This window comes from Lepidochelys kempii, chromosome 12 (assembly GCF_965140285.1).
Source record: "Lepidochelys kempii isolate rLepKem1 chromosome 12, rLepKem1.hap1, whole genome shotgun sequence".
Classification (NCBI taxonomy): domain Eukaryota; kingdom Metazoa; phylum Chordata; order Testudines; family Cheloniidae; genus Lepidochelys; species Lepidochelys kempii.
Window position 1 is genome coordinate 21024721 of NC_136391.1, and position 72089 is coordinate 21096809.

At 42.9% G+C, this 72089-nt stretch overlaps 1 protein-coding gene across 3 annotated transcripts; it reads left to right on the top strand.

Moving 5' to 3' along the window:
• Nucleotides 1-20726: 20726 nt before the first annotated feature.
• VSTM2B (V-set and transmembrane domain containing 2B) lies at nt 20727-54428 on the top strand. 3 transcript variants are annotated; one of them, XM_073307764.2, is made up of 6 exons: nt 20727-21055; nt 21638-22402; nt 23217-23401; nt 25045-25074; nt 28420-28816; nt 53773-54428. In XM_073307764.2, exons 2-6 carry the CDS (start codon nt 22330-22332, stop codon nt 53859-53861), a joined length of 774 nt encoding a protein of 257 aa, XP_073163865.2. In that variant the 5' UTR covers nt 20727-21055; nt 21638-22329; the 3' UTR covers nt 53862-54428. The 3 variants fall into 3 exon arrangements, with proteins under 3 accessions (XP_073163865.2, XP_073163866.2, XP_073163867.2); XM_073307765.2 differs by lacking the exon at nt 20727-21055 and having other exon boundaries at nt 21360-22402; XM_073307766.2 differs by lacking the exons at nt 20727-21055; nt 21638-22402 and adding an exon at nt 22448-22541.
• Nucleotides 54429-72089: the final 17661 nt, after the last annotated feature.

Genomic DNA, 72089 nt, shown 5'->3' on the forward strand with positions numbered 1-72089 from the left:
TATGATGATCCTGAGTGCAGACTTAGTGACAGGTGAGCAACAGTCAAGGGGCACATAGAGCCCTTGATCCACATATGCAGTGATACGAGTTCTTCAGGTGGAACATGGGTTGGATATGAGGTGAAGGGAAGTGAGACAGTTGAGCTTGGGATGCTAACGATCTGGGTTCAGTTCCCTGTTCTGCCACAGACTTCATGTGTGACCTTGGGCAAGTCAACTAGTCTCTCGGGTCCTTTGTTCCCCAGCTCTTTGGGGATGAGCACTGTCCAACAGGCTGTGAGATTAAATACATTAAAATTGTGACATGCTCAGAAACTACAGCAATGAGGACTACATAAGTACCTAAGATAGATGTCAATTCATTAAAGACACCGCTGAGTAGTTTGGGCCCAAAACTTGACCTGCCTGTAATGTTAGTGTTGCAGATCATCTGATAGAGTCTAAATGTATATTTAAAATAAATAAATAATCCATTCTTCTTCTATAGGGAAATTCAGAAATAATCACCCAACCTTTTCAGTTACGTGACCTGAGCAATCCCACCTCCTCTGCCCCAGCATCCAGACATCAGGAGTTCCAGCTGGACATGCCACATTGGTTTGCCTCACAGCCTTGCTGCAGCCCATGGCTTCAGCATTCCTAAATGTCTCTGTGATTCAAGGCCCCAACTTGATTCCACTGAAAATCAATAACAAAATTCCTGTGGACTTGAACAGGAGCAGGCTTCGGCTCTAAGGCCTCTTCCTGCAAAGGGAATGAAGTGCAGCTTCCTTCGCAGGACTCGGGGCCTTAATCATTGACCTAATCATTAAACATGGGTTTAAAAAGTCAGTGTTAGCTACATGGATAAGGAGGAAATAGACTGTGCGAAAAATTGTTCTCTATGTTCTAGAGAGTCTTATCAAAGAATAAAAAGCAAGACACAATAATTTTTAAGCCGACATGCTAGTATCCCTTTAAGATGTGCCAAACCATAACCAACTGGTACATAAGGGATGAATCACAGTGATGTCCAGCTGGGTAAACAACAGACTCATTGCTCTTCATGCTGCTCTCACAGTTATGATTTTATTTCCTCTCTGTAAAGTCTTAAGTACCCAATCTGACTTGGTTTAAATTTCCAACCATTATGTTTAATAGTTTGTACAGTGCCAGAGATTTACATGGTACTTTGCCCATGTACACTAAGACACTGTCCCTGCTCCAAAGAATTTACAGCTAAGGACACACAAAGATCAGAAATGAGACATCAGTTCAAAGGAAGGAACAGAGAAATTGTTGCTGAGGATAAAGTGACATGGAAGAAGTGGATCTTAAGGTTGCATTCAGAGGAGATGGATATGGAAAGAAAGTGGGAGACTGTGTCATCCACTGAGGGTGGCATGAATGAAGGTGTGAAGCCAAGAAGGGAGGTGAAGGGAACAGTAAGGAGCGGGGATGGGTAGAGAACATGAAATGGACCAGAAGGAGATGAGATTTTGTATAGCCATAAAAGTGGGGACAAAGAGCTTGAATTTTACACAGTAGCAGAGGGGATCCGAGGAGAGGTTGCGTGGTTGGAAGGCCTGAAAGGTTTTAGCAGTAGTGTTTTTTCATATAAAGGAGAAGGGAAGAAGCAAGAAGGACATAGAGGAAAAGGTTACAATAGTCAAAACAAGAAATGGCCATAGCATGTACGGGGCTTTAGCTGAGTAGATAGTTAGGAAGGGTGGGTTTGGGGTTTAAAGAGAAAGATGCACTCAGGTTTATTAAGAGAAGTGGAGTTGTCAATGGGGATAGAGAAGAAACTAGTGGAGAGGATTTAGGAGGAAAGACAAGGAGTTCAGTTTCAGAGGTAATGAGTTTGTTATGACAGCTAGACACCCAAAAGAGGCAGCTAGATCTACAAGATAGAGGAAGGGAGAAAAACATCTTCCTGTTCCTGGGAAAGAGGAAGTATTTCTGGGTCTGTACATAGATCACCAGTGCACTGTATGCAACTTCGTAAGGTGATGAGCACAAGAGAGCTAGTGTAGACTGATCATTGGAAGAACTCCTAGAGTTGGTTGTTCCCAGTTCTTGTGATGCCACAAGCCTGAATATTTCTGATACATCCTGTTGCAGCGCTTCTCAAACGGGGGTCTGCAGACCCCTGGAGGTCCCGAAGCATACTCCAGGGGGTCTGCAGGCCCTGTGAGAAACTCCTCCTGCTCCCAGCACACTGGGGAACAGGCTTCCTACCTGCCCTGGCTCCGCGCCACTCCCAGAAACAGCCGGCAAGTCCTTACAGCCCTGGGGAGTGGGGGCAGGGGGTCTCCACGCCCTGCCTCTGCCCTGAGCAGTGACTTCGCAGCTCTCATTGGCCAGGAACTGCACCCAATGGGAGCTGCAGGGGTGGTGCCTGCAGACAGGGGCACCATGCAGAGACATCCTGTTCCACCCCTCCACCCCCCCACGCCTCCTGCCTAGGAGCCACTGCCAGAGGGATGTGCCATCTCCCTCACCCCTTTCTGCACCCTAAACTCCTGCTCCAGCCCAAAGCCCACACCCAAACTCCCTCTGAGAGTCCACACCCAAACTCCCTCCCAGAGCCCGCACCCCTCAACCCCTCCTGCACTCAAACTCCCCCACAGAGCCCGCACCCCCTTCCGTACCCAATCTCCCTCCCAGAGCACACACCCTGCACCCCTTCCTGCACCCAAACCCCGTCCCAGAGCATGCACTCCCTCAAGCACCCCAACCCCCTGCCCCAGCCTGATGGAAGTGGGGGAGGGGAGCCGGGGCTTTCGAGAAGGGGCAGGGGCGTCCCCTCAGGGAACAGGCGGAGCAAGAGCTAAGCAGGGGGCCTTGGGGGTCCCTGAAAATTTTTAAATCAAAGTGGGGTTCCTTGGGTTGCTCAAGTTTGAAAACCACTGTCCTATTGTATTATGCTGCACACCATTTTACACAGTGTTGGCTGGGAGGCTGTTTCACAGCCAATATAAGCAAATGTCGGATAGACTTCAGAACAAAAATCTGTGTAAAATTTAATAATGTACATAGAAACAATCAGGTATCATCACACTACCAAATTCAATCCCCATCAAATTTTAACAGTAATAGGAAGAGGGTGTGTGTTATGCAATAATGGAATTATAAAAAAACCCATAATCATAGACTCACGTGGAGTCACCAGGGACTGTTTGGATTATGCTTTCTGTAGTGGGGATGATAAAATGTGGGTCTGAATTTATGAAAATATTGTGCAATTCAGTTATCAGCTAGAATTTGTGGTTTTGATTTAACTGGGAATTTATCTAAACAGCTCCATCTATTTATATCAAAAGTGTTGTATCAATAAATATTGTAGTAAACAGTTGGTTAATATTAATAACAATATTGTCACCTAGTAAGAGAGTGAGACAAATCACATACTGTTGTTTTGAAAAACACAAGCCCCTTCAAAATGGCTCTCTCATTTCAGGAAAAAAAATCATACACACCTCCATTCAACTGTCAAGTGTTCTGTATCGTAATGTACTGCAATCACAGGGCAAAAACATTCTTTCCCCGTTTCTCAACACTGGCACAAGTCAGATACTGAAATGATGATAATTCATGACTACAACCAGCCTGCTTTTGGTTTATTTTCACTGTCTGGTATTTAACTGAATTTACAGAAGTCTGATGAATCTAACTAATCATTAAAATGTGTAATAACAATAACAAAAATGCATGGTTTGAGTGATGATGAAGAAAAATAAGTTGAATTTCTAACTCACAGTGAAGCAGTTGTGAATAATCTGGTTAGACAGTTTTAGCAATTCGTCATTTATTCATTAACTTATACTGTAACATTCTCTTTACTTATTTTTTAGCATAATGGCAAAGTACAAATGCACAGAACGCAAGCATAATGCTATCTAAAAGGTAGCTTTAGGACAGATGGTATCCTAGATTTGTAAGAAGGCCTTTCTATAATTAACAGTTGGACTCATTACATCAAAAAACATTCACTCATGTAGTGTGCTTTTGCATATTATCAGTAATATACTAAAACCCATCAATTACATTGCTGTATTTGTAAAAACACAGAGATCTGACATATTTAAAGAGTAAAATACAAGTCATTAGCTGCAATTTTAATTTAACAAGTCTAATTTTATAAATGAGTGAATTTTTCCCAGGCTATCATTTCTAATTATGCATTTACATAAATTCATGATACGTGACTGATGAAATATAATACCAAAGGCAATTTTCTGTCTGTGTGGAGCACTGAGGAAAAACTTTGTTCACAGTACAATTTAATAACATATGAAATTATAATCCCAGCATTTGTTCAATGTGTTTATAAGTGGATCAGTGTCAAAAGTGCAGCTCTTTTTACACACTGAAACCGCCAGCTAAGTGCAGTCAGGTGAACCTTTTGGTCTCATCTTAACTTCAGCCATGAGACAACAGTTTGGAAAATCATCAGCTGTTACATAAGAAAAGGTCAAGAATAAAAGCGCCGAAAAGCCTGAATTCATTGTTGCTGAATGTGAAGGTCAATCCAAGTGCAGCCAAAAACAAAAAAAGCTTTGGGGAAAAAAAGAAATAAGAATTATTTTTTTAAGGTAGAGATATTTAGGGGTGTGGGGGGAAATCTATCCACTTTGGTAATACTCTATGGACTGCATTCTGCTTTCATTAAAATTTAGAGGTGGATCAGACCCTCCAGGGATACTACGCAGTACTAGAGTCACAATTCCACAATACTCACAAGAGGAAAACTAGCTGAAGTAAACCACAGGCTACTACTTTGGGTCTTTCACACTGCACCATTACATGCACTGCCTTCTTTGGATTGCTGTCTTCTGATTGTTGCCCAGGATGTTTTAAACTACCCCTAGCAGCGCCAGAATTTGCCCAAAAGTGAACTGCTGTTGGGCTCCCACTTAATACGATATTGTTTTTCCCCCATGAACACCAGTGGGGCAGCTGAGGCTACACTGGTTCCAGGCAGTTGCTGAGCCTGCTTGGTAACCAGCAATAACTACAGCTGGTTTAAATTTTCCAGACAATTTTTCTTCTTGAGAAATTGCCCTTTTTTCTAAAATGAACACATTTCACATAAAACGGTTGACTTTTCTCATCATTTTTCATTGTTTCTTGCAGTGTTTTTTAAATCAAAATTATACTAATTTTTTACTGAAAAGTTTTTAATCACCATTTTTTGTTTGCTAAGAAACCCGCATTGTGATAAACAAAAAAAAGTCAAACAGGTTCAATCTGGAAAAGAATGGGGCAACATTTGCCTCCCCACCACCACCAGAAAAAACCCCCATGAAATCCTGCAAAATGAAAACAAGTTCAAAATTATGGTTTTATTATTATTACTGTTATTAACAACATGCTTTACCACCATTCTCTCTTCTGGGTAACTCTGAGTGCTTATAGGTGTGTTCCCAGCTCTGTTCTCTGCTCATATGCAAAAACACAGATGACTCCAACATATCCCTTTTTCTCCCCACTGCTGCTCTCCCTTTATTAGACTTAAACAAGCAAACAAAAACCACTGTAGGTGAGATAGGGAGGGTTATGCATGGCAAGGCTGAGATTTCAAAGCCAGCTAGGGGATTTAGTCACTCTGAAATGAATGGGAGTTGTGTGGCTAAATCCCCTAGTTGATTTGAAAATCTCTACCACAGAGTTGACATCAATAGTACAGTGTGCAGTTCAGCAAGAAAATATTCTAGGGCCCTGTAACAGGGTGTACAGACTCAGGAGCTAACTCAGCGCCCTGTCACTCAAATCCCCATCAATTTATATCAATTGGGCACTGACTGAAAGACAGGCAGTTGGCAGAGGAGGCCAATTAACTGAGTGGAGATACAGCTGAGGGGCTGATCGGGTGGAAGTGTTGCCAGCAGCTGGAGCTATAGAAGCAAACAGGAAGCAGTGATGCTGGAACAATGTTATAGGGGGGGTGCTGATGATGGAAATCCTGTATTTGGGGTTTGTTGTTATGACTTCAAGCCAGGGGGAGCAGCAGCACCCCTAGTACTCCAATTTCCTGCACTATAGCCAGGAAGGAAGTGCTGGGAGGAGAGTTGGGAGCCTGAAGCGAGGCAAAAGCTGGACTAGCTGTTGTGATTGTACCCTTCCCTAGCAGTAAGGGGAGTAGCTGGCTCTTGACTATCGTATATAATAAAGCCTGGTGGTGGTCTGTGGTTAAGACCTGAAAGGACTCTCAGGGGACCACCCTGTGACAGGTCCTATCATGCTTTGTCCAGAGCACAGGTTGGGGTGGAAGGGGAATTTAGAGGGCAGTTCCTAGAGGCACAGTCTAGCAGACTGCCTCTCGTGGGGCAGGATGAAGTGCTCTCCAGTTATTCCACCTTCTTGCTGGCGATGTAGCACCCTTGTGCTGTCCACGACCCAGTGCTGAAAAAGAAAAGACCATGCAACACCTTGGCCCTGTGAGCTATTGATGGCCCCAACTGTGCCCATCCTTTGAAGTACAAGGAATGATTCTATTGCTGCTCCCTGTGCAGGCAAGCAAAGACCCATGTGATGCCTCACCCCATTTGCAATAGCCACATCTGGCTAGTCCAAGGCCTAAAGCCCAGTTAAAAGGGGCCTTGTCACTACTATGCAATACAGATAGTTAATCAGAAAAGTGCCACATAGTTAAGGCTTAGATTTAGTCATGGGTATTTTTAGTAAAATTCATGGACAGGTCACGGGCAATAAACAAAAATTCACAGCCCTGTGACCTGTCCCTGACTTGTACTGTATACCCTGGCTAAATCTTGGGTGTTCTGCAGGGACACCGCTCCGGGGCACCCATTAGTGCTCTGGGGAGAGGGGCACCGCTCCAGGGCACCTGCTGGGGCTCGGGGAGGGGAGCCCAGAACAGCATGGGTCCACTGCCACCGTTGCTGCGGGTGCGGGGCAGCCTGGGACCACTACTGCTGCTGGGGGGGCCAGTGCAGCTGGCCCCAGGGCCACCCAAGCTGCCAGGCAGCCCTGGGGTCAGGCACCCCAGCAGGCTACAGAAGTCACAGAGGTCATGAAGAGTCATGGAATTCGTGACTTACGTGACCTCCGTGATAGACTCAGTCTTACACATAATCTTTCACGAATAGAAATATTCTAAGGCATAATATACTGAGCTTCCACAGAAACTGGTAGAAGGTCAATGTGCTGAGTACAGAACTTGAATGCATCCGCAGCTGTAACACAAATATTCATTTTAGTCAGAAATCTCTGATCAATGTTCTATTTTGATTTCTTCTTGTAGAGTTCACCTGCTGAATAACATTGACTGGGTTCAGGTTTCAGAGTGGTAGCTGTGTTAGTCTGTATCAGCAAAAATAACAGGAGTCCTTGTGGCACCTTAGAGACAGGGTAGAAAATACTGATCACAGACAAACCTGGACAGTCCAGTTAAGTGCAAGAAACTTCTCGAACATATGGAAAGAAGAATTAATTGAAAACCAGATGATACATTTTCTATCTGTCTAATCTGAAAGCTCCCCTCGATACTGTAATATCTAGTCAATTGTTGAAGCACAAATCTCCTAGTCGAAACATATTGGTTATAGTTGAAGTTTTGGCGATTCCAATTTTTGTATGCTGAAAGCATCAAGAAAGTCAGGCCAGAAAACATCTGTCAGAAGCTAACCAACTGATTTTTTTCCCATCTTGTTTTCATATTAATGCTGATGGGGGAAAGCTGCCATTTCCCCAAATAGGGGCACATGACTGTGACCCCCCCTTCAACTTATGTCTCTTCTTTGGTCCTGTTAGTGTCTTGCCAGCTGTTCACCTGGCCTAGTCTGATGGCAAAATACCTCACTAGGAGAGGACATCTCTACTTATGCCCTTTGACCAAGACTGACTGAGTTGTTTAAGTCCCATAAAAGCTTTATCCTTCAGCATCTCTCCTTCGAGGTTGCAGGGGTCTTTTCTCCTTTGGAAGGAGCAACTAGACAACCAAAGAATTCCTTCAAATGAGGTTTATTAAAAACATAAAAACCCGATTTAAAATTAAAGAAAGTTTGCTTTTCATGACTAGATTTAAGATAAGGCATTCTCAGTTTAGTTACAGAAAGAAAGAGAGAACATTACCTCTTCAAAGAGCAGGTCCTGCTGACCTCTCCTGCCTTGTGTCTGGGGTCCTTGTGTCTCCTGCCAGAGTTCTAGTCCAGAGACCGAGAAACCCCTCTTTTACTAAGAGCTCTTTTATTATGTGGTTTAATATAGAGAATTGGTGAAGTCAGTTCCTAGCAAAAGATAACACAAAATATGAACTGGAAACTTAAAATAAAATTAAGTATTCTCAGATATGGGCCAGCCCATATGTGGTTTGCCTAACCGTCCTTTTGCGCCTAATGTCATTTATGGTATATGTAAAATCTGCATAACTTTCTGGTTGTGCCTGAAACTTCTTTTTCCTTAGTCTTTCTCCTTTCCTTTACCAATTAACATTCATACTGAGAAGTGGGACTACTGCATGTTTTCTTACTGCACTGCTCCAAGGAAGCCACCAGCTATGACTGGAGCTATATCAGTTAATCAAACTCCCTCCAGCCTTAACAGTAGCTTCTTCTCTTGCCATCTCACTCACCCCCTTGAGATATTACAAGAACAACATCTCTAATTAACACATCATGAACCAAATACTCAGCTGTGAGGTTTGTTGCATATTCAAATCCCAATGTAACTAGCAGTTACAATAAGCTGCACTCATTCACATTATTAACTCCCCCTCCTCTGCACCACTCAAATTGCATTTATGAAGGTATTTACAACATAGAATCTAACCAAACATTTAAAGAACAATAAACAATGCAACAATAAACATTGTAGAGAGCTACTCTGCTTTAACACTGAAAAATTTATAACAAAACACTTCAACTGTGGTTTGGAAAACAAAGACAAACATGTGACAGGTTTCCCCCCGGGGTCCCACCTGAAACTGGGGTACCACTGAGCCCTCTGACCCACCAGCCTGGGATCCCTCTCACACTGTGCTGCTGTGACAAGCTGCAGATCCATTCCCAGTCTTACACTTCCTCAGCATACACACAGGTAGGGACACACCAGCTGCAGTTACATGCAGGCTCTCTGATCAGCTGCTGCATGAACCAACAATAGAGAGGCTACAGACAAAATAACACTAGCTTCCCAGCCTAGGACCCTCCCCATGGAGTATAAACCCAAAATTATACCATCTTTCACTGCCCAGGGAACTGTACAGCATAAGCTCATAGAGTTCACCTTTCCTTCAATGTGGAGAGGAAATGCAACAGCCCCCCAAGGTGAGGCTCCCAAGAACTTCACTCCAAACTTACTGGTTTAGATTAAAACAAAAAAAAAGTTTATTAATTACAAAAAGATAGATTTTAAGTAATTATAAGTGATAGCAGACAGATCAAAGCAGATTTCCTGGTAAATAAAAATGCAAACTAAGCTTAACATACTAGAAAGATAGGATTTGAATTAGCAGTTTCTCACCTTGAGAGATGGTGCAAGCAGGCTGCAGATTCTTAAGGGACAAGCTGCTCTGGCTTTCCAGCTTGGAATCCCCAGGTCTTTCATCCACAGACTAGAAATCCCTTTAGCCTGGGTCCAGCACTTCCCCCAGTTCAGTCTTTATTCCTCAGGTGTTTCCAGGAGTTTTCTTGTGTGAGGGGTGAAGAACAGCAGATGATGTCATTCCCTGCCTTATATAGCTTTAGCATATGGCGGGAATCCTTTGGTCCCAAACCCAGTTTGTAGGAAAACACTGATATCCCAAGATGGAGTCCAGCGTCATGTGGCCTGGTCACAGGCCCTGGCATACCTGGCTGAGTCGTAGCAGTCATTACTTATAGGCTGTCTGGAACCTTTACAAGAAGGCTCACCAGGTGATGGATAAGCTTCTCCTAAGACCTATTGTTTTCCCTAATGGCTCATTACCCTGAATAGGCCCTTCCCCACCCACTATCTAGCCTGACAATATCTTGCCTAGTGGGCGTCACACAGATATACATTTGAAATACAGATACATAGTCAATATTCATAACTTGAGATACAAAAATGATACATGCATACAAATAGGATAATCATATTCAGCAAATCATAACTTTTCTGATGACACCTTACATGACCCATCTTGCATAAAATGCATCATAATTATGCTCTAATCATATAATAATATCACTGTGAAGAATATGGGCTGCAGTATCACAAATCTGACAGACCCTGGCAACGTGACCACAAGTCATAGTAGCAGGGGTAGCGGTATGTGCTTGGATAACCAGTATACAAGAAATGCTGCTGTCACAGGACAAGACATCATGCTGACTCAGCTCGTTATTTACCATTCCTTTCTGCAGGAGCAATGTTCTCACTGCTACTGGGCCAGTTTGCATTGGCTAGATAGCAACATGGGCACTAAACAGGATTTTCGGCAAACTGCTTCCGTTTTATCCCCTCAAACAGCATCCTTTGTAGTCATCGTGAATATTGTATCTGAGGGACAGATCAGTCCTCGTGCCCCAGGTCTGGATATTTTCTGCATACCCACCACAAGCATGTCTTTGCCCTTTGGATACTTGTTATTCTCAAGTTTGAACATGGAGACCTATCTTCCAGGTTTCCAGTTTTATAATCAAGGTATTGTTATCTATTCTGGACTCTCTGTAACTCTCTGATGTTATAGCCCTTAACATGAAGCAGAGTGTATGTGGTGGGGTGTCTGGGTTTGTGACCATTTTCTGTTTTTAGCAATGTATAAAGAAGGCCAGGGGGAGGAGGTTGGTAGGAGAGTGTGTTTTAAAAAGAGGTTGCTTATTTTTTTTAAACCTTAAAAATATCCAGTCTGTTCTCCCTGGTTTTGCTGCAGGTGTTCTTGGAGGACTCAGAGATATAGATTGGAAGCTGCCTCAGCCCTTGAATTAAGACGGTGAGTATTTAATAGTGACATATTGTCTTCTAATAGTTTATAGGGCATTCTGAGTTAACAAAAACAAACACTGAATTTTAAGTAATGAATAAAAATCACCTCTCCACCCCCCAGTTAATTGGAGGGTTTTTATACAGCTCCTCACCGCAATGTGGCTTAAGCCTCCTCCCCGGTTTTTTCTACTTAGTGGCTTCTCTCCTCACGAGTTGGGTCCTGAGTTGTTTGTGATGCCTGGTGCCTCCCCACAAAGTGACTCCTCACTGGACCTAGCCCACAAGGGGTGTTGTCCCTTGGGAAAATGAATAATGCTACCACCGCTGGCAAGGACTATAAAATCCAGTACACAGGGAACAATATAGTCCATCAACATAAACCCCAGCACAGAAATGGCACACCCAAAAATAACAATAGAGCAAACAGGGACTTTACTGGGAGCAGAAAACGAGGCTCTGGGAACAGGTTAGGGGTAATTACTATCTCCCAACACTCACAACTCTTCCCAGCCCCCAGTGCCCTCCCTGGCACCTTCCCAGCTAGATGGTACACAGAGCATGAGGCTGGAAGCAAGTTCTGTGGAGCTGTGAATGCTGGCCCACTGAACAAACAAAGGGATCCTCTTTATGTCTTCACCCCAGGATGGGTCCCTGCTCTGGAGTCCTGTGGGGGTCTCAGCTGACCCTTGGTAGCTGGTGCCAGGTTAGATGGTTGGTGCCAGGTTGGATCCGCAGGGCTGGAAGGAACCGTCTGACCCTTGCACTAGATCCCACAGCAGTCCAAAGCCTCCTTTTGTGGGAGGGAAAGGTAATCAGATTCCCTGAGTTGTTCTGCTTCTCCCTCTGCTCGGACATTCAAAGCTACTCAAACCTGGAAGTAAAACTAGTTTCTTTGTCTCTGAGTCAAGCTCTCCCCTCCATTGAGGGGCTGAGCAGCCCAGGCTCATCGCTGGCCCAGTAAACTGCCTGACCACATCATCCAATTGAGAAGCCTCCCAATTGGCCTCAGCAGGAGTCTCTAGTCCATTCTGCCAGCATCTGACTCCGAGCATGCTGGGAAATGGTGTCAGAGCACTCTTGTAGCCACCATTGCTGTTGTCCATAGGGTAGGATGCCCTAGAGCAGGGGCAGGCAAACTTTTTGGCCTGAGGGCCACATCAGGTTTCCAAAATTGTATGGAGGGCCGGTTAGGAGAGGTTGTGTCTCCCCAAACAGCCAGGGGTGGCCCGGCTCCCCCCCTCCTATGCAACCCCCCCACTTTTCGCCCCCTGATGGCTCCCCCGGGACTCCTGCCCCATCCACCACCCCCCACTCCCTGTCTCCTGACCACCCCTGGACCTCCCACCCCTGACTGCCCCCTGCCATACCATCCAACCCCTCCTCATTCCTGGCGGCCCCCAGGACCCCTGCCCCATCCAACCCCCCTGTTCCCACCCCTCTGATCGCCCTGACCCCTATCCATACCCCCCCTACCCCCCTGATCACACCCCCAAACTCCCCTGCCCTCTATCCAACCCCCCTGCCCCCTTACCACGCTGCCTGGAGCACCGGTGGCTGCCGCCACTACAGCTGCACTGCCCAGAGCAGCGGGTCAGGCCGCAGCTCTGCAACAGCAGCACGCTGAGGCTGTGGGGGAGGGACAGCGGGGGAGGGGCCGGGGATTAGCCTCCCCGGCCAGGAGCTCGGGGCAGGGCAGGGCAGGGCAGGAGGGTCCCGTGGGCCGGATGTGGCCTGCAGGCCATAGTTTGCCCACCTCTGCCCTAGAGGCTCAGTCCATAATACAGGAGCTGGCAAACTCCAAGGGGAGGGGAAGGTACATTTGGATGGTATGTGCGATGTTCCGGTAATTACACTAGTTCTCCCATCATCCATAGCATCTTCCTGGCAAAAAGAGAAGGCAGGACTTGAATTTCTAATGCTTTTGGAGCAGGAACCATCTTTCTGTTCTCTTGGTACAGCACCTAGCACAAAGGGGTCCCAACAATAGTAATAAAACAAGCCAAACATTCGTTTTTGAAAAACAAAACAAAACATACTTTTGTGCATCTTCACACATCAGAGAAAACAAACAAAAGGGGCACAAAATAAATTTATTTTCAATTACAGGTGACTTTTAAATTCTTGTAGAGACGTTCTCAAGCTGTGCAATTTTAGCAGTATTTTTCTCTAGCTTAGTGTTCAGTGGGACTACACATGGAGATCAAGAATTCAGTCATTACGGATTTTCAGCGTCGATTGCCCATGGTCAACCTCCTCACAATCAAGTCCAAAAGAACAAAAGGAATGAACTTAATCCTTAAGTACCAATTTTATAAGATCTTCTAATGATAAAGAAACATTAACAATAACTTACTTTCTTCAGCATAACATGGCTACGTTATAATCCACATACATTATATTCACAGTTACACATACATAAACAAAGAAGACAAATTAAATCTAAACAGGTCAGTCCCCACAGGAACAGAGTGAGAAGTGAGTCAGAGTTCCTAGAGGCTTAGGTTGAGTTCATCTGCGTCTCCGTTACCGTCTTTGATCCCCAAAATCTATACAGTCTGCTGAGTCAAAAGCACTGCAGCTATGCTTCTCTCCTCTTGCTTGCAGAAACCTTCATCTGGAATCCATGCAGACTCTTCCTCCTCCTCCTCTGCTGAAATCGCTCAGTTAGCTAGTCCGCTAACGAATTAACCAACCACTCAGTTTAAGTGTACAGATTTAAAAAACTGCAGCAAAATGCTTCCGAGTTAGGGGAAACAGCCTGCTTTTTCTCATCTGCTCCCAGCCCACCGAGGGCACATGGCCATGAGTAAAGCAGCTGCACTGACTACTTGCCCTCATGGTTTCTGGGTCCAGCATCACGGAACGTGTGCAGTTTACCCAAAACTACCACACCCAGTTGCAGAAACGTCTGGCTGTGAGTGCTAATTGTGCATCTGCCTAGCAACAGTGACCCAGCCACAACTCATGCCTATCACTCCCCCCCCCCCATAGATCTCTTAAAGAGATATGTCCCTATTAGTTATATGGGTTCCAGTACCTCTTGCAGGCAATGTGTCCTGCAGTAGCATTAAAATCTGGCTGCCTCTATGCATTTAGCATATTTTTGCAAAGCATGATGCACTATAAGACACATTACTATTGCCTCATGATAAGCATATGTTGCCTTCTTCTTCCACAAGCTCTTAAAGTATACATCTTCTCTTATAGCTTTAGATCTTACATTTATTAGCAAAAAGCAGGCAAGAAAGAGATGGAAATGAAAGCCAATAAAAAATACATTTACTGTATAAAGCAAAAATGTATCTCACCAAACTGCAGGAAAGCTCTGTCTTAAGCACCTTGTAAAGTAAAACAAAACCTATCACTGAACATTTTATTTGTCTAAAGTGAGAAGATGGTTCATAAATAAACCCAGTAAGATCATAGTTTTCTCATTGTTTTAACCCCATTGTGCCAAAACAGGACTAATCAATTGTAGCTAGGAGAATTTGTTAGATTTCCACCTATTTTCTAAATCCTGAAATTGCTTCAAGACAATGTGGCCTACTGTTTGCTAATGGGAAATAAGAAAGTAATCATGTATATTGAAAACCATGTGGACCCTTTGAACTTGCTGCATTTATGACCTTTTACAAACTTCTTATGGGAATACAAATATCCTGTCACTTTGGTTTTGGCTTGATTGGAATTGAAATCTCATTGGTGGGGAGAGGGAAGGAAAAATGCAATAAAGTCTCCTGGATTGATGTTAAACCACTGACATTTTAAAAAGAACCATGCTGGCAGTTGCCAGTCTATTGTTATGAGCTACAGTGAAGCATAAACTCCACAGTGAAGGTCACAGTGCTGGAAGCACAGATGTGAACATTTTAGCATCACTTTTTTGGTGGTGGTGTTTGTATTCAATACTTATTTTTTGCTCCTCACCTATTTTCTAAAGATAACAGCCTGCAGAAACTTGTTAAAATACACTATCAGAGTATTTATATTCCTGAGGACAAACATCAAGCACTAAAGTTTCCTATGAAACCTGTGTCTAAGCTACAGTGAGACTGAGTAGTCTGCAAGTGTCTTTCTCACATCAGGGGGTGGGAGATATATATGAACAGGGCTGCTATTACCATTATTTGGAATCACCTGGAAAACTAATCTCTCTGGCAACAGCAAAATAGGTCCCCTTGATTGTGGGGGGGGGGGAACTTGAGTCTCTAATGAGAAAAAGCTCATAATACAAATCTAAGAAAGGAAAGGGACTCCAAGGAACAGGACCTCTTTCTGACTTTTGGGAGAGTGATGGGTGAGGATGGATTAGATTAGAAGAGATATTACAGGGATGGGCAAACCCAGAGACAGATGGACCCGGGATTTCACATTAAGACAAAAAAAGTGACCACCATATAAGCTCTGGGCATGGGCAATAACTGGGGTAAACTTTACAGTTTTATCCTTTTTTAAAGGGTGGCCTACAATGTTTTTTTTCTTTAGTGAGTTAACACCAAACAGCAGAATGATCTGTTAAACCACAAGCCTCCTGAGCCAGTCATTTGAAAGTATTTTGAATATTTAGATAATGGAGTTGCTGGCTATTAAAAATTGGGGTGGGAGGAGGAGAAATGACCTTAAATGTCATCAGCTACAGATTACTGGTGTCTTTTATGGGATTTCTTAGGTTTCTATAAAACATGGTCTAGCATCAGCAAAGGCAAATAATTCACATTAATCGTCCTCATAATTCTAAATGTCTTTTTAAAAGGCCAGATACTCAGCTTGTGTTAATCAGCATAGAATAAGGATGAAAGCGCTAGGGTCCAATTGAAGTCTCATATGGTCCTATAGAAATTATTCTAAAAACTGTTTTCTATATGTTTTTGAACCACTTGTAGAATTATACAGCAGTGATGTAATTTTCTATTGAAATCTAATGGTTGATTCAAAAAAAATAAAATTCTATGGAAATGCTATAGGACGTTTCTATAAAAGCAAGTCATTTCCATTTACCGGTAAAAAAGTTATATTATAGTCACCTTTATATTAATATTCACCTACCACTCAAGAGCACTGTGAGGTTCAACTAATAATTGCGAAGTGATTCCTTACATGGAAAGTACTATGGGGCCCTGATCGAGCAAAGTACCTAAACACATGCTTCACTTTAAGCATGTAAGAGGGTTTCACTGGGATTTGTTTGAGTGGATCCCGCTGAAGAATCTGTGACTAAATGTGCAGTATATGTTTGTGGCTTCTTGCTCCAAGGAATGGCATTCTAGGCTTTCATCGCCTGCGTGTTGTAGACATACACAGGTAAATGATGGATTCCAGGTTCTGGCAAGCCTATTTAGTGGCAGGGCCCAATCAATAGCTAACGCCAAAACTTGTTAACACCATAGAAGCACAGTGATGTGCATAAAATGTTTGCGCCTCAGATAAGTATATAATAGTATTGTTATTGTTTAGTATTAGACCCAAGCATAAAGAGATTTATCCTTACCCTAGATTAATAATTGTGAAAAATGATACTTGAGTCCACGTTTCCTGTTCTAATTGTATGGATTGATAACATAACTAGAGCACTCAGTTGTTGCATATAAAATCAGATTGGCCAGGTGGGATACAAACAGGATATCCCTGGAGGGCTGTTTTTAATCCAAGGGACACTACCAATACAAAAAGACATTTCAAATTGTGTCTGCTACTAATAACGTTAGACATGTGGGATCATGTTGAGTCCATCAAATCTTTCAGCACAAACCAGACAGGCAGGTTTGATTTCCTGCCATTCTGCCCACCAGCCAGCCAGCTGAAGGAAAGGCAGACTGATGGGCAGTCCAGTTTCCAGGACTGTCCATCCAGTGACCAGGCAGGCTACCTGTTCACCAGCCACCTAGCCAATTTGCTGACACCAGCCAGGAAACTGACTTGCCAGCTCAGAAATTTTCCAAAAATTCCGTTTCAGTTTTTCCAAAATGAATTTTTTCAAAATTGTTTGTTCCACAGAAAATTTTGTATATCTGACTTTTTGTACCAATTCAGAAAGGAAGAAGTTTCAGAAATCTGAAATAGCCCACAGGACAGAAATTCCAATTTCTGCACTGCTCTAGTGATTAAATGAAGACATGGATGGACAGTGATGTCACTCAATGAAATTCAGAACAAGATTAGATTAGATTTTGGAAGTGCATCTCACACTTATTTAACCATGTCTCTCTCCACATAGCTTAGACAAATACCAAACTACCATGTGATTATAACACAGTGTACGCCGAACCCTGCAGCCTTTACTCACGGAAACTTTTTGTTTTTATTTTGAAGTCTGCCAGAGAGAGGTTCCAGTCCTGTGAACCTTTTTCTCTCTATGCTACAAATGATCTGTATTTTAAATGAAAATGCATTGACTTGATGAATCTAGACTGTTCTCAGTCGTACCTGATGACAGAACAAGGAGTAGTGGTCTCAAGTTGCAGTGGGAGAGGTTTAGGTTGGATATTACGAAAAACTTTTTCACTAGGAGGGTGGTGAAGCACTGAAATGGGTTACCTAGGGACCTACCTCTACATTCCTTAGAGGTTTTTAAGGTGAGGCTTGACAAAGCCCTGGCTGGGATGATTTAGTTGGGATTGGTCCTGCTTTGAGCAGGGGGTTGGACTAGATGACCTTCCAACCCTAAGATTCTATGATTCTATGACTAAAAACAGTATTATTAAAGAAGGGACAAATCTGTTGAATATGGAAAAGCTGGTGGTAACTAGGAAATCAACTCCGCTCATGGAGCAAGCACTCCAAGAAAACGCTTGGACGTTGAACAATGTGCTAACAGTGCAAAATTAATTTATTGCTGTTCCAATGAAGTAATTTTAAAGTTACTTTTAGTCAGTGACTAAAATCTTTAAAAAGCTGTGGTAATAGTTAGAGTGCCAAGGAAACTACATTGCATGAAAAATGTTGATGTTACCTGTATAATCGATATTCTCCAGCCAAACAAATTCAGTTTGCAGGGCTGTAAATGTATGAACGTATAGAGTCACACTTCGGATTCACTGGGAAGGGTCAGTTAAATTAATGATTTGGTGTTTCTCTCATGCCGATATGCATATATAAAGCATAATAAAATAAAAATAATATATATTATCTGATATCGAAGGATCTCAGGATGCTTTATGTTAACTTACAAGCATCACAACACTTAACATCTAATAAGCTTCTCACTATCCACGCTGAGGTGACCAAAGGCTATTGAAAGGTCACATTCCCTCTCACAGAAATGCAGTCACTGCTGAGGTGGAACACAGGATACGAAATAGGAAGTGAAACTGAATACAGTGAAGCCTGCAGGAAGCTTCCTATACACTAAGCTTTTGTACTAACAACTTTCTCAGAGTTGCTATGATTGAATCAGTGATACCAACAATGTAGAAGCTAGGGTACACAAAGCTCTGATGGCTGCCACTGCCGGGTGTCAGCTACTGTATCTTCAAGATCTGCTCTGAGCAGGGTTAGATGGCACCATGGTTGAAACCCTGCCAGCCACGGAGTCCTGTCTATAGCAGCTCTCCCACTCATGCTACCAAGGCTGAAGATTAACTAGCTGTAGCACCAGTGGGAATTTTGGCAAAAGAAGCCTTGTGTGCATCACCTTTTTCAGACAAACTTCTGTCTTAACAGAGCCTGTATATTGAAAGATTTCAGAGTGGTAGCCGTGTTAGTCTGTATCAGCAAAAACAACGAAGAGTCCTTGTGGTACCTTAGAGACCAAATAAATGTGTTAGTCTCAAAGGTGCCACAAGGACTCCTTGTTGTTTTTATAGATTGACTATATTGAACTTGTTCCACCTTTATTAAAAGTGATGACCAGGGTTTTTTTCAGTTCCTTTTGTGGTCACTTCACACAGCTTTTAAATTATTCTTTCCAGCTGGAAATGCAGGGCAAATTTGAGGACACAGAATGCAATTTCTGAGGTACAGTTTGAGTGGATCCTTGCTCTTTCAAAAAAAAAAAAGTCATGGCAACTGTAATGAGTACAGGTGCCCAGATAATCAGTTCCACCTCTCATATGAAAGCAGCACAGTGCACCAAGTCACTATTGAGTATTGATTAATCACTAACACAAAAGGAAGAGTGCCATCTGCTGAATTCCCATTGCAGCTTTCTGCAGCACCTAGATATTATGCATCCGATGAAGTGAGCTGTAGCTCACGGAAGCTTATGCTCTAATAAATTGGTTAGTCTCTAAGGTGCCACAAGTCCTCCTGTTCTTTTTACGGACACAGACTAGCACGGCTGCTACCCTGAAACTAGATATTCCTTGGGAGTTTCCCATTCTGACCAAACCCACCATGAAAGATTAGAGAGGTAGCGGTACTAAACTGTATTCAAACCACCATGGCCTCTGCCAATCCCAGAGATACAAAGGTGCTTCATGCTTTAAGAAAACCCTACTGGTTAGTTATGAGTTAGTAGTGTGTCCTCTATATCGTTCCTTGCACTGGTTGACTACTGTCCTCACAACTCACACACATACAGCAACCGTAGCCACCTCGCCTTCTCTTGTCATCCAGGTAGCAGAGGGAAAACTTCTGGCTGACAAATATTTAATCAGAAATATCAGTATAATATTAACATGGGGATGCTCCCATTAACTCAGTAATTATAACTGGCTCCTCAAGTAAAAAACTCCAGGCCCCAAGTGTTTATTATCCAAAGATATGGCTGTGGTTGAGTTGAGAGAGCACGCTGAGGCTATGTGCCACAGTCTCCCACCATTTCATGGAAATGGAAGTTTATTGATTAGTACCAATGCTGAAAATTTGAGGCTGCAAATGCAAAATAAAAATATTTAAGGTAACTTTTATTAACTCAATAGATGGATAGTCATCTATTCAGTTAATAAACAAGGAAGGATTAAATAATTTAAGTTTAATGTCTCTAAGAAATAAGCTTTCCTGTAATTGCTTTGCCAACACCTTCTATTTCAGTTTGTAGCAAATTTTCCCTGCCAATTGAAAAGCTCCCTGGAAGTGGGCTTTCTAATGAAGATTGTGCATGATAACACTTGTATGGATGACCATATAAGGTTGACTAGCACTGGAAAATGCTGCAGATTGAGGTAAGTGGTGTGTGTTATAATTTCTTTAGCAAAATAATTATACAACCCACAGCACTACAGAGAAGAGGAGGAGGGGACAAATAGAGTCTCTGCCTGGGAAGAGGTAGAGGGTGGAAGTCCTTGACTTCCATCACTCACCCCTCTTCCAGACACATCCCCCGCTCCTCCTAGTTCCTCGGGGAATCGCATGAACCAGAACACGACTAATTCCAGAGGAACTCTGGCCCTGCACTTTATTATGAGTATCCGGCGTCGGCTAGAGCCCGAGACTCTGATCCTGTCATTCTCCTCCGCCGAGGCAGGTGAAATGCTCAGGGGCCACACCACGGGCTGGGCTCTGTAGACTTGCACACTCGTGACACGCCGGTGGGTCGGCGCTGTGGGAAGAGCAGCTGGGACTAGTTCCCTGCGAGCTGCCCGGCCAGCCCCGGAGTTAATGAAGCGCCCGCGCCGATCTGGGTCTCCGGGTCAGTCCCTTGCCCCTCCATCGTTATTTCACTTCCCAGGGGGTAACCCCCTAGCTGGGTTTGCGGCAGGGGCGTTTCTCTGCCCCTGTCCCGGGCAGCTGGCCGAGGAGGCGCGGCGAGGCGAGGCGAGGCGAGGCGAGGCTCGCTCCGCCGAGTCTGTTGGCAGCTTGGCCCAGCTGCTGCAGGGGGCGAGGGGCGGCTCCGCGCCGCCCGGGACCCGCGGTCCCCCCGCGCCCGGCGGCAGCTCTGCCCAGGCCAGCCGCCGGAGGGGGCGGACGCGGGGAGGGTCTGTCTCCCTAGATGAGGGCAGGAAACACCCCCTCCCGCCCGGGGGCCCAACCGGAAACCTGCCTTGCTCTGAATCAACGAGCCTGTGTCTCCCCGGCCCCGGCACCTGCTCGCGGCACCCGTGCGGACGCCGGGACCCCGCAGCGCTGTCGGGCGCCGCTCGCTCGGCCCGTGCGCCCCGGACCCGCCTGGGTCACAGCCGCTGGCTCCGCCGGGCGCTTCGGCTGCTTGTTCGCCCCGCCGAGCTTTCCCCGCCATGGGGCAGCAGCCGCGCCGGGCCGGCAGTGGGCGAGGCGGCGGGAGCCCCCGGTAAGCGGGGGAGACCGGGGGTTGCGGAGGCTGCGGGCTGCCCAGCAGCGGTGCCCGGGGAGAGAGACCGGCTGCACGCCGGGGCGGAGGGTGATTCCTGCCCACGGCCGTTCGCGGCGGGCTGGGTGTTAATCCTGGCCGGCCTGGTGAACAGCCATGCAGATGCTGTTAACGTCAAGTCCAGCTGTTCTGGGGGCCCGGCCGTGCCGGCTCGTCACAGGCGAGCTGCCCGGCTCGGGTCGCTCCGCACTGGGGGGCTCCCGGCGCCGATCGGGAACGCGCCGCTGTGGGAGTGACGCGGGGAGGTGGATTGAATCCTGCAGCCCCCAGCCCGAGCCCGGCGCCCGCGCTCCAAGCGCGGAACCGGACCCGAAAGCTCTGGGGAGGAGGGGTGGGGGGCCGGGCAAAGGGATCCGGGTTTTGTCCTGCCTTCTTGGGGAAACTGTCAGCACAAACTGAGGGCGCTTTTCGCTGCGCCGCTTGATTGCAGGGATGGGAGCACAACCCCAGCGGTCTAATGCGCTTTGTGTGTTCGGGGCTGCATTAGGCGGGGACGTCAGATCCTGAAATTCCCTCTCATAGGTCGAACCGCGCGTTGGTGTGAGAGTGGCGGGGGGGAAGCCTGTGGTTTGGTTCCCGGGCCGGAGCGCACGTCGCGCCAGAAGCAAACGGCGGATCCGGACCGGCCAAAGCGCCTCCCGACTGGAGCCATCACCATCGCCGGCAGAGCCACCCGGGGCCGCAAACAGGAAAGTATCGATTGCTCCCCCGATTTCGAGTGAAGCGAATAATCCCCTGCCGCCTCCTTAGACCTTCCTTGAGAATCCGAGACCAGACTTGCCATTGTGATGGGTCTTGGAGCGGAGCTCAGGGTCCTTCCCCTGCTTCTGGACGGCAAAAAATCCTGTTCAACGCAAGGAAGTTGAATCGCGCTTAGCGTTGGGTAGAATCCAGCGGGGGGAGATACCCGGGACAAGACTGATCGTTTCATCCTCAGGAACTACCCTTCCTCCCGGCAGCACCTTTGATCAGCCGGCTGTGGATATTATACTTGCTTCCAGATTTACTTATTTTTTAAAAGTTAGCTTGGTGGCTGTTTGCTTTTTTTTTTTTTTTTTGCTTTTTTTCTTTCTTTTTTCTTGGAAAGAGTCGTACCCCTGGACTAGTGTCGGAGACGCGGCTTCCCTTTGCAATGGGATTGCAGATTTCTTAGCTGTGTTGTGGTCGCGCTAAGTTCTCGACTTGCCCTCCACCCTCAAGTTTCCATATATGAAATGGGAAATCGAGGGCTGTTCGGCGCCCTTTGTTACCTGATGTTCAATGCACCCCTGCTGTTCATAGTGAACGGTAAGTCGCAAACTTTCGCAATCTTCCCATAGCGAATCGCCACCCCAAACACAGCTTGTTAGAAAGGGAGCCGGTAGAAGAGCGCGGGGCGAAGTCTAAGGTGGCCGGGAAGAGCTCGGGGGACCGTGTGTTTGACTCGGTAAAACGTTATTCTACTTCTGTTCCCAGCAGAGAACAACCTGTGTTATATTATCAGATCCGATCAATCAAATCCTTGTTCCTGTCACCGATCACTGTTGAGCGCAATAGACGTAACGGGCTTGCACCTTTGTGTTGTAAGAACTTTACTGTTTGTGCAGCGTACGTGGTGGGGGGGGGGGTTGTTATACAGAAGAGGAAAAGGAGGTGAGGCGAGGGCAATTCGGGTGGTCACTGGGGGGTAGTTCTCTGAAGCCGGGAGGCACACGGCAAGCGGCAGGGTCCGCAGCCTGCCTGCGCCGGGCTGCAAGCGCTAGCTGGCTGTTTGGAGGAGAGCGATCTGAAACGTGCAGAGGTGTTGGCTGTCGATTTGTGTGGCAGATTTTCGGCCCAGGGAATCTGAACATCGGTTTCCTCCTTTTCCGAGAGGCGCTTTTCTGTCAAACACTCCCCAGGCTTGTCTCCGTGGGCGCTGGCGTGGATGCACCGGTAGGTGCCCAGGCTGCGGGGGGAGGAGAACCGAGCTCGGTCTTCAGCCCTGAAAGGCGGGACGCTCTTTTACCCGACAGCGTTTAGCCCTCGAGTGAAAGCAGATCAGATTACGACGAACCGGACTGATTTTGTCTCTTAATCTCTCCTGTTAACCAGCCCTTGTAATTCTATCTTCTCCTCCCAGCTGCATTTACTGAAGTTCCCAAAGATGTGACTGTTAGGGAGGGAGATGATATTGAGATGCCTTGTGCTTTTCGGGCCAGCGGATCCACCTCTTACTCCTTGGAAATCCAGTGGTGGTACCTTAAAGAACCAGCCAGAGAACTTGCCCATGAATTAGCCATCAGTGCCCCCGGCAGCAGAAGCAAGGTAACAAAGTGCCACGGAAACATACATATTCATTAAGTGCAACTTGCTCAGAGAGTGCTTAAAATAAAGCTAGCGGACACTGCCGGTGACAGGAGCGTCCCCTGTTACATCCCGTGAAGTAGGTAGTTATCCCCTGGTATCCTAAACTCTCCCCTGGAATGGGGGAGTGGAGGAGAGACTAGAAATTGGTGATCATGCGCCCCCAAAAATCCGACAGCACGTTGGGGATTGTAAACATGTTGTTCAAGAATGATAAATATCTGTCTCACGGCAAGCCCCATCGTTAAGCTTTAACCGGGTTTACTGTATTACATTACAAAGCGGGGATAAACAGGAGGCAACTGCGAAACTGAGCCAGTCTGAACCGAGCTGGAAATCACTACGAACAAACGCGGGAGCGGTTGATGAAACAAGATGAGCTCCTCTCTGTAGATGATTAACGAGAGCAGATGGAGGAGAGAGGGAGAGGCTCCTAGCTGGAGATCCTGCAGGACAATTCTGCGGATCTATTTACATACTCAAATGAAGTGATTAACAGGCGTTAAGGAAAGCAGGGTAAATCTTGTGTATTCTGTCTCAACCCACAGTCGGCCTCTTGGCTTCAATATAGGCTCTAGTCTTAATGTCTAGGCTACGTTTCCCTATCACCCAGTTTATTCTGCAGCCCAGATCTTGGCGCAACACCCTGTATTGGCAGCGAAATGCTGCCCAGTATATAAACCAGGTTAAACAGCAGAGGAGAAGTCTTGAGCAAGCGTTCCAAGGTGTGTCTTTCTAAAGTACACAACATCTGACCTTTTCCTACCACAGAGCCATTAAGCCTGATGATCCTCCCTGAGGAGCCCCTCATGCCTACACCAGGTCCTATCTATATGGCAGGCTTGTTTTCCTGCAAGGCTCCAATATAGGTGCAAAGCATAAAGACTCCGAACTAATGTGATGCCGTCTGGCTGTAATGTAAAGTCTGTTGTCAGAGAGGGAAATAAATCGCTTGGATTTAAATGTCTTCTTTAACCTTATATAAAACTGCGAGCTGCTTTTACAATAAATGGTGACAGGGCATGCCCAGAAAATGACTATCTCCTTGGGAGGCGCATTAGAGAGATCAGAAGCATCATTTCCTTTTACAGTGAAGTTGATTGTAACAAGGAAATAATTCGATCCAAAAACTGATGAGCTGCATCTGATCTTGTGCTGTTTAGGGACTTCATCCCTGCACTAAAGCAATTCAGAATCTGGCTTCCCTGAGCCATTTCCATGCGCAGCTCTGCACTACCATAGAAAACAAGCACTCCTGTCTAAAATAGCTATTTCAAATGTAATTGGTCTTTTTACAATTACCATTGCTCCGTTTATACAAGGAGCAAATATTCTTCTGCAGACATATATCCCTTAGCAACTTTTACTACAGGCATCCAGTAAGCCCACTTACATTTTTCCAAAGCAATCCTGTTCCTTGAGCGCCAATTGATTAAATCAAATCCAAATTCTCCCCATAGTCACACACAATCAGTTCAAGTTATGAAAGTTGCACTGAAGATCTGTCTGCCCTACCTCTGTTTAGCTGGGGACTTAGGTGCTTATAATAATGTTAATATGCTTTAGGAGTCTAGTCTAACATGTTTCCTTCTCTGCTTTTTTAGGTAACAAATAAGGATGCAACTAAAATCAGCGTAAGTGCAGATCAAACAGAGTGATGCACAATTTCTGTATGTCCATGCTGGTTTTGTAACACCCCAGCACATGATTTCAGCCAGTTTAACCCTCTAGAGCAACAGAAATGGCGGAGCACGGTGGGCATGTGCATATCTTCCTCTCCTTGGTGTGCCATATCGCCATCAAAATGTTACCATCTGTTGCTATTTTAACTGTGGAGTTTTTTACTTGCAAATCCAGGCAAGAGGTATTTGTTTTTTCTCCTCTTCTTTGATCTCACCTGGAAAGTACTGGAGGTCCGGTCAAGTGATAATTCTACTTTTCATGTGGCTGCTGCCTCCACTACTGAAAACCCACTCCCCCCAGCAAGGTCAAATTTCTTTATAGCACATTATATCCAAGTGTTGTTGATTTGGGGCCCGATCCAGTCACTGATTTCACTGGGAGCATGGGCAGGCCCATTTATTTGTTTGGTTTTAATCCCATCACTGTCACTTTTCTATGTCCATCTGTGCAGGCTAGTGGAAGTAAGAAAAGCCTGCTAGGGAAGGTAGAGAGAATCTTGCAGAGATTAAACCCTGCAGTTAGGAGTAGAGATAGGATGAGATCTTTAATTCACTCAGGCTAATAGTCCCACTGAAATTAAAGGCAATCAGTAAAGCCAGCAGAATTTGATCCTTCATCATGTGTGTATAATGGGGATATCTCAGGGTAGAAGGCACTAGGTAATGGCTAGAGTGTCAGACTTCGGGATGGTGTGGGCAGTCTGGCCATTACATATGAAGGTATTTGGGTATTTTGTGTTGGATTGGGGGTAGGGAGAGATGCGTTAGTTAAGGTCTGTATTTTTAGAAGGGAGGGGAAGGTTAGTGGCTGGGTGGTTTATGTTCCACTTTGTGGGGGGTAAGACAGAGGAAATGCATTGTTTTTAGCAAGTGAGGTGTTGGAGTTGGGAGGATTAAGTGGCTGTGTTTCATTTTGGGGGAAGATTACTACTCAGATTTATTTTTAGAAAGGCAATTGGAGGATTAGTGGCTGACTGTTGGTTTTAGATGGGAGATGCCTTCAGTTTTGGAAGGGGATGAGGGCAGGATTAGTGGCTTTTTAATAATAAATGTAGAAAGAAGATGACATGTTTAATGTATGAACCTTGGGAAGAGGGAGGGACAGGATTAGTGGCTGGTGATTTGAGTGCTGTGAAGAGGTGCATTCAGTTTGGAAAAGAAGAACTGGAATTGGTGGCTGGGTTTTGGACTTTGATGGGGGAAATGCAGTGCTTACAGTATTTATGGAAGATAATGGGGTAGGAGCAATGGTTGTGTTTGATTTCTGGGAGGGAAGGAAAGAGATGCATTTACTTTCGGAGCTGAGGGTGTATGAGTGCCATGGGTGGGTGCACTGTTGAGTCCTTGTTGGGAAGTGGTGAATTCGGTAGTTTGGTGCTTGACTAGAGTTATGCATCACTTACTGCATTTAATTTTGGAAGGGCTGGGATAGGTTCAGTGACTTGGTAATTTGGGGGAGGGAGTCATTTATTTTAAGGAGGAGCTGGAAGGTTGGATTACAGAAGGAGAGAGATTTGATTTTGGAGAGCAGCTGGGGTGGTCTCAGATGCTATGTGTTTGCTTATTGGAGGGGAGATCCTCTAAATTCTTAGAGGTGGTGAAGCAGGCTGGAGAGGAGGTGCATTAATTTCTGGGAGGAGCAGGCTTGGGGCTGGGGCAAGAGGGAAAGGTGCATGGGGCAGGGGGAGGTGCATTGGAGCAGACTGGGGGAGGAGATCGGGGAGGTGCATTGGGGTAGACTCCGGGGCAGAGGGAGGTACACTGGGGCAGGCTCCAGGAGGAGATCAGATGGGAGGTGCATTGGGGCAGGCTCGGGAAGGAGATTGGGGGAGGTGCATTGGGGCAAGCTGGTTGCCTGGGGGAGGTGCATTGGGGCAGGCTCGGGGGCAGGGAAAGGTGCATTGGGGCAGGCTCGGGGAGGAGATTGGGAGGAGGTGCATTGGGGCAGGTTTGGGGGCAGAGGGAGGAGCACTGGGGCAGTCTCAGGGAGGCGATAAGGGGGGAGGTGCATTGGGGCAGGCTCGGGGAGGAGATTGGGGGAGGTGCATTGAGGTAGGCTGGGGGGTGGGGCGTGCATTGGGGCAGGCTCGGGGAGGAGATCAGAGGGGAGGTGCACTGGGGCCGGGGGCAGGTGCATTGGGGCAGGCTCGGGGAGGAGATTGGGGGAGGTGCATTGAGGTAGGCTGGGGGGTGGGGCGTGCATTGGGGCAGGCTCGGGAAGGAGATCAGAGGGGAAGTGCACTGGGGCCGGAGGCAGGTGCATTGGGGCAGGCTCGGGAAGGAGATCAGAGGCGAACTGCACTGGGGCAGGCTCGGGGAGGAGAATCGGAGGAGAGGCGCACTGGGGCAGGCTCCGGGAGGAGATCGGAGGGGAAGTGCACTGGGGCCGGGGGCAGGTGCATTGGGGTAGGCTCAGGGGGGAGATCAGAGGGGAGGTGCATTGGGGTAGGCTCGGGGAAGAGATCAGAGGGGAGGTGCATTGGGGCAGGCTCGGGGAGGTGCACTGGGGCCCGGGGCAGGTGCACTGGGGCAGGCTGGGGGAGGAGATCGGAGGGGAGGCGCATTGGGGCCGGGGGCAGGTGCATTGGGGCAGGCTCGGGAAGGAGATTGGGGGAAGTGCATTGAAGTAGGCTGGGGGTTGGGGCGTGCATTGGGGCAGGTAAAGGGAGGAGATCGGAGGGGAGGTGCACTGCGGCCGGGGGCAGGTGCACTGGGGCAGGCTGGGGGAGGAGATCGGAGGGGAGGCGCACTGGGGCAGGCTCGGGGAGGAGATCGGAGGGGAGGTGCACTGGGGCCGGGGGCAGGTGCATTGGGGTAGGCTCGGAGGGGAGGTGCATTGGGGCAGGCTCGGGGAGGAGATCGGAGGGGAGGTGCACTGGGGCCGGGGGCAGGTGCATTGGGGCAGGCTCGGGGAAGAGATCGAAGGGAAGTGCACTGGGGCCGGAGGCAGGTGCATTGGGGCAGGCTCGGGGAGGAGATTGGGGGAGGTGCATTGAGGTAGGCTGGGGGGTGGGGCGTGCACTGGGGCAGGCAAGGGGAGGAGATCAGACGGGAGATGCATTGAGGTAGGCTGGGGGGTGGGGCGTGCATTGGGGCAGGCAAGGGGAGGAGATCAGACGGGAGATGCATTGAGGTAGGCTGGGGGGTGGGGCGTGCAATGGGGCAGGCGGGGGAGGAGATCGGAGGGGAGGCGCCCTGGGGCAGGCTCGGGGGAGGGCCCTGGCACCGGGGCAGGCTGCTGGCCGCCGGCGGGGCTGCGCGGGGCAGTGACCGGCCGCGGGCTGTGGTCTCTTGCAGACGGTGCGGGTCCAGGGCAATGACATCTCGCACCGGCTGCGGCTGTCCGGCGTGCGGCGGCAGGACGAGGGCGTGTACGAGTGCCGGGTGTCGGACTACAGCGACGACGAGACCCAGGAGCACAAAGCCCAGGCGCTGCTGCGGGTCCTGTCCCGCTTCGCCCCGCCCGACATGCAGGCGGCCGAGGCGGTGTCGCACATCCAGAGCAGCGGGCCGCGCAAGTACAGCCCGGCCGGCAGGGCCACCGCCGAGCCCGGCCTGGAGAAGCGCCTGCTGCCGCCCCAGGGGGCCGGGGCCGGGGCCGCCTCCTCGCCCGCCGCTTCCACCACCGCGGCGTCCTCCTCGGCCTCGCCGCCTCCCGGCAAGGCCGCCATCCTCCGCCAGCAGCACGGATCAGGTAGGTGCCCTGCGGGCTCGGGGAGCGCAGTGGGAGCGCAGCGACACCCAGCGGGGCGCGGGCGGAGGTGCAAGGCGCCGAGCGAGGCTCCGTGTTCTGCAGGGAGGAACAACGGGCCCCTGCCATACAGTGAGCCCAGGGGTGTTAGTAGTATTGGGAGGCTCTTCGGGCTCAGCCCCTTCCCCCCCCTTCTGAGTCAGCGTGGCCCCCGGCCAAAATCCTCTAAGCAAAAGGGATTTGGGAGCTAAGAGAACAGGCCTCTAGTGGGGAGCCCTAGAGGAATGGGTTGCAAATGGGGGATTTTGAGGATTAGGGTTTGTTTGTTTGTGGAGTACATAGGTTTCCTTTCCAACTGGTATCAGCAAATTGTATCTGCTAGTAAAGGGAAAAAAGTCCATTACTGGCCCCGGTATTGCACATTCTTTCCGCCTAGTCATTGTAGCTACCAGAGAGTTTCCTGGCCTCCACTATGGATGGTTTTTGTTTTTGTTTTTCGATTCAACATGTAATAAACATTTACCTTTTACTTCAATGGATGTTTCAGTTGTCTTTAAAGGCTTATCATGGATCTATCTTTCCATAGATAAAAGTAGACATAAATTGTATTGGTTTCAGAGGAACAGCCGTGTTAGTCTGTATTCGCAAAAAGAAAAGGAGTACTTGTGGCACCTTAGAGACTAACCAATTTATTTGAGCATGAGCTTTCGTGAGCTACAGCTCACTTCATCAGATGTTTACCGTGGAAACTGCAGCAGACTTTATATACACACAGAAATCATGAAACAATACCTCCTCCCACCCCACTGTCCTGCTGGTAATAGCTTATCTAAAGTGATCAACAGGTGGGCCATTTCCAGCACAAATCCAGGTTTTCTCACCCTCCACCCCCCCCCCCCCCCCAGAAAACCTGGATTTGTGCTGGAAATGGCCCACCTGTTGATCACTTTAGATAAGCTATTACCAGCAGGACAGTGGGGTGGGAGGAGGTATTGTTTCATGATTTCTGTGTGTATATAAAGTCTGCTGCAGTTTCCACGGTAAACATCTGATGAAGTGAGCTGTAGCTCACGAAAGCTCATGCTCAAATAAATTGGTTAGTCTCTAAGGTGCCACAAGTACTCCATAAATTGTATTGAAAGTAATGGATTAAAATGGGGGTGGCAATTGTGTCTGAATTGAAGGACAGACCATTTAATATCCTAATACAACCTTTACATGTGGGAGTGGTAGAATGGACCAAGTGGCAATAAAGCACTTCAGATTCTCTGTCATGGCAACATTATAAATAGTTTAAAATTGTTGCTTTTATTAAAATATATTAGTGCAGACCAGCAGTAGAAAGAAAGGTAATTAAGGGAGTAAAAACTAAGGTTCCAATTCTGCAAATAGTTAAGTATGTGAGTAAATTTATTTATATATTTAAGTGTTGAAAGGATCAAGTTTTAAGGCTCAATCCTGCACTATTTTAAAGTCAGTGAGTGTTTTGTGGGGAACTCCACTGGGAGTAGGATAGAAACCAGAGCTTTTTATGGAGGTATAAACTATACAATGTTACATTTTCAAAGTAATTTTCTACATCTGTGCTTTTTCTTTTTCTTTTGTTTTGGTTTTGAGTGGTAACAACATTCATAAAGTAAACTGTTACAATTTTTCTATAGAGGTCTTAAAGCCTCAATGCTACATGTTGACCTCTATGGGCAAGCCCTTGATCCCACATAGAACGGTATGCAGAATTAGGACAGAAGAAAGCTAAATGTCAGCTGCTGTACAATGATTCTATATTTTAGCTTTTAGCATTCAAAGTGATTACATTACCATTTCTTTTAACAAAACTTGTAAATACAAACACTGAGAAGCCTTTCTAAGCTAAGTTAATTTCTTTCATCACAGTAATTATTACTGTATAATGGCTCAATCCTGCTCTCATTGAGGTCAGTTGTAAAATTCCATTTACTTTAATGGTAGCAGGATCTGGCCCTTTTTGTTCTGCATTGTGAAGACTGTCAAGATATTCAGCATTATTCTGGCTGTGTTTGGTTCATGTGTTGGCCACTATCTTTTACATAATGTAGAGCAAGTAATCATGCCTCTATATATGGAAGATGACATATGGATAGTTGAGCATGCTCAGAAAAAGAATTGAGGTTACCTCACAGGAGAGGGCTTTTGGAGAGAGACTCATCTTTAAATGGAAATATACACCTTTCTTTATTCCCATTTACGCTCTTGCATCAAATATTTACAGGCTTTGGATCAGATAATTGAAACCAGGCATGTCAGCTGTTACTATCCAGGAACTGTATGTAGCTCACAGATAAACTGTCTTCTGTGATTTTTACCTATCTCTGTTCTTTGCACAGTCAAACATCATCCTGTGAAATCTGGGTTTTGTTTTGTACCCTCTGAAAGAGTATTGTGTACTGTTTTGTTGACTAGTCACTTGGGCTAGTGAGGATGGCATGCCATCTGTCTAATAGTGACTTTTCAAGACAAATGAAAAAGTTCTGTCTTAAACCTTTTTGTGTGCACTATTGGTTGTAGATACTCCCATGGCTGACAGTGACACCAGGGAATTACACTAGAACAATAGAATACCTGTGAGCCATTCTTTTCCATTAAACATGTAGATTGTCATTTTAGCAGCCAGAATTGGCTTTGCATGTTGTTTTCACGTCTTCCCCTTCCCCCTGTTGATCTAAGTTTAACAGATATGTGGAGGATTAAAAAGTCTTGTGATGCCAGTGTTTCATTACTGACACAAGGAAGGGTCTTGCTATATAAAAGAGGTCTCATTTAGGATATGTACTGTTATGCAACCTGCCCATCTAAGTCAACACTTGCATAGTTCATAAGCCCTGATAAAACAGTCTGCTCAAACTGTAATTGGCACAGTGCCGCCTTAACAGATGTGCATGAGTGTGTGCAGCCAAGAGAGCACGTTAGCAGTGTCTGTTAGGGCAAGATCTGCTGCCTAGATTATCTAAATTGCTGTCTAGCCTGAGTTTTACATGCCTGTTGTTAGGGGATGTGTCACTGCTACATCATTCCTAGACTGGATTAATTTCCAAAAATAAAACACAACTGCTTCAGCCAGATATGGAGACACTGGGCTCATTTAAATCAAGTGAAAGATGGTGGAATGCAGAAAAGCATCTTGTCCTGTCAGGGAGAGTCTCCATTTGGACACCCTTACAAAATAGGCTAAACCAAGATTTGCTGTTGTGACATCCTCTTTGCACAGGCTAGCATCAATGAACACTGCCACACAACGGCATACAAGTTGGTTACCTTTCAGGAAGAAAGTTGAGGTGGTTCTGTAGAGCTTGGGTAGTTGCTAGTTGTCATAGTGCTTATTTAATACGGTGTGCAGGAGCCATTGCTTGTGTCTACCTGCAGATAATACATTGTGTTTTATATTCTGTGCTTGTGTCTTGTGACGATAATGGGCTTTTCCTCCACTTGACTCGAGTCATTTTTACTTTGGTCTGTTACCGTTTCCATAGTTTTGCACAGGTAGGATCAGCGTAGAATTATTCTGATAATAAAATGCCGGTATGGGAAGGAGATCCACTATACCGCTCAAGGGATTAGTAACATGAAGACTTGGACCACCAAGTTGCTCTTTCTAATGCATTCCAGATTGATAGTGACTGAAAGTTATTGCCATCTGATGGCTATTTGGTGGCCTTTGTGAAACAAACTGGTGGTTGCTGTCCAGATTCTAGGGAACTGGTGTCCGCATCCTAAAAACTACAGTTGCAGCTGATGCCATTTTTGCTGTAGAGAGACACAGATTTGAATGGAGCGGTCCCTCCTTCTCAGAACTAAGGCACAGGGGCAAGGTGCTTTAGGAGAAGGTGACATTACCAGTACTAGTGTTTTGCCCATTTTTGTGGAAAAATAGAAAAGTCTTCACTCTAGGGCTCTTACTTGGACATGAGCTTGCACAAACACTAACATCTCTTTAAATGTGTTGAAAGAAACAGTCAGCATCACCCTGCAAGGCGTCTAATAATTAATATTTTAATGGCTGGGGTTTAGGAGATATTTTGACTGAGGTAGTTAGGCTTTTTTCATAAATAATGGCTTCTCTTTCTTTGTCTTGCTCTCAGAAAAGAAGCCTTATTTTGAGTTGACCCACTCATGGCAGTTTCTTGTTTAGCTCTTCACTGAATAGGGCTGACAGTCCAAGTCAAACCTCTACGATCAGAGGTGAATGAGCCCCTAAGACACTAAATCCTGTGCTGGCTTACAGAGGCTCAGTATGAGTCAATAGCTGTGGAAATACAGGGTATCTGTAGCACCAGTGGGAAAAGCATCTGACAACTCACGTTGCTAGGCTCTAACTCCCCATGCACACTGCAGATTTGTCTGAGGGTATGTGGTAGCTTTTCACAAGGGAAACTAGAAGAGGAAAGTGAGTATGCATCCCACAAAGAAGGGCTGTTCCATATGCAGAAGTACAAATGCTCTAGGTACCATTGATTGTTGGTGTAGGAGCTGAGCAGCAGTAACTGGAGATCTATTTGCCTGCATTCCTGCCTGAGCTAAATTCCAAAATGAATAGCTAAACCCAAAGTTAGCGAGAGGGTATGTAAAGTTTTACGCTATGACCTTGCCACCTCATTTCTACACAGCTCTAGATCTGAAGCTGGTGAGTGATGCAATAGGCAATGCATCCAGAAGGGCTGTGCATATCTTTTTGTTTGGGAAGCCTTCTCACTGTGCCCCTACTACCTTCTCGTCCAACTACACACTTGCCTTTCTGGCTCTCCAGTCTGTTCAGCATTCAGTGTGCTGTGGGATATCTTGTTAGCACAGTAGTAATCCCAATTTATTGGAGAATGCGAGATTGGGACCCTTAATGGGTAAGACAGCAGGTGAGGATATGGCATAACATGGTAGAAGCATCAAGAGGCAGTAGAGGAAGTGTACAGACCATCAAGAAAGGTGTGAACTGAATAAAAGGAAACTGCACAGGGAAGGGAGCAAATCCCACTAAATATGAACTCAATAAGACATCTGTTAAAAGTGGTAATATAGGTCACTGTCTTGCAAACCCTATTGCCTGAGTGGATCCATGGGCTTTCATGCAACTACTCATCTAAGTAAGGGTTCCCATTACTGGGCCCATATTAATAACCTGTAAAGCAATAATTAATTATCAATATATGCTTCTTAAATAAAATGTTATTGACCAAACATACTGAATGGATTTTGATGGAAAGTAGTCCATTTACCATAAATAATACAGTACCTATTGTAGAAAATATTTTACAACAAGAAAAACATGCGTGGTCACGGTTGGCTCTCTGGGAATATTGCCCTTTATTAAAGGAAATGCAAAGTGTGACAGTTGAGTGGCAGAAGTCAATCCTTCCATTGTAGCATTAACTATCTGTCCCACATATCTATTCCGTTTAGCAAAATTACACACCGTCTTATGTTGTTCTGGGTTTTGTAAATCACACTGATGGCACTATATAAATAATGTATGCCCAGTTATTTGCACTTTAAAAATGTGCACAACATCATTAGTAGAATGTTTGTAATGCCATAAGCCCCAAAACATTTCTAGTTATAAAAGACCTAATCCTACTCCTCATATATTATGTGGGGTTTTGTCATTAAATAAAAGCGGAAATGGTCCCAAACACAGGGTATATATTTGCAATCAGTTTTTAAGACGAGCTCCTGTTTATTTCAGTGGGCTGTTCAGTGTAAAAGTTGACGACATGATATGGACTACTGTTTGCTGGATAATTTGGGACTCCTCCTGTTCCCAGTGCAAAAAGAGTTTTCCCAGTAGTTTCAGTGTAGTGGTATAGGGCTTCCTGTGTACGATACTCCAGCAGTTTTAATTATAGGGTCAATTGCTGCCCTCAAATGTGCTTGCAGGGCTCTTCAGTGGGAGTCCCATGCAGGCATTCAAAGACAAAAACGTGGTCCTTTTTATCTTCTAATTGATTTTAAAGTGGATTAGATGTGGCTATTATAGACATTTTCTAAAGGATACGTAGTTCCATTTGACAGACCCAGATCTAAATGGGAAATCCATACTATGGGGGCTGTAGCAGGGGTGCTGGAACAATGTTTAGAGTGGGGGTGCTAATGGTGGAAACCATGTATTTGGTATTACTACTTCAAGCAAGAGGGGTGTGGTAGCACCCCAAGCTTCCCTACTTCCAGCATCACTGGCCTGTAGTTCGAAATAGCATGTAGTGCAAACTTCTGATCAGCTTTGTAAAGATAGAAGAGAACAAATCCAACGTTGTTGTAAAATTGTTGCATAATATGTCAAATATTAGCGTGTCAAATAGAAGATTATCTGTAATATTTAAACTAATATATAAAACAACAGAGCTGTGATCTAATGAGATTTAGAGAGATTATTGCTTGCCTGCCATAAAGGTGGATTATCTAAAGTATTTAAATCAATATGGAAATTGTTACTTAGGCTGTAAGTAAGGCAAGCCCTACTACTAAGATTACCTTTGGTAATAGCCATGTTGTAATACTTGGGGGTCATCTGTATGAGCCCCAAAATACAAAGAAGACCAAAATTAAACTCAATTTAAAAAATAAAAGTTAAACTAGAACTGTCAAATAAAATCAGGCTGAACAAGTATAACAACATGCAGAGCATTAAAGTTTTCAGACGTGCATCTGTGTTTGACTTTATTGTACTGAAGTAGCATTTAATGGTCCTATGTGTATCACGGCCCCATTATCTAGGGATTCTACATTTGTCTATAAAACTGTACAGTACAAGAAAGACCCTGCCCCAAAGAGTCTACAGTCTAAATAGACAAGGCCGACAAAAGGTGGAAGGGAGTAAAGATCAAGTGATTTGCCCAAGCTGTGGCATAGCTAGAAGTTGAACCCATGCTTCCTGAATTTCAGTCCACTGCCTTAACAAGACAAACCTTACACTCTGATTAAGTGACAGACACATATAATCTACATATTTATCTCCTGAAAGACAAGTCGGTTGCATTGTCTGCACAACAGTCTTGTAAAGAATGTCTAAAAGGGGCTGCCCATAAGCTATGTAACACATTATGGGGTAGGTGGGTCCTTCGTTTTGCATGTTTCAGTGTTACAAGGGGGTAATCACCAAAAATGTGTCCCATAATTTATGGATTGCCCCAAATATGTGCCTATGTACTGGCTTTGGGGCAGATTTTAGATGAACCTGTGCTTTGAACATAGATTACAAATAGGAGCTTCAGAATTCCCTTTTATTTGCTTGATCTTTAGTCACAAAGTTCTGAAGCAGAAGCCTTTAAATAAAATAAACAAAGATAAGAATGTGGAACAAAAAGCTATTCTTCATTATGCTTGAAATGCTCGGAAGTACACTGCAAAACTCGAGCCTGAATGCAGAGATGGATTGTTCATAGTAGGGAAGCAAATGAGTGCAAAAAAAAAGCCTTTTCTGGCTGATGCTAAAGAAATCCCTGTTTGTGCCTTCTCTGTTGGAGCATATGTTCTGAGATAACATAGCCAATGAAAGCGCCTAATTCTGTACTCGTTGTGCATGCAGAACTCCCAGCCCCATTGGAGGGGAGTGCATATATGTAGACAGGCCTTGAGCTGGGATGGGCCGTGGAGCCACAAAGTTTGGATCAGAGAATCCACTAAGGTGAGAAGACGACGTGAGAGGACATTAGCGCCTGCTATGGGGACTGCAGAAGGCGTGTTGTCAGAGCAGGGAAGTTAGAGTGCTATAAGCACTTAGATTTGTTGTGATAGCCCTTTGTTGTGGTTTGTTGGAAGCCCTTTGTTCAGATTGGATTTGGGCTCAGTTTGAGACTGGAACTGGGGACAAAAACTACAGCTTGGGTCTAAAGCTCTGCTTTAGAGTTTAGTCAGGCTCGGGCTGGTCTGATGCATGTTAGTCCAAAGAGTTTCCAGTGGAGCTAATTTACCTTTATGCATCAGTTTGTCAAACAGTAACTTGGAAAGGCAAACCTTGTAACTTTTTATATGGCTCAGTTTCCCCACTCTCCCAGCTCCCCAATGTCTGCACCTGGTGCTTTCAGTGAGATCACACTCCACATTCCAAGAGGCTGACTATTGCCATTGCACAATGTAAATGAAATCTTGGTCATATAGCCTTTTTCCTATACATGAAGTACGATATCAAGATACACTGGGCATAAATGAAATCAGAATAAGCTCCTAAATGTCACTGAGTGATAAAAGTGCAAAAGGAATTTCTCATTAAATACACATTGCTAATGTTTTAAAAGCTAGGCATATTAAGGATTCTCTTGGTTTCCAGTAGGGACAAGTGAGGTCAAGTGCTTTTTTGTAATGTGATATTGATTAGTTCATAGACTGGACAAAAGTAAGAACTCTGTTGCAATGTCTTCAGCACAAACGAGTTAGGCCAGGCTAATTATTGTGAAAAATATTATTTATTTAATTAGCTCTCACCTGCAATGCAAAAGTATACTAGCCTATGCCAGACTAGAACAAAGAAAGCTAGACGTTTATTTATATATTTTAAAGTATGTGTAAATTGTAATAAAGAAAAAGTATTAGAAAAGCAATGGAAACTGGGCTCCAGTTTCTTTTTAAATGTTTGGAGAGCCTTATCTATTGTGGACTACATTTTCAAAGAGCTTTCTAAATTGCATTTGCATCAATACTGCTTGCCCATGTATCCATTTATGAGTGAAAAATGGTCATTTGGAGGTCGAAAACTATGTGCCTAAATGTCTGTCTGTGTACCCCAGCATATGAGTTGCATGGTTTCTGTGCATGCAAACAAGAACACTTTGCAAATTTTGAAGGTACATGTCCGGTGGTTGTTTTGCAAAATCAGTCTCTAATGTGTAGAAGTTGTTCACAATCAGTACTTCTTGCAAGAGAAGCTGGTAATAGATAGTTGAGGACTCCAGTATACTGGTATAGCGTTAATGTATTCATTTTTACGGGGTGGATTGTATTGTAATATTTAGTATTGTTTTCCCCTAATCTTTAAAGTAGTACACTTAAAATACTTTTATAACACCAGCACTGGGAGCCAAGAATGCAATAACCAAACCTAGTTATAAAGAGGATTATTATAGTGGGGTTTGTAGTTAAAAAGCAAAAGTATGACAGCATTTGCTAGAAAATGAGTCTGATAATAGTCCTATAAAGACAGTAGTTTGTCTTTACTTACCAGTCTGAGAGGACTGTGTTAGTAATAAGATGGCTTGATTATAGGTTTTAATTTAGCTCTTTTAAAGCAGTGAGTATTGTGACAGGTTCACAACTGCTATTTACTATGTGTTGTTAAAATTAGATAATGGCAAAGCAATTCTATGTGTCAGTAATAAAATGGGGGTGTCAGCAAAATAGTATTATTTGTCACAACAGCAGTTAACAACCAAGTATTTTGTGTTGCTAGGCTGTCATCAGTTGGGAGGCAATTGTGTTAACAGGAAAGTAGAGCAGTTTGACAGAACAGCAACTGTGTTCTGTGGAGAAGCTGGTGTGTTTGCAATACAGAGCTTATTGTGACGCAGTCGGAGAAAAGAAATTTAGTTATGATGTCAAGTGGTTACAATAACTTGCTGAGGCCTGCCCATATATTTGCATAGATTAGTGGTATGAAGCAGAATGTTCTTTTTGAATGTGCTAATGACAGGTGTTAACCTCAAGACTAATTGTGACAGGATTAACAATTAATTTGATGCCATCTTATATCTATCATATTAGTCAATTTTCAGACATACTCTAGCTTAGTTTAACTAAAACACATTTTACTTGCCTTGTAGATATAAAAAAGCTGTGTGCTTCCAAGTGCTTCTAATCTGAATCCTATTGGTTTTTTGTTTTTGTTTTTACTTCTTTCCATTTCACATAAAAAGATGGCATTCACTGTTATCCCTCTGCCTACACTTTTTCCCTAGCAAGTGTCTTGTTGGCTGTTTTTGTAAAAATTGTATTTCATAGCTCTCAATGGAAAGTGGTACAGCTACTTTCTTTTAATCCAGAAGAGGATGGTGGCTGTCCTTTTTGTCAGATTCACCAATGGAAAGTGTGTGCATACGCACAGGTGCACACATAAACTTTTATGAATGTATGTATGTATAGACAGAGGGAGGGTGATCTCTTCTTCCTAGAGACTGAGGTTCACAGCTCTTAAAATATTTACTTTTCCCATGTAGACTGGGGCCTGAGATTTCAAGACTGCTCCTGAACCTCACTCTGTCTTATTCATGTAAAGTACTCTGCTAACACACCTAATACTTATTCTTTGACCTATGGAAGGGAGATAGTTATTGTCTGGAAAATCCCAAAGTAAAAGTACATTGACTTCAGTAATTCAGAAACTTCCAGATTTAAATGCCGATTAACAACATATAGGGATTTCTCCTGTGAAGTCAAAGCTACTTCACTGACAAGTGTTGGACCTATGAATGGTAAAACCTTGTTTGCTACCTAAGGCCCCACTCCTGTAAACACTTAATACAGGGCATAGTGTTTACTACTAGCTTACTAAAGTGAAGTTAAATTGTCATCTTTTGCAGTTTTGTTGTAAGCCTTACAATAGTTGGTGTTTCTCTTGAAGTCCAGCTCCTAGAGTCATCTGAACACATAAATATCCCAGCTTTCACTTTAAAAATAGTGTCTAGCTGTCATGGTTGCAGAGGAAAGTTTGAAAATGTGGCCCGAGTGCACTCTAAAAACCAGAAAGCAAGTAAAACCCCCCAAATGTACTGTTTATACAAAATCTCATTTTTAAATCGAAAAGAAAAGGAGTACTTGTGGCACCTTAGAGACTAACCAATTTATTTGAGCATAAGCTTTCGTGAGCTACAGCTCACTTCATCGGATGCATTCAGTGGAAAATGTCGAAGATCTTTTTATATACACACAAAGCATGACAAAATACCTCCTCCCACCCCATTCTCCTGCTGGTAATAGCTTATCTTAAAGTGACCACTCTCCTTACAATGTGTATGATAATCAAGGTGGGCCATTTCCAGCACAAATCCAGGGTTTAACAAGAACGGGGGGGCGGGGGGGGAGGAAAAAACAAGGGGAAATAGGTTACCTTGCATAATGACTTAGCCACTCCCAGTCTCTATTCAAGCCTAAGTTAATTGTAACCAATTTGCAAATGAATTCCAATTCAACAGTTTCTCCCTGGAGTCTGGATTTGAAGTTTGTTTGTTGTAATATAGCAACTTTCATGTCTGTAATCACGTGACCAGAGAGATTGAAGTGTTCTCCAACTGGTTTATGAACGTTATAATTCTTGACATCTGATTTGTGTCCATTTATTCTTTTACGTAGAGACTGTCCAGTTTGACCAATGTACATGGCAGAGGGGCATTGCTGGCACATGATGGCATATATCACATTGGTGGATGTGCAGGTGAACGAGCCTCTGATAGTGTGGCTGATGTTATTAGGCCCTGTGATGGTGTCCCCTGAATAGATATGTGGGCACAGTTGGCAATGGGCTTTGTTGCAAGGATAGGTTCCTGGGTTAGTGGTTCTGTTGTGTGGTATGTTGTTGCTGGTGAGTATTTGCTTCAGGTTGGGGGGCTGTCTGTAGGCAAGGACTGGCCTGTCTCCCAGGATTTGTGAGAGTGTTGGGTCATCCTTCAGGATAGGTTGTAGATCCTTAATAATGCGTTAGAGGGGTTTTAGTTGGGGGCTGAAGGTGACGGCTAGTGGCGTTCTGTTATTTTCCTTGTTAGGCCTGTCCTGTAGTAGGTGACTTCTGGGAACTCTTCTGGCTCTATCAATCTGTTTCTTCACTTCCTCAGGTGGGTATTGTAGTGTAAGAATGCTTGATAGAGATCTTGTAAGTGTTTGTCTCTGTCTGAGGGGTTGGAGCAAATGCGGTTGTATCGCAGATCTTGGCTGTAGACGATGGATCATGTGGTGTGGTCAGGGTGAAAGCTGGAGGCATGTAGGTAGGAATAGCGGTCAGTAGGTTTCCAGTATAGGGTGGTGTTTATGTGACTATCGTTTATTAGCACTGTAGTGTCCAGGAAGTGGATCTCTTGTGTGGACTGGACCAGGCTGAGGTTGATGGTGGGATGGAAATTGTTGAAATCATGGTGGAATTCCTCAAGGGCTTCTTTTCCATGGGTCCAGATGATGAAGATGTCATCAATATAGCGCAAGTAGAGTAGGGGCGTTAGGGGACGGGGGGGGGGAAAGGGGGTGAGAAAACCTGGATTTGTGCTGGAAATGGCCCAACTTGATTATCATACACATTGTAAGGAGAGTGATCACTTTAGATAAGCTATTACCCATAGGAGAGTGGGGTGGGAGGAGGTATTTTTTCATGCTTTGTGTGTATAAAAAGATCTTCTACACTTCCCACAGTATGCATCCGATGAAGTGAGCTGTAGCTCATGAAAGCTTATGCTCAAATAAATTGGTTAGTCTCTAAGGTGCCACAAGTCCTCCTTTTCTTTTTGCGAATACAGACTAACACGGCTGTTACTCTGAAACCTACCATTTTTAAATCAATCTCTTAATTTTGGGGTGCTGGCTCATTATTTTTGGATGTTTGGAGTTGGCGCTATAGCAACGTGACTATTCACAGAAGGAAGCACTAAGCCTAGTAGTAAAGTGTTTGCAGACTGGGTCCTAATTTCTTAACATTTTAACAACTACTAATGTGGTAATTTATTCTCTTATATCTTTTAAAGCTTATTAGCTGAAGATCAATCTTTCACTAATCTCACTAGTCTTTCCTTTTAAAAAGAATAGTGTATTTTATCCCACATTATCAAAGCTCCAGGGGGAAAATTAATGACATTATTGTTCTGTTAGCATCCTAGGCATACTGCTATAGGAAATTCTATAACTGGCGCACATTCACAGCAATATATTCTTATCTGATTTTTGGTGTCTTGGTTCCACATCATGGAGACTTGCTCACGGACACCAGAGCAGCAATCTATTCTATTAATTTACCATGACGAAGAACCTGACTGCAGACCCCAGAAGCGGAACTGTATTAGTTTATTTAAATTCAGACTGGTATAATAGTATTCTGGCTGTGCAAACAAATTCTCTGCCAGCAAAACGTTGTAATGCTTTAGAAAATAAACATTGAAGGAGCAGCCCAACATTGCTTCATGGCACAAGCTCACAGATTTCCCCCATTGCCTCTCTCCTCTCCTCCCCACCTAATCTGTTTATATACTTCTAATGCATCCATAACGGTAGTATTTAGCTCATAGTGATGCCCCATATTTAAGGCTGTGAATCTGTCACAGAGGTCATGGATTCCATGATTTTCCCTGACTTCCGTGACTTCTGCAGCAGCTGGTGGGAAGGGGCTCAGGGCTAGGGGCAGGGGATTGGAGGAGGGGGCACTTACCTGGGGTTGGGGGGCCTCCCTGCAGCTCTTAGGTGGCGGACGGGCTGGGGGGGGTCTCTGTGCCGTGTGCTGCTGGCACCTGCTGGCCCCGACCCCGCAGCTCCCATTGGCTGCGGTTCCAGGCCCATGGGAGCTATGGCAGCCAGCGCTTCTGGCGGGAGCAGCAGAGGAGCCCCTGCCTTCTTCACCTAGGAGCTGCAGGGATGCAAAGCCAGATAGGGAATCCCGCCAACCCTCCCTCCCACAGCACCAGTCTTTTATCATGAAAGATGAACTTACAAATGTAGAACTATGTACAAAAAAAACCCTGCATTCAAAAATAAAACAATGTAAAACTTTAGAGCCTACAAATCCACTCAGTCCTACTTCTTGTTCAGCCAATTGCTCAGACAAACGAGTTTGTTTACATTTGCAGAAGATAATGCTGCCCGCTTCTTGTTTACAATGCCACTTGAAAGTGAAAACAGGTGTTTGCCTGGCACTCTTGTAGCTAGTGTAGCAAGATATTTACATGCCAGATGTACTAAAGATTCATATGTTCCTTAATACTTCAGCCACCATTCCAGGGGACACGCGTTCATGCTGATGACGGATTCTGCTTGATAACCATCCAAAGCAGTGTAGACCGACGCTTGTTCATTTTCATCATCCTGAGTCAGATGCCACCAGCAGAAGGTTGATTTTCTTTTTTGATGGTTCGGGTTCTGTAGTTTCCACATCAGAGTGTTGCTCTCTTAAGACTTCTGAAAGCATGCTCCACACCTCGTCCCTCTCAGATTTTGGAAGGCACTTCAGATTCTTAAATCTTGGGTCGAGTGTTGGAGCTATCTTTAGAAATTTCACGTTGGTATCTTCTTTTCATTTTGTCAAATTTGCAGTGAAAGTGTCTTAAAATGAACATGTGCTGGGTCATTATCAGAGACTGCTATAACATGAAATATATGGCAGAATGTGGGTAAAACAGAGCAGGAGACATACAATTCTTCCCCAGGGAGTTCAGTCACAAATTTAAGCAATGCATTTTTTTTTTAACAAGCGTCATCAGCACGAAAGCATGTTCTCTGGAATGACGGCCGAAGCATGTGAGGCATATGAATCTTTAGTGCATCTGGCACATAAATATCTTGCGATGCCAGCTACAACAGTGTCATGTGAATGTCTCTTCTCACTTTCAGGTGACATTGTAATTAAGAAGTGGGCAGCCTTATCTCCCATAAATGTAAACAAACATATTTCTCTTAGCGATTGGCTGAACAAGAAGTAGGACTGAGTGGACTTGTAGACGCTAAAGTTTTACATTGTTTTGTTTTTGAGTGCAGTTATGTAACAAAAACCCCTGCATTTGTAACTTGCACTTTCATGATAGAGATTGCACTATAGTACTTGTCTGAGGTGAATTGAAAAATATTATTTCTTTTGTTTATCATTTTTACAGTGCAAATATTTGTAATAAAAATAATATAAAGTGAGCACTTTACACTTTGTATTGTGCGTTGTAATTGAAATATATTTGAAAATGTAGAAAAACATCCAAAATATTTAATAAATTTCAGTTGGTATTCTATTGTTTAACAGTGTGATTAATCGCGATTAATTTTTTTGAGTTAATCGCATGAGTTAACTGCAATTAATCAATAGGCCTACTAAAAATAGCTGTGACTAAAATGTAGCCTTATCCATATTTCATATAAAAGCAAAGCATTCATCAAGACACCAACATCTTCCACCTGCTGAAGGAGCAAACAAAATAAAAAGTCAACTGCTTCACAGATCTAATTTTTTTTTACAAAAATATGATTTCTCACCAGTGTTGAACATATACCTTGTTCAGCCCTATACACAATCTCTGCAAAACCTTCTGTATCCTCTCTAATCAACCTCACCCCCCATATTTTTCCCTAACCCAGCACCATAGTACTGTGACGGGTGAACCTCAAAATGCTTTTTTAGATAAATACTGAATAGTCCAGATGCTATTTCAAACCTTATCTGACGTGTCAGAATCTTTGGGTCTGTGCAATTGGGCTGGAAATATCATTAGAATAATTTTTCTTGTATTTTTCCATTACAACTAGAGGATTGACATGATTAATAAGTACAGTGAGGCTATGCTCACATGCTCAAATAGATCTGGAGTAAGTTGAGGGGGGATCTGGGTGTGATTGAGGAGACTTAAGATGATGATGGAATTTTGTAAGATCTCCCAGGACTGTTGGCAAATAAAACTAACTTCCATTTCTGCAAGGAGTTTGAGGTATAAATGTGTGGGCAGGTGGGAGGGGCATGGGGGATGGACTTTTTACTCTTTCAGGAATCCACAAAAACAGGAAATAAGAATATCCTTCACCCAAACATATATGAGGGTCTGCGGTGACCTGGTAAACCACAGCAATAGGCAGAAGACGGGAGAGAGAAGGACCACCGCTCGCATCCTCTTTCGCAGCTGCATAGTATTGTAAATCCAGTCTGATGTGAAGTAGCTTTCTCAAGACACCATAATCATGGAAGGAGAGTTAAAATTCTAAGTCATAAGCAGAAGTGTGCAATGGGTGAAAAACTCATTACCATCACTACTTCATGCTTCATCCCATGTGGCTCAATGTGAATGCATCCCATTCAGTGGTTTAAGAACGTGTGGGAGGACAGCATCCTATCAGCCAAATCTAGGCCCTGATTCTGCTTCTAGCTGCACGGTGGCGCTTATCTAGGATGTGCAGGGTCCAACTGTGCAGAGCCAGCTGGAAGTCAGGACTTTAAACTAGTGGAGTGCAGAGAGTTTAGTAGCCTTGCATGAAGCTTCATGTTACCAAAGGCTGGGAATAATTTTGTGACAATGGAGCACCTACTTCTAACTAGTGGTGTACGAGGATTTGGCTGGAAGATTGCATTAAGTTAATGAGTGATGTAGAAAAATCCCTCGGCACCACCACACTGAAAATGTTGTGCTTGCCAAGCAGTAGTAAAGCTGGGATACCAGCTGTGGGGCTGGAACTTTCAAAGACTCAGTGATAGTAAAGCAATACTGTGCTAATGTCAGTGTACATATATAAAGATGGAATTAGAGTGTATTCAGCTTACAGAATTACTTCTCAAACTGCAAAGTCATTCAAATGTAGTGTAGCCCATTACTGTGTGGCGTAATAATTTAATTAAAGGGATCATGTCAAGTTAAAATGTATGGGCTTCATTTTTCTTTTCATTTACACTGGTGTGAAACTGGAGTACTTCCAGTCATTTCAGTAGACTTACTCCAGATTTATATTAGAGTAAGAAAACAAAATCAGAGCCATTGTATTTGTTTTTATTACTAATAACATTTTAAATCCATCAGAATGAAATAATTGTTCATAACTAGTTCACTTTCCTCATTGATGCTGTTCATCTAACTTTTGCATTTCACTCAACTTGGACACTGAAACTAGACTGAACAATTTAATTTTGGATTCTAATGCATTATGCTGTTATGTCTCGGTTTCCAACATTTCAATGGAATATTCAGACTCCTAAATAAAACCCTCCATGCTGCCGTTTAAAAATAATTAACATTGATAGTTAACAACTTATAATCATTTATATCTGTATTAATTACAATAGCACCTACAGGTTCCAGCCAGGGTCAGGACCTCACTGTTCTGGTAATGACAATCCTATAATAAGACAGACCCAGCCCAAAAAAGAGAAGAGGAAGGATGAGAGGAAGAATATTTGGTTCTGAATTTTTTGACTCTGTTTTGTTTGTGAGAGTGCTTGTAGTGGTGTTGGATTGACACCCTGGAAAATGAAGGCCTCTGTTTCTCTGAGTCTACAGCATAGGTACATAAGTGACTGAGGTGCAAGTTCCCCACTAATGTGTCTCAAGCATGGCCTGCAGTGGCTGCTTCTGGGGTGAAAGAATAATTCAGTCTCCACAATCCATTCAGTCCTTAACCTCTTCAACAGTGAGTGCTGTTGACATGTACTGTGTGCAGGGAAATAACACGAGAGGGCTCCACGCTTGTGAAATTAGAGAGAACTTTTTACAGAGATGCTGCAACTGCAGCTAGCGTTCAATACGTGCACATAGACTAACTTCCTGGTGCCTCCTGCAATCTGTGCCCCTTCCTACAAATTCCATGCAGTTTGCTGCATCTTTCCATTCAGTAATGTTTGTTGCCTCTTCTGTGCAAGCATTTGCTGACTTGCTGGGACCAGAGGTTTCCAGTATGTAGCCCACCCATGGGAAACAGCCTTTACTGGCGGCCCACTGTGGCCTGTTAGGCCTCATAGTTCTTCCAATATAGTGGTCTTTGAACCAGTCATCTTGTTTTTGTTATTGTTGTTGGTGGGGGACTTGTTTCTGCCCTGTTGCTGCTTTTATTCTGTTGGTCCTCTGTATTTCTGTCATGCCAGCACATGGCTGAGGCTCGTTATAAATCCTCCTGGTCTTGGTCTTGGCCCTGTCTGGGTGTGCCAGCTGTCTGCTGCTACTCTGTAGTTGTCTTGGGTTTCATCTCCACTGCTGTACTGAATCTGTAGCTACCTCATACGATGCATATCCCACTATTATCTTTTGCCATTGCCTTGTGTGGCTCTTTGATGGTTGGACCCAGCTCTGCTTGTCTGTGTGTAATGGCCTCAGATCCTTGGTTCTATTGTTGTAGCAGGCTGCTGCTTAGCTTGGCATTCTCTTAAGAGCTTCTTGTCCTGGCAGTTGTTCCTCTGCTGGGCTGCCCCTCATAGGAAGCCCTGTCTTGGTCTTCTGATCCACCAGTCCCTGTGCTGGGCAACTATCTAGTCCCTGGAACAATGCATTCTGATGGTCCAATATTGCCAGGTAACGACCCTTTCTGATCTGTTTTGCTTTTACCATTGACCTCTTTGCTGCCTTTACTGCCCACTCTGCCTTCCCACTGCTTTGTGGGTACCCAGGGGAAGACATCTTGTGCTGAATCATTTGAATCCTGTTGCTTGGCTCGTCTCAGGTATACCTCCGTACCCAAGTGCGAAGTGTGTCTTCGTCTCACAATATCCGCACTTAATTTTGCTGGGATTATTGCTTAGTACTGCTCTTTGACATTTCACATTTCTGTTTTGCAGGAAACTTTGACATTTTGAAATTTGTTTTCATTCCAAATTGGAATATTTTCAAAATTTCCAGCAAAACAGAAATTCTGAAGCAGAAGAAGAAGAAATGTTTTGAAAGCTTGTTTCAAAACAAAATTTAAATTTTTTTAAACTATTTCATTTAAATAAAATAATATTTGATATTTTTTATTTTTCCATTATTTCATGACACATCAATAGTTGTAGTATATAGTATGTCATGTTTTCATGTACATTTGCTATATTATGCTTTCTCTTTAAACCACAAGTAATTAAATAGATTTTTAAAACATCAAACTTTTAAATATTTAGTTACATATGTTTGTATGATAGCAATAACATCAAAATAGCAAATATATATCTAAAAATAAAATGAAATTTCATCTTCCAAGTGTCTGCACTACAGAAGTAACTGCATAAAGACCGATACCACGGTCAGGATCCTCGGTACAGTAGTTTGCTACTTTCAAATCTGGATCAATCCCACAGTTCTTTCTCACGACAAAATCCTGAAAATCTGGGTCCAAGTACTGCTCAGTTACACCTAGGCTTGTCAAGTAACTTGTGGAAGTAAATTTAAGCGTCATCCCACTGACTTCAAGGGAGATACTTAGACTTACACTGATGCAACTGAAAGCAAAGTATGGCTCACTGAATTCAAGTAGCCTGTAATAATTGTTAAAAGCAGTAAGGAGTGTTGGCCAAGCTGAACAATTTGCTATAGCGGATCTTGTAAATTTACACTTATTATATATAGTTACAGATGATGGTTGCATGGCATAATAAGAGAAATCCTAACCAGGTGCTATTGGCCCCACTTCAGAATACCTGTGAAAAGACCAAATTTATAGATGATCAATTCTTAGCTGCTGTTTCAAGGGAATTTTTCCATTTATTAAAATTCTCCTTTTTCTTTTTCCTTAAATGAACTGTAGGAACCCTAGAAATCAAAGTCCTGTTTATTCACTGGCAGCAGTGCTCCTTTACCCAATCTTAGGTTTTAATAACATACAAAATATACTAGGCCAAATCCTCACCTTCGTGCTCTGCAGGTGTGGAGCTGGCTGAGCACCTGTGCCCTGGCAAGCTTTGCATAGCCATCAAGAGCAGCCACCTGCTTCAGAGGCAGAGTCTTAGGCTTTGCTGCAGATGGCCATATACAGTAACTGTGGAGCTTCTGTGGGAGATGATGAATCCTGTATGCCCTAGTTCAAGGGCTGGCCCCTCCAAAGCTGTTAGAGTGGTCCAGGCATGAGATGAGGCTGACAGTTTGGAAATGGGGCTGTCAGCTGGAACTCATGGTACCAGTGATTTAGATGCATATAATAAGTATAGAGATGTTGAAGTGGTCATGTTTTTACATGTACATTTGCTATATTATACTTGCTCTTTAAACCACAAAAAATTAAATAGATTGTTTAAAACCTCAAACATGTAACTATTTAGTTACATCTGTTGGTATGATAGCAATAAGAACAAAAAAATAGCAAATAGAGTGGCAGTAAAGGATGTGGTCAACTTAACAGCTTCTCTGGTCAATTTTAACTTTGCTTTTTCTGACCTTGATGCATTTATGTTTTCAGACATCACTATGTATTAGCATATACATATTTGTGCACAGTATCTTTTTTTAAGGAAAAATTAGGAGAACGGCTATTGATCATGTATATCAGTAAATACATCATACATGGGGCTGATCCTATAACCACTGGCATTCAAATCTCCTGTTGCTATAAATGAGAATTTAGAATGTGTGTAATATGCAGGCTTGGGCCCTTAGGATCCAGACCTGCCAAGTACTGAACACCCTCGGTTCCCATTTGGATCTGTGTGTTTCAAAGACACTTGGAAGTTATAGGAGCCCTTCAGCACCTCAGAGGATTGGGGTCACTGTGCCTTTATTTCAATGTGCACAATGTATTAATGCCAGCAACTGCAGTATGATAGTCTGCATTTTTTGACTGAGTTTTAACTGTACTTGGTCCCTCTGTTGACTTCAGTGTGCCTGTATGTCTACGGGCTCATATGTAGATGTAAACAGAGCCCTATTTATGTGTAATGCACAGATCTCCAGACATACCGATGTGAAAAGAATGTCTGGAATGGGAACTCTTCCCTGTAGTTATTTCTGAACTATATTTCTTTCTACATGCCAAAGACCCTTGTCCCTAGACCTGCCCCGGGCTTCTCTAAACAGAACATTTGTGAGTTATATAAGCATAGACACAAATCTGGAAAACATATTGATATAAAAACTTCCTTCGTTTGCCCCTCTTCTTGAATGACTAAAAGGCCAAATAGAATTTTAAATAACTTTTCCACCTTCCCCAAAATTATTTTTCTTAGGGCAAAAAACAAGCATGAGAAAGGTCACTCTAAAGGGGGGAGGGAAGAAGAGGGGCTCTTACACCAGGTAACCCCAGTCCCAACTGTCAGAGCAGCCTTTGGAGTCTGTCATAGGGACATATCTGGTGTCCAGAGCCATTCCTGTATACAGGTTCCATTTGTCCCAGGTACTGTTACTCTGGCTGGCTTGTCACGGGCCTCCATTGAGCAGACAGTTGGGGCAGGATTATGACTGGGAGGGAGGGGGTGATGAGGAGGCCCACTGCCTCAACAGAAGCTCCTTGAGGCAGTACAAAGAGAGTATGTCTGCTGATACATCCTTCAAAAGTGTTAACTATGCACTCTCCCCTGCATGGAGGTAGCTCCATTGGCACGTGCAAGGATTTGGGGGTGGGTATCATCCCACCTCCTCTTTGCCCATTTTAGGGGAGTCTGGAAAGATTTGCATAGACAACACTTGTGCTGTCTGAGTGCAAGGACTGGGAATGTACCCAGCCCCTCCAAAGAGACAGAAAGGCACAGATTCCTTGCACCTGACCGTCACCTAGCCCTTTGCGTTTCCACATATGCTGACCCTTGGAGAACTGAGTTACGTGTTTCCTGTATTAGGCTCATTCTCTGCCTCATGAAGTTTAGTTGGTTTAGATGCGCCAAGTGTGACCCTTTCTCTTTGTGAGCTGTTTTTTCCCACTTGTACCTTCCGCCTCCCTCGCAGCAACACACAATTATAGGACAAAAGATGACCAGGAAATACCTTTTTAGATCTTGAGTTTATACAGCTATGCCATGCTTCCCTCCTTTCACACACATCTCTAATGCCCTTTAATAACAACTTTATGAATTGCTTCTTTTTCTGCCTTAGTTAATTGCATTTGTTAATGATTTTCTGTAAAAATTCCTTTTAATGCTCAGCTGTTACTTAATTGATGGTCCCATATACAAATGTACATGGAAAGACTTAAAATAAAATGCCAGTAACTGAAGGCAAGCAGCATTCATGCAAGGTGGCTTCTCATAAAGTCATTGGAGTCTGGAAGCTAGATGGTGTGAAAATTAATTCTTAATAACATGCTGGCAGATTTGTGATTGACTATTTTGCTATTGAATAGTAATATATCTTTGCTGGTGAGGCAAATGTAGGCCATGAGTTAATCTGAGCAGTGGTGCCTTGTTTACAGAAGAACATTTCCAAGTATTCCCTTTAATTGAGCCACAGAACGCACATGGAGAGACTCACAATGCATGCAGACCTGTGGAATAAACCCAGACGAACGTTTTCATAATAGGTTATATAAAGCTTGACTCCTAAATTAAAAGTGGACTGATTTTTTTCAGAGATACTGAGTGCCTTCATGTCCCATTTGAAGGTTTCCTCTCTGAAAAGTGACTGTAAATACAGCACTGGATGGTTCCCTGTTTGTCTCTCAATGACTCCATAACTAATACACTTGGTGGTTTACAAGTGTAAAGCTGTTTCTTCCGCCAGCCCCGCAAACTCAACCTTGTGGCACAGTGTAAACTTCTTTCTTTTTAATGCCGGTAGCTAATGAATAGAAAACAAAACTTGTATTTTATCACCTTTTTAGAAATATTTCTGTGCAAACTCTTTGACTGTTATGATGCATGGAAAGGAGTTGGCTATGGGAAGAATCATTTCCAACCTCTCTACATTGTTATAAAGTTAAACATTTAACTTGTAGACTCCCTATATTAGAAGCTCCAGCACTTAATAGTGCATCCAGCAGCTATTAAAGCAGAGGAACACACTTAAGAAGCAGTAATGCCTAAAGCTGATAGTGGACAGCAAACTAGATATGAGTTGGGAATATGATAAAATAGTAGGGAAGACTCAGTTTTGATCTACAACATAACAACCTGTAGCAGGGCAGTTATACTCCTTGGTGCCTCTGCTGACAATAGAGTTGCCAGGTGTCCAGTTTTCGACCAGAATGCCTGGTCGAAAAGGGACCCTGGCGGCTCCAGTCCGCACAGCTGATGGGGCCACTAAAAGTCCGGTTGGCAGCAGCAGCTGGCTCCACATAGCTCCCAGAAGCAGCTGGCATGTCCCTTCAGCTCCTAGGCACAGAGGTGGCCGGGGGGTTCCACGCACTACCCTGTCCACAGCGCCGGTGCAACCCTGAGCACTGGCTCTGCAGCTCTCATTGACCGGGACCTGTGGCCAATGGGAGCTGCAGGGGCAGCGTCTGCAGATGAGGGCAGTGCATGGAGCCCCCTGGCCACCCCTCTGCCTAGGAGCTAGAGAGACATGCCGTCCGCTTCTGGGAGCCGCCTGAGGTAAGTGGAGCCCACACCCCGAACCTCTTCCCACATGCCAACCCCCTGCCCTAGCCCTGAGCCCTCTCCTGTATCCAAACTCCCTCCCAGAAACTGCACCCCCTCCCACACCCCAACCCCCTGCCCCATCCCTGAGCTCCCTCCTGCACTCCAAACTCCTCGGCCCCAGCCCGGAGCCCCCTCCAGCACCCTGAACCCCTCATCCCTGGCCCCATCCCAGAGTCCACACCCCCAGCCCAGATTCCATACCCCCTCCCACACTCCTGCCCCAGCCTGAAGCCCCCTCCTCCACCCCTCATCCCTGGCCCCACCCCAGAGCCTGCACCCCCAGCCAGAGCCTTCACCTCCTCCTACACCCCAACCCCCTGTCCCAGCCCAGTGAAAAGGAGTGAGTGAGCGATGGGTGGGGACAGGGGGTGGGGCAAGGGTGTTCGGTTTTCTGCAATCAGAAAGTTGGCAACCCCAGCTGACAACAGTACTCCAGTACTCTTTCTGTGACTCTGGTGAGAAAATACCTTATGCACTAATTCCAGGGTTTTATCCTCTCTATGGACCAGATTCTGATACCCCTACAGTGATAGCCCCTGGTTCAGTCTTGTTCACATCAATGAGAACACTCGTGGAAAGAGGCACTACTTCACATAAGGGCAGCAGAATCTGCCTCTGTGTGGGTTCTCTCTAGTGTAAGAACGTTGGTGCGAATTGCAGAAACACCTCCCCTCCCATACACTATCACAGATCACTTGCAGTGTGTATAACATCCTTGTGGCATCTAAAGCAATTTCTTACATGGAAAAGTAATATAGGAAAGTAGGTAATGCATTTTTATCACTATCTTAATGTGACTGAGCAGATGGAAACCAGGAGGGGAGCCAGCACCATGCAACCAGCCAGCTTTCCACAGGTCACCAGCAAGTGGTTCACAGGCTCCAGTCTGAGAATCCTTGCCATTTTGAGCTCTGGGCACTTTGTTACTGGAATGATTTAGACAAATGGGGGGGAGGGGGGAAGGGGATTTAGAGAAGAGCCATAAAAAAGAGTCAAAGATTTAAACCTGACTTGCAAGGAATGATTTAAAAGAATTAAATATACTTGGCTAAGGGACAAAAACCCGGGAACATAACTGTTTACACCTTTTGAGTACTTGTAAACATCACAGGGAGAAGAATTATTTAAGGTAGCACAAGGTAATAGATATAAGAAATTTTATCTGTATGTGAGAAAATTCTTCTTAACTATGAGATCATCTACACTGTGGAGAAGTCCCAAGAGGTAGGATGAAGGTCCCATCACTTGTGGCATTTAAAACTAATCTGGATAAAGCCTTTGAGACAATCCTGCCCTTCCTGGGGTTTGGACTAGATGACTTTAATCGGTCTCTTCCACATCTGACTTTTCTAGATATTGCTCTTTATGTGTAGAAGGTAAACAAAATGCTTCGGCCTTGCTGCCTCAATTCCAAACAAAACTGGTACATGTCTTGTTGATCAAGGAATGTTGCAGAGTACAGCCACAGCATTTGTCATTTTCTTTTAAAGTGCTGGGTGGTTGATCCCTGTCATCTGTCAGGAAGTGGTGTAATGGGTTAAGGTATATTGATAGAAGTCTCAATAGCTGCTATAACAGAAGCCAAGTTTAGGCCATACCATTAGTAATGCATAATGAAATGACCTAAGTGAGAGGCAGGCTTTGGGGAATAAAGGCATTTGAGCTGGATAGCTCTAGTATGTGATCTTACTATTAAAATTAAGCTTCTGGCCTCTGACTGAAATGATGAAAATAAATCCTCCTATATTCTTCTATATTAAGAAGCTATGTTGTAACACTTTTTTAAAGACAGGGTATTAATCTATCCCTCTCTCCTTGTCTTTTTCTTTTCTAGGTACAGGACCTATTTATGCTACAGACCCACTTCTATATATGTTCCTGTTAATACTGCATAAGCTTGTACACTTATTAGTAAACCACTGATGGACTATTTTATCCAATATTCCTAAGCCAAACAAAAAGGAACCTGTTTAAAAACAAAACAAACCCTTGATAAGAACTGTAGTTTTAAAGATGGACAGAGAGAGACTGAAAGAAGCATGACAAACTGTACATGGGGAGGGGGGAACATATTTTTGGGGATGTTACACAAAATAAACCACCTAAAATAATGAATCTAGTTTCCAGATGATATGGTGTAAAGCCACGCTCTGTGCATGGCACCTATGATTTCTCTATTTTAATGTAATTTTTTTTCTTTTCTAAACCTTCCCTCTGACTATTCATTTTGCACGAACTGTTGAGCAGTTATCTTTATGATAATATGTAAAGATGTTGAGTTAAAGCCCTTCTAAAGAAGGGAAATATTTTTAGTAGATTATTGTGTTTAGGTTTTTGGATTTCCTTTTTCTGATTTTTAATTAAAGTAAATTATTTCTTTTTGAGACATTTTGATTAAAAAAGGCACATCTTACCATAATTAATATTCACTGTCAATAATATTTATTTTTAAATAAAGATTGGAAGCAAGGTAAGACATTTGTTTATAAACTGTATTGTATATTGCTGAATAACAGTTGAATAAAAAGATTTTGAAATAATGTTTCTGCAGCTGTGTATGAGTTTTAATGCCTTTATACCTAGACAGCACTGAATTGCTACATGTATTGTGTGTTCCTCCTTCAGTCACAATTCATGGCTGTTTGCCTACTTTCTGAAGCACTCAGAACATCCAAGAATCTTGCTATCACCTGCCTGTTCACAACAAGCAGGGCAAAGGAACGGTGGTGCAACATGTAACTGTATATTAAATCTATATCAAAAAGGAATCTGGTGCCAGGTGTGTTAGTATCTGGTCACAAAACAGAGATTTATTTCACTATGCTGATAACCTCAGTCTGGGGAAGCTGCTACATTATGCAAAGTCAGAAGAACCAATAAACAATATGGAATGTTGAAGGTAGGTTAAATTTTGGATGTATCCGTTTTTACAATATCCTTGCAAAAACAATGGAATGAAAAAAATTAATTACATTCTCAAATGTGCAATATTAATAAACTAAAAGCGAATAATGTATTGTGTGACGTAGATCGTACTTAGTCCTGCCAGGAGTGCAGGGGACTGGACTAGATGGCCTCTCGAGGTCCCTTCCAGTCCTATGATTCTGTGATATAAGTAGGGCCTGAGCCAACATCCATTGACTGCAATGGGTTCTGGATAAGGCTCTTAAATTTCTGTTGACAAATACCAAGTAGAGCTGGTTGACTTTTTTTTTTTTTTGAATGAAAAGGGTTCCCCCCTCTCCTCCAAAGATGGACTTTTTGCAACAAACAATTTTTTCACAAAAAAATGGTTTGAGAACATTTTCATTAACAAAAATGTCATCTCTTAAAAAAAACAGAATGGTTATTGAAACTTCATCTTTACTGAAAAATGGTTATGTGGGGGAGAGGTCAACTTCAAACACTGAGATTGGTTTGAAACTGGGATAAGGTTTGCCTGTGCAAGCCTTGCTTTACATTGGAGCACTGCATCTATACTGGGGGTTTAGACAACACCCCTAAATATGTATTGTAGGTCCTCCATTTTTTTTAAACTGTTACTGCTTAATTGTCTGGTGTCTGTAACTGATTCAGTTTATGTTTACATCATTATGTAATATTTCCATTTATATGTTTGAATTCCTGTCGAAGAGTAGGGAATTTATATTTAATATGCTTACAGTTATGGAATTTTGGGGGCAAATATTTAGAAACAAAATAGTAGGTTAATCTTTTTACATTTTAACAGTGTATTCATTTATCTTAAACCCCTAGTGTGATGAATGTCAATAGGCTTCACTAATGATCAAATTGAGTTTGATTTTTAAAGAGGAAAATATTCTTACCGATATGAAGAAAACCAACCCATAACATAAATAAGGAGTTGCCTGCTAAATGCCAGTACACATGGCTCATATTTTGTCAATACATTAAGCTGTTTCAGATTTCATTCATATTGATCAGTAATCTAATTGTAAATGTAATCTTGTTTTTTGGAGATAAAGGGAATCTGACCTGAAGGATATATGATTTTTTAAATAGTTTGTTCAATACTGCACCGTGCTAATGTCAGTTTAAAGAGTTAGCTATTATTGTTATCTAGGGGACCAGAAGGGCTGGACAGTGAAACAGCAAAATCTGTGTCTGTTTCATTTTTCTGAGAAAGGGATATTGCTTTCAAAAGAAACACCCTTATTTGATATTTCAAGAGCTACATTTCCTACAGATGTTTTATTTCCAGAAAGATTTGCCTGAGGAAGCAGATGTACAATATTCACTTAAAGTACTTCATTAAGGCCCTGCTGCACCATTTCCGAATATCTCTTACAAAGAGAAGATGGCTGTATCTACAAGACTGAATCCTAAAAAAGAAATAACCAGATGGCGGTGGGCAAAAATGGTGGTAGGTTCAATGACTTCAGCAGGTGTTGAGGATGTTCCGTTCCTTGAGATTGCCTTTTTATGTGTTTTGATTAGCAGGAAACAAATGAGGCTTTTAAAGTTCTTTAGCCACCGTGCAGTCCTCTGCCAACCATGTACGTGGAGTACTGGAGATGCAGCTCTTGATGTTTGACTCAAACAATGAAGGATTCTGTATAACTCTCTAGCTCAGTCAGCTTTAGTGTTTTAACATTATAGTGGAAATTGGAGTATTTACTATACCTAAACACTTAGATGTGAATCTTCTTCCAGAATCTCTTCCTTTGGAACAGTTCTGTGCTCCACTCTGCCCTGGTCAACACCAAATACACTACTTCAAATATTTGTTGTATGCTAAGATGCAAATTTTTAATGGACTCTTCCTAATGTGTTAAACTGGTAAATAAACACACTCTCTTATCTGGCAGAGTGCTTCTGAGAGTTCATGGGGACTGGCTATGGTATGATTGCTTGCTTTTGTTTACATATTGAAAAATAAATGAATTTAGTGCTCATGACAGGTGCTCTATTTACCACGATGGAGACAACAAGCTTCTGTCAACAGAACAGGTACAGCAAAGGCAGTCATTTTTGCAAGCTTCCTCGGACTATCGACCTGAATCCTCTTCTGGAGGGACTACAAGAGAATGAGAGGGTTGTTCAGTCTCCCTACATATGAGGAATCTGGCTTCTCTGATGAGACTGCCAATCATAGTGATGGATTTGTGATGAAAACTTCTCAACTAGCCATTGGATTGAAACACCAGCTCATTTCATATATACCACCATGTGGTGGTAACTCTGAGTCGCTACCACATTGTGCTAAACTCAGGCTGGTGAGTCCATATCACAGTACTAATTCCCTTAAATCCATTCAGTCTTTCATGGGTATGTAGTAGATGCATCTACACAAAAAGCAGAACTTTGGAAGAACATGTGGTGGAAACAGTTACTCTGAGGTTCTGGAGCCTGGAATATCCTATACGTAATCACTGTTCTAAGATGGTGGAAAAGGGATATTCCTGCTTTCAGAAAGTGAAGGTGAGTGGAATTCTCCTTTACAGTGGGGAAGAAAAGCAGGGGTGAAAAGAAAAGAGGTGAATGCTAGATGCTGCCTAAATTAATACTAGCATTTAATTGATGACCAGAAAATTGTTCACGGACAGTTATTCTAGCTGAAGTACTTTGTGGGTTTGCTAATGTTAACAAGAGCTTTGGTAATCTACTGATTAATTCAGGGGTGGGCAAACCTTTTGGCCTGAGGGCCACATCGGGGTTCCGAAACTATATGGAGGGCTGGTGTAGTGTATTCAATTGCTCCCCACAGGAATGTGCTATTTACGGTGTACTACTCATGGCTGCCAGCCCTGGTGCTCCATAAGTAGCATATTCCTACGGGGAGCAATTTAATACACTACACCTGGCGGCTCTCACAGCCGCGCTGCCCAGGAGGAGCTCGCAGCCCCGCTGCCCAGAGCGCTGGCAGCACGGTGAGCTGAAGCTGCAGGGGAGGAGCCGGGGACTAGCCTCCCGCCAGGAGCTCAAGGGCCGGGCAGGGCAGTCCCGCAGGCCATAGTTTGCCCACCTCTGGATAAAGTTCTGGTCATGTAAGTGAAACCTGAATGGGTTTTAACTGAGTTCCTTAGATGAGTTCAACAATATGCTGGTGGGGATGGCAAAAAACTTCTCAGAGGAGGAAAAAGTAGAAGGGGGCAAGAAAAGGGTAAATAGTTGAAGCATAAAGTGGTGGAATGTTCTAGTCCAGTTCTTAGACTACACTCATCAGCATAGGAACTGATCATATAACATGATTTTCAGGAGCTAGGAATGCCATACATCTCATAACAATTGCCCTTGACTTTATATTTTGGTCACAGAACGTGTACCTGCAGAGGACTTTGACATCCATTAAAAGCTTTGTGTACTTGAAGTCTTTAAACCATGATTTGAGGACTTCAGTAGCTCAGACATAGGTAAGAGGTTTATCGCAGGAGTGGGTGGGTGAGATTCTGTGGCCTGCATTGTGCAGGAGATCAGACTAGATGATCATAATGGTCCCTTCTGACCTTGGTATCTATGAGTCCACTGGGAAAAAATGAAATTACCAAGACTTTTAATGTTTCAGACTTTAATAACTTCTTTATCATTACTGAGATGAGAATTAAATTAGACTAATGTAGAAAATAAGAAGAGTTTCAGACCTCAATTTGAAAAGTGAAACAGTCACCAGAGGATTTGGTGAAAAAGTTTTATTAGAAAAGTATGAATTTTAAATACAATTAAATCTATTGGGTCAAATTCAGGACTTTTTCCATTCTATGAGACATGACTGTACTCTACCACAGCATCTTCAGTACTTGTATTCTGACATGACTAGCTCGAGCCCTCCCTCCCATGCAGGGCTTGCATTGCTGATCACCCAGCCCCCTCCCTTCACGTTCCTCAGTTGGCAAGAGCAAACGGGACAAATGCGCAGTTTTGGCAAAAAAAAGTTGGGACGGGGGACTACCTTGGCCAAAACAGGACGTATAGTCACGCTACTCCTAGAGAAAAGTGCAGCGGTTCTATCTCACTTGGCCAACTCTTTTCCCAAATACACATACATAGAAGAAGCAACCTGGAGTTGGCACAATATTTTGAGAGTAGTACAGGGGAGCATTGGCTGAAAAACATGGAGGCAGCACTGCTCATAATACATTTGTAGTCTTAAAACTAAATGTAACCATAAGAAATATTCAGAAGGAAAATGGCCCTAATAACTGACAAACTTAAAATGAATGTATGTTGGGAGGAGGTTTTACAGCTTTATTGCTTCTGAGTGTGTTGGGGATTTTTACTAAAACATCTTTCCTTTGAGAGCACTACTTCCCTGAAAAGGGAAATGGCTTCGCTTCTCCTGATCATATTCACAAAGGGCAACATACCTCTACAGTTTCTGCTTTAGTTTTAATGGCCAAAGCCTTGCAGCAACTTTTGCTCTTTCATAAGATTCAGTGTCCATTAGGAATAGGTACTATGTACTATACAGCTTTCAGGGAGTTTTGTTTCTTCCAATTGCCTACCATAATAAGTCAGAAGACCTTCAGAACCTAACACTAGGTTAATTGAATTTTTGACATGTTACATCAAATCCAAGTGCTGTGGGGGTTTTTTGTGCATTACTTCTATTATCATGGGACAGTACACATAATTCCTGGGCTACTGCAGTGCCAATGCAAGCTAAGAGTAAGCAATGATTTTTATGTACCAAGGCTAATAACCAGTACACAGTTTCACTGAAAAATTAATGGAACTTTGCACTTTTCATCCTAATGGCTCCAGGCTGCACCGTCAGTCTGGTTGCACTTACACTAGTGTCAATCCACTGACATAAACGGAGTTAACTCCAGATTTACACCAGTGTTACAGATCAAATCTGGCCCTGTGTGTACTCAAAATGCACAGGACAAATTAGCTTTTGCAATACATGTGTGTAGGGATCTTTTTAAATCATGTTACACGTCTGCAAAATTTGCTTTTTATGCCATGACAAACCCACAAAAAATGTGAGGTTTCTCTGCAGCATTTCTCAAAATGAGAGCCCCAACCCAAAAGGGGGTCGCAAGCTTATTAAGGGGTTGTGGTATTTACACCCTTACTTCTCCTCTTCTGCTGGTGGTGGTGCTGCCTTCAGGGCTGGGTGTCCAGCCAGCAGCCACTCCTGTTCACTTTGCCTTCAGAGCTGGGAAGCTGGAGACCAGATTTCACAGGGAGACCATATTTTATGGGGAGACCAGATTTCACAGTCCATGATGCAATTTTCACAGCCATGAGTTTGGTAGACCCCTACATATGTAATCTTTAAAGATCAAAGAAATATAGCCTACAAGCTGTTAGTATAGTGTTACAGAGTATCCACCTGATGTGCTTACTTTTTTTTAATGTCTTCCAAGCCTACATCAGGCAAAACTATCAAAGAAGGCAGTGGATGAAATCCTCCCTCTATTGAAATCAATGGCAAAAACCTCATGGACTTCAGGAGACCCAGGATTCCAGTCAATAAAGAAGCATAGCAAGTTTAGGCCTTCTGTTCAGAATGTAAAAAGACATTTGAGAACATTTTCATTTCTAACATGAAATCAGGTTGTGAGATTTATTTTAGTTGAAAGTTAGTAAATAAACTGCTTCATTGTGGAGAACTTGTATGTCAAAAACAAGTTGGTAACATAAGTGCTGCTTCCATAGCATCTTTCACTAAACAATAAATTTTGTGCTTAGCCAGAGGCAGGCTAAGTTCATTTTCATCATCCTGAATCTTTGGGCAGTTATTATTCAAACTCCCTCAGTACTTCTATTTACTAAAAAAAGACAGAAAATTGATGGGATCAAAAATGTTAGTCTTAATGCTTTTAGCAAAGACAGATTGCAGTGTTTTCAACACTCGATATACGGGACAGTATAAGAGCATCCTTTTTCAATTAGTATTCTTTTGTATCTGAAGAAGTAGAAGTTTTGGAAACAAAAAAAGTGCACGTAATCACGAGCAAAAAGAAACCAATCCCCCCAAAATTGTTAATTATTTAGATAGAGTTAGGGTGACCAGATGTCTCGATTTTATAGGGACAGTCCCAATATTTGGGGATTTTTTTTATATGAGCTCCTATACCCCCCACCCCCGTCCCGATTTTTCGCACTTGCTATCTGATCACCCTAGATAGAGTTGACCATTGTCTTTGTAAATAATCATAAAAGCAGAATTGTACTTATATCTAGAGCAAAGTAATATTCAAACACTTCTGGTCAAAAACTTTTGATAATGTCTTTTTAAATTATTTATTTGTGAAATGACAGCCCTCCAATCCAAAGTCTTCTCAGTGTAACCATACTACTGCAGTCGCACCAGCTTCCCCACACTGACCCATCCGCATGCTGCACATCTGATCCAGAGGTGCAAAGATGGTCTACTCTCTCTGCTGAGTCAATCTCTGTTCTCTTGCTAGCAAACATACAGAATATGGCCTGGAGGTCAAAGGAATTTCTATTTGATTAAAATGGTTTATTGTTATGCTTACTATAAGACTTTACAGAGTTGGCTTTGGGTTTAAGGGTTTCCTATGGAAGGTAGATTGTTGGGGTTCCAGTTCAACTCCCTTCTCTTCTTGGAATAGACTAGACCTGGAATGAACTCAATGACCAAATTGGTATTCATGTTGCTATCCCCTGACTTCTCCCTCAACAGTGAGGCTCTCTGCAGCTTCACGTGACACCACCTGCTAAGAAGCCAAGTAGGAAGTGAAGGAGGCATTTAAGGAATTTGCATTTTCACCACCAGTGTCACAGTGGGACAGGATCAGGGATGGTGCTGTGGACAGAGGCTGTACTTGTGATGTTGAGTACCATGTGGTTTATAGGTCACATAGTTTGAAGGGCCACCACTGACACTTTGATTCTCTGTGTTCCAGATTTGATAGAAAGGTACACTTTTTTTCAGCTTTACTTATTTTAAAATTGGTCTCAGTGATCTTAAAAGTACAATATTAAAAAAAAATACGCTTTAAAAGAACACATTTAATCTGTTCTTTAATGGCAGGGAGCTTGTATCATAACCCCGGTGACATCCAGCCCTTTCATTATAGCAATTCATGAGCAATTCTAAACCCCCAAATGAAAATTAAGAATAAAATTGAAAAGGAACGTGCAGCAGATTAATTAATGGATCTCTGTGTAGATGTGCCTCCCTTAAATTATTTTCCCACATCTCTAATGGAAAAGTCCTCTACAATTTAATAGGGGTGAAACTAATATGGTTATATGGAAATTACTCAAAATGTATAATAATATATAGATGCATGTATAGAGGGTGGGTTTTGTTAACTATTATCTTTGGTTTTATAGCCAGGTCTTTCTAAAGGAGGATGCTTTAGTTCAACTTCATGTTCATGGGCTTGATGCAGGAATCACTGGTGAAATTTTAAGGCCTGGGTTATACAAGAAGTCAGACTAGATGACTGCAGAATGTGCTCCTTTCTGGCCTTAAAATCTTTGAAGCCATATCATTTCCAATGAAATTATAGATGATGGTTTTTAAAAAAAAAACAAAGTTTATTTCTTATTAAATTTCATAAGGGTTATTAGTAGTTCTGACAGTCAGTCAGTGGGAGTATGGTCACTAATTTCCACTTCTGGGTCTTCAGGGGCCATATGCATTGTGTCTGGAGCTGACTGCTGATGTTGGGTGTCTCAACTAAATCCACAACTGCTTTGGCAAAATCCTAGTACTATACTTCTGAGTTCCATACACTCAATATCTTTTTGTAAATGTTGTTCTTATTCAAACAGTATATTATAAGCCACAAAAAACATATTTACACAATGTGTATAAAGTGCTGGATGTAGCATTGCATTTTGAATTTCTTAATTTATGTAATGTATTCATTCACTTTTAGTTTGCACTGGATAGTTCCATTTCAGTACTTCCTGGCTTGTCAGAATTGTTCCGAGTGATGGATATCTGTCAGTGTGTCATTAACCAAGCAGCTTTTGCATCTTTAAATATGTGTCATCTGCTGTACAGAAAGGTAATTTGTACTTCCATTTGGTTGTAGTCTCTGGAAGGTAATTGTTTTGTTACTCTGAAATTTACTCCCTTTGACCTCCCTCCTCAGGTAAACGATGCACCAGATGTGAATATCTTGGCGAAAGGCTAAGGGGAGGCACTCAACATGATGGAAATTCCCTGGGCTAGATTATTACTTGGATTGTGTGCCCACACAACGAAGTAAAAGGGGGAATATGAATCCCTTTCCCCGCTCTCCAGGTGTATAGGTGTAAGCAGAGCTATGTGCATACTTACTCTTTCCCTGGGTGGAGAGCAGTGGGGAACTAGCTTAACCCCTTACTCACTTGTCAGCACTGGGCTTGTAATTTATACCTGTTGTAAACCTACAGCAAATTACCATTGCCCTAAGCAAAGAGGGAGCAAGGGAGAGCTTTGTGACTCGGGTGTCATGGAGACTCCTGGGCTGGCTTCTGGGGTGATGTAGCTTTTGCACCACCTTTTCTTCAGGGCTGTGCTGAAAGTCCAAACCACGCCCAAAAGTGATCATTTTTTATTCAGGGTGTAGAAGAAAGAGGAAGTAGATACAAGTATGAAAAAAGTAAATTTAGGCTATCAGGGAACAGATCCGCATGTGGATACCACAGTAGAGTGTGGAATAGCCTTCCAAAGCAATTGGTGGAAGCCCTATCACCCAAGATATTTAAGGCTACAATAGACTGGCTAAAGCATTAGGAAAAAACTTTGTGAGGAGCGATCCTATTACGGCCTCTAGGGAATGGACTAGTAGGGGTTTATTTTCTCCTCCTCTGCTGTCTCTGATACCTTGGCACTAAAATTAGAGCCACATGAAGGGCCAGATAATGAACTCTTTAGTCACAATGGTGATCGGTTACTCATAGGTTAGTTCTGTAAGTAACTGCTCACCACTGCAAGGGATTCACAGCCTCAGCCTTACAGATCAGCCTTATGAAAGGGACTTAAACACACAAGTATATGCAGTTGCATTGATGGTGACAGGCCAGAAGCAGACAAGTTGGAACCTTCCTTAATTGTGTGTGCACAGCTGTAGAGTAAATTAGACTCCGTAGTGAGTGTGTGAAATCACCACAGAAATGAGTTTATGAAATTGATCAGAAAATCAGTAGTATTCTATAGCATACCCTATACAGAACCCAATCTTGCAACCTTTATTCAGGTAAAACTGTCAATGACTTCAATAAGAGCTTTGTCTGAGCAAGCCCAGTCAGACTGATTCTAGGGAACTCGAAGAAAAGCTGCATCTTTCAGGGATTTTGAAGAGTTCCATAAGTTGTGAACAACTTAAAATACTGCTTTCCTATTACATTGTAACTAATCTTGTATCTCTGACAAGTATTAGGACTTGATCCATAAGAGGCTGTAAACTGAAACATTCCAAATTGTCATTTACTGCACATCAACATATATTGCTCCAAGATTTGGAAAGCTAGAAATATATAGGTAGTGTGTCATGCTGTGAATGAGCCAAACAGTGTGTGTGCATGGGAGTTGTGTTCACTTGGGAATGATGATAAATCATTGGATAAGGATTGTGACATAGTGTGCATGTCTAAATCTGAGTCAGGCAGAGGAATAACTATACTGAGTGATGATTCAGACTGAGCTATGTCTGTTGGTGATATTGATCACTAGCTTGGAACTGCAGCTTTCAAGAAAATGTGCAATGCAAGTTAAAGACAACAAAATCAAATAAGACTATGAAAACTTATTTGATTGAGGGAAACATCAAATACTCTATAATCTTTACCAAATTTCACATCAGCAATGCATTTGTTAGTTCAATATAATATAGTAAAAAATTAATAATTTGGGACTACAAATAATGCTGCATGCAGTGTAATCCATTTATATTGACTTGGATACAATTTAAACTTATAGTAGTGGAATGAAAGTCTTCAGCTGGTTAAATGGACTACAAGGTGCTAACTGCAACTCTGGTTATACTCTGAAACCTCTGGTTATAGTGACTCTCAGTTAAGTTGCTGGTTGAACAAACAATTTCATTCAGAGCCAGATTCCAGTGCCATTGAAGTCAATGCCAAAACTCCTTATATAGTAGACTCTCTTAAATGGCTTATAGCATTAATTAATAATACGCAATACTGCAATCTACATGATAATGGGTAGGGGTAAACAAGACAGAAAAATAAAATCTGGTATACCTTGGTGCATAAGGCATAACTCAAAACTGAGTTTTTCAGTTTCGCTGGTTTTGCCTGGTCATATTTCTCAGAAATATATGGAATCAGAGAACAATGTGCCATCTTTTTTGCTTCTGGAATTTTGGGTGCTCAGCACCTGTCAAAATCAGGCCCAGACAAACAGTAATATAAAAATGAATGATGAGTATGTGTCAAAGTCAGCATTTATTACCACATTATAATAACAAACAAAATGTATGACTGCATAAATGAAAAAAATTCCAAGTACAAAATACAAGAGTGGGGAACTAAAATTTATCTGTGATTTCATGCATGCAAGAAATTAACAATTTTTTTATGAGACCTATTTTGGTAGGACAACTTGTGTTATAGCCAGACTACTCTATTTCACTAAAGCAAAGCATCTGTGAAGAGAATATCTAGAGTTTTCATAGTCACAGGAAAGTATCTGTCAACATAGTCATAAATGTACATGGAAAAAGTCAACCAAGGTTAGGATCATTACCCAGTGGTAATTTAAACCTTGCCACTGCAGTCTTTTCTAGGAGCGCAGTGCCAGAAAAAACACTACTCGTGTTCATTGCCATGAAAACACCATGTGTTTCACGCTGTGTATTTCACTTGATTTAGTGTTCCTCTATTGCGGCTGGTATACAAAGGATTGGAGGAAAACATTAGTCTGATTTGTTGCCTATATCTGAAAGTCCAATAAATTTATGGAAAGGGGAGTTTGAAAGCTTCAGGATGGTGTTTACCTAAATACAGTGTGAAATGTGCTAGCTGTTGTTTTTATAAACTGGAAGAGACCAATAATATATATAATTCTGCACTTGAAATTAGTTATGCGATTAAGTTCAATCCATTTCTTTTAATTTGAACAATAGTTCCAAAGTACAGTATCTGAAAGGTCAAGGAGATATCTGAAAAATTCGGACTGAAACTTGGCAGGTTTGAGGAGTCTGAACATCTCAGCTACTCTGAAACAGACTCTTCAATAATAAAAATGTTACAAATATTTATATTTTCATATGCACTGAACCATATATAATAATGTGGCGTTTTCATAAATGAATCCCACTGATGATCATTTTCACTGTGCAGCTCTACCTAATTGGGGTGTAATGAAGTGCGTAATTCAAATGCCATGGAGCTTGAGGGCCTAAAGAGAGGTTTAACTGAGATAGCAGGCAGTTGTCATACTAGCTATCAATAGAATTTCAGGCTCTTAAAAGAGCACATTGGATAGGTACAGCATTGGTGTAATACATGATGGTTTGCTATTGCGGGCAAATTCCTGCCCAGTTACACCTGTGAAACCCACAGTAGTCAAATGTACAGTATTATTTTATCAGTACATTAAGTATTTAAAACATAACAGCTTAGTTCAGGGGAAAATACTTTTAATAATATGGATTAACATAACACATGCAAAAGACACAGGCCACCGATATTGAATTCATGCATTCAGTGGTCTCACCCTCAGTTTACACTTACAGTTTAAATGAGATCAGATTTTCATTTTCTCTGTTTAACTTACATTGATTCTTTTTTTAATTACATGAATTTGAGACCAGAGGGCCAATTTTTTGATGGGGTTCTGAACAGCCTCCAAGTTTGCCAGCACAAACCCCAGAATTTTCTCATGGAAATTGCTCATGCAAAATAGGCCATTAGATAGTGGCCCCATTTTCACACACAGCTGTCACACAGATACATTTAAACTTGCAAAACTGCAGTCACAAATTAAGAGGCTGTTTTTGAAGATGTTATTCTTACCTGAATTTATTACATACAGTGCTATTATGTGTTTTCTTACTAAAATTAAAATTTGTATCAGGGTAGCTCAATTCAGTAGTATCAGCTGATTTACAATGGGGCCCTGATGATGACCTTACCCATAATTTATTTAAGGATGGATTGTTGGGGTTTTTTAAAATGTAATGTATGGAATGCTGAAAGTTTTTAAGTCATAAGTATCTTACCTAGATGTTACTTTCTTTTAGGGTCAAAAATTGGCTTTGTATACCAGTATCCTTTCTTTTCTAGCAAAGCAAACTTCAAAATTGGAAAGATTCCATTAAATTGTTGTTTTTCATTTACTAGCAGCTCCTAAATCAGTTAATATAATTTCTTCCCCATAGTGAATGCACAGTATTATAAGACTAAATGCTGTAATTTCTATTGATCTATTACCACAGTCTATTTAAGTGAAATAATTAAAATGATTTTTAAGGTTTGCCCAGTGTCTCAGTAAATCATATTGCACTGTGAAAGGCTCAGATATTTTTTTAATGCTCACATATTGGCACCCACAAGGGCTAGGACTAGAGCTGTATTTCCTTTTTTTGAGGGTAGTTTATGGAAGTCAGTGCAGCCATAGTCAAAATGCTTATTCATGTGTAGAGCCTCCGTGAAAACGTAAGGTCAGATTCTGTTCTCCTTGCACCAGTGCGCATCTAGAATCACTTGCCCTTGGCATCAGTGGAATTAGCCCTGATTTGCACTGATATAACCTTGCATCAGTGGAGTTATGCCAGATGGACACTGGTGTAACTGGGAGTAGAATTTGCTCTCTAGTTTGTGGGAAAGGCATTTTTAGTAAAAGGTTGAGTATCGCTGTTTAGTACTCATGGCTGTACTGGTGTAATAATACTGGTTAAAACCAAGAAAAGTTTTTAGGAGTTCCTAGAAAACTTCCCCCTTATGGCTGTACTTACACCATACCCCAGCTCTTGTTAGCTGGGATTACACTATGCAGCAGCAACAGTGAGCATGAACATTAGTTGGGTTTGCTTCTTCTAGTAGCATGGATAATAAAATCATAGAGGTGGTGGGGACAGAAGTTGGGGGTGGGGGAAGAGAAGCCTCTTCAGCCAGATTTGAGATAGCAAATTGTATTCAAGGTGCATTGATGAGAAACCAAGAGCAGCATTGTTTACTATAAGGTCTACATCTTATGCTAACTTACAGGTTGACAGAAAATGTGTTTAAAATAATTTCTACTGGCTAAAGTCCTGATCGTGCAGCGTACTGTGTGGGAGCAAAGGATGGACCATATGGGGGAGGGAGTCTTCGGCCAGCAATGCAATGAGGATTCATGCTGGTAACTGCCAGAACCACTAATGGGAGTTACAAAAGTAAACCTCCTCATACCATAGAATAGATTCCACAATAATTCTGAAAGAAGGATGGGGGCCCATGACCTTGACCTCAGCTCGGTGGGTAGCTAAATTCAGCAATAATTGTGAAACCAATTACATTTTAGGATATATACTGTAGTATATTTACTTTGAATATACATATGTACTATGCCTAAGTAAGCCTCAAGCTTAGCTTTATTATTGTACATTGTTTTGGCTTTATTCATGTGTGTAACATGGTGGGGAGAAATTATACTAAGAAGAGGAAAATGCCCTTGTGGAAACATTAAATTTTTAAGATGTTTTGTTGGATGCACTTTGAAACAGACGTCATTATCTTCTTTCTTGACCTTAACTTGCCACCATTTCCATTTTACTTCAAATGGATCGTTATTCTACAAAGTGAATTCAGCTGGAACTAATTGTTTTATTAAATAAAGTTTTTATTTTTGAACTGACTGCTCCAGGCACTAAGGAAAAACACTTCTTGCCATGGCTGTAGCAAATCTAGGTCAGAAATTCAAAAAGAAGTATTAGCAAATGGATGTAATCAAGCTGAAGGACAAGCGAACAGTCTACCTCAAAGGTGGAGGGGGGGAGATGAAACAACTGCTTTTTCTTCTGCTGCCTGACCACCGCTCCTTTCACAGACCCGTGGTGTGGTTTTTTTTGGAAAGAGCCTGCCATACTGAAGTGTAATTGCCAGTGTTTTTATTTTAAGTACCTATAATTAGGCTTGCATATTCATATTTAGACAACTAAATAAGAGGCCTAATTTTCAAGAGAGGTGAGCAGCTAGCAGCATCCCTTGGCATCCCTGCAACTGCTTGGTTCTCTGCACTGTTGAAAACTGGACTCCCTGTTTAGAGGATGAACTATGGACTTAGGATCCTAGCAATAGGCACCCATTTAAAAAAAAATCTTGGCCCCAGTTTGTCTTTGAAAATTTTCAATAACAAATTATTTTCCAAAATGGAACACTCCCAAACCAAAAGCAGGACAGCTCAATAAAATAAATGGCAAATTGCTAAAACAGACATGCTCTAAAAATATGAACATCAAGCAGTCCTCATGAGGGAACGTATCACACATGAAAGTATATTTACCTGATTATTTCTTAAAAGTATCATTTGAAGTACAAGTAAATTCTTTGTGATAGCTCTTATGAACAGATGGTTCAGATAGAGATTGATCAGAGGATCATTAATCTCACAGATATTATGTCCGTTATAATAGCTGTCTTTCTAATAATGGTGGCCCTGATTCCCCAGTGGGGTGTTCCCAATTGTATGCTGATGTAACACTCATAAAACCTCATAACACTGGAGTGTAACAGTGGTGAATCTGTAGCCTATAAGGCTAGCTTCTGGCTTGCCTATATATTTTTCTTATAGGTTTCTTATTTTTTTTATGGTTTTGATTGTTTTATTATAAAAGATTTATAATTTTATATTAAAATAGTTTGGGTGTAACGCAAGAGACCTACAGGCCATATTCTGTATGTTAAGCTAAGGCAAAGTTAGCATACATATGTCTGGGACCTTTTACCTAGATAGATAGTGATAAGTTAAAAGCATAAGGACCACATATGGCAGTGACCTTTAACTTAGATAGATAAAGGATGCATTGAAGCAGGGGGGCATAGAGGCTTTCCAAAGTTCATGCCCTCTGTAAACAGGTACACCACAAGAAAAGAACCGAAATAACCAGAAGAACAAAAATAACAAATGTGTGAATGATCTGAGGTCATTAATATGTATGTATATGTCATCAATATGTACAAACATACCAGCTTATGGAGTAAGTGAACCCCAACACTTTGAGTGAGGAAACTAGGTTTGGACATAGAAGGAGGGCTCAAGCACCCATGCCCTATAAGAGGAGTGACCCACCATGCCAAGAAATCTAATCTGATCATAAGCTCCAAGCGTCTTTCTTAGTTTGTTACTGTTAGTTTAATTTTAAGTTTTAAGTCAGTTAGTTACGTGAAATTCTAAGTCAGCTTCAATAGCTCTTAGCTCTAGCTTCTTCTAAGCTCTGCACCTCTCACTCAAGAATTGAGGAACCCGAGGCAAGGCTGGTCCCTGATCTCTTATAACCAGGTCATCAAGGAAGGGTGTGAGTACAGTATATTAATCAAAAGCTTTATAGTACATAATATAATATATGCATCTTTAAAATAATAGTATTGCATTTGTAACTCTGATTATTTTACCATTTGATTATAATTCCTTTTTATCTCAATAAAAGTCTTTAAGACTATTTTGGTCTCAGTGTGAGAGTCCTGGCATACCCCCCAGGGTCCTGTGCACATTCTGTGTAGCCTGATTCTGGGACAAGAACCTTCTCTTCTGATCAGATTAACTGGCGAGCCTATAACCCGTACTATCCAAATTAATTATATTAACCTCCTAAATCAGGCAACAAATCAGACCCAAGATGTTTGTTAAATAGAGCTCTATGCTCACTCCCCTCCAAAAGAGCACCATGGTCCCTAAGCAGCTGTCTACAAACACAGTTCGGCTTCAGCCACAAGTCAGTGAATGGTTAAGTCTGTTCGCAGGATTGTTCAAATTAAATATTTTAAGATGTACACAATTACAGGAGCCCAAAATCTGCTACTCTTATTTTAACAAGTGTAAAGAACTGAAATGTCACTCTCTCCTGGAGTAATCCTTGGCAGGCTAAAAGGTTTTCTCTCCTTGTTCCATTACAAAATGTATAAATTAATCTCATGATAAAATTAACATAGTGATGAGGCACATGAACTAGCATTGCCACATTCATCTATCCGCTTCCAGCATTTCTTGAGATTAGGGTTCATTTAATTAACAACCTGACAAGCTAGCTCACTCCAGAGCTGCAGCTCTACTTATTACTTTTGACCTCTTTAGACACTAGTCTCTTTATATTTTATCACCTTTTTGTTGCAGAGATTGAAGGAATATCTTGTGAACAGGGCAGGGTTTTTTTAATGTATTACAATGGTGTTGACCCCAGAGTTTTTATTTAAAATGCAATACAATAGCACTGACCCCAGCCAGACATCTGCAGCTCATGAGAAACTATATTATATATAGTCTGATCAAATGCCTTTAATCAGTTACATATCTTTACCTGAGCACCTCTGATAAAATGATAAGCACTCTCAACTCCCATTGACTACAGTGGGAATTGAGAGCCCAGCTTCTTGCAGGAATCAAAACTTAGATCTTCTCAGTTGTTTTCCTTTCCTTGTGTATGACAGTCTCATGGTAAAATCTCAGTGCAATAGAGTCCTTCTGTGCATGGACAAGTGGGCTCGTTTTTATTTCTATTACTGGAGTCTACCTGGACTTCTCTTAAAGTTTTATGTCACACTTCATATTATTAAGGGTCCATTGATAAAGGGTTAATACATGATTAATTGCTGCTACAAACATGTTGCAGATATGAGTATAAGTGTAACATAGTTATACTCACATCAGTAGAAAGTATTGCAGATGGTTATAAGCAATCTATTGAACTCTCTAGAGATCTATAACAATTAAGTGTGACTGTGACAGAGTGCAGGAAGTTAACAGATGAGCCTGCACTCTGATCACTCTCACACCAATTGGTTCCCCAGCCAAGGCTCATTGCGGTAATGAGTTAGGTGTGGGCTGGGTGAGCTAAAGAGCAAATTAGCCCATCCGCTCCAGAATTATAAGAAAGGCACAGAAAGAGGACGTGCAAGATTGAGGAGCAGGGCTAGCTGAGCCCAGAGTCAGAAAGGTCTCCGGGATGGGAAACCTCTTCTTCTTTTGGGCCCTGGAAAAATGCTGTGAGAATACAAGGGATGTTGTACATACTATTGTTGAACAAAACTGTAAAGGTGTTTGTGACTGAATAC

Excerpts from the sequence above, each read along its gene's own strand:
- VSTM2B (XM_073307764.2), top strand. The coding sequence starts at position 22,330 with ATGGGAAATCGAGGGCTGTTCGGCGCCCTTTGTTACCTGATGTTCAAT. Across the intron at positions 22,403-23,216 it reads CCTGCTGTTCATAGTGAACG|CTGCATTTACTGAAGTTCCC; the intron begins GTAAGTCGCAAA and ends TTCTCCTCCCAG. Across the intron at positions 28,817-53,772 it reads CCGCCAGCAGCACGGATCAG|GTACAGGACCTATTTATGCT; the intron begins GTAGGTGCCCTG and ends TTTCTTTTCTAG.